The following is a 72,089-nucleotide window of genomic DNA, read 5'->3' as shown; positions in this document are numbered from 1 at the left end:
ATGATTATCAGAGTTATTGTCACATTATTGGGAGCAAAACAGTTGCATTGTCTTGAACACACACACACACACACACACACACACACACACACACACACACACACACACACACACACACACACACACACACACACACACACACACACACACACACACACACACACACACACACACACACACACACACACACACACACACACACACACAGGTTTGTGGCACTATCTTTGTGGGGAACAGTCGTTGACATAATGCATTCCCAAGCCCCTTAGCCTAACCTTAACCATCACAACTAAATGCCTAACCTTAACCCTTACCCTAACCTTAACCATCACAACTAAATGCCTAACCTTAACCCTTACCCTAACCTTAACCATCACAACTAAATGCCTAAGCTTAACCCTTACCCTAACCATCACAACTAAATGCCTAACCTTAACCCTTACCCTAACCATAACCTAATTCTAACCCTAATCCTAAAAGTCTTAACCCTCAAACAGCCCTTTAAACTTGAGGGGTCCAGCATTTTGGGCCCCACAAAGCTGTCGGGACCCCACAAGTATACTGGACTCCCGGCACAAATATAGTTAAGCCCACACACACACACACACACACACACACACACACACACACACACACACACACACACACACACACACACACACACACACACACACTAACCAGTAGAAGGCCACTTTATCGCCGAGCTTCCTCTCGTGCACGTTGCGGTCGAGCACGTTGTAGCAGATGTTGGTGGATGCTCCCTCCATACACTTGACGAATATTTCTCCTTTGGTCACGTCGAAGTTGTAGTCCAGGAAACGACCCGCGTGTTTGGTCTTCCAGAAGAAATCTTTGGCAACGTCGCCCCAGAACTCTGAAAGACATTAGAGCATTTTATATATGTGGCAGCCAGGTCATCTCTCAAAATGTATTTCTTAAGTAAGTCAAGTTTATTTCTGGAGCACATGTGAACACAGCTTAAAGCTTAGGTCTCGCCAAAATGCAACCTATAGGGTCTTTTTATGAATGGACCCGAGTCAAACTTTAGTTTAAAAGCGTAATTAGATTGACCGTATTGGTATCGTTCAGAGTTTACTAAAAAGAAACTCCATAGGACTCCATAGGAGCAAATGTCACCTCTTATATGAGGCTCCTTTTTTAACTACAAGGGCAACATTGTTTTTCCACTAACGACAAAATAATGAATAATCCGTGCATTTATATGGAACTAAGCTTTAGGAGCTTTCGATCTTTCCTCTCCTCCCTGTTACGTTGCATTCGGAGATCGACTATTTTTGACTGACTAGATGGCGGCGAGTGGAAAAACCAACCGCTAAAGTGAGTTGTTCAAAACCTTTTTTAGTAAACTATATACACAATGTTCTCAATGCTGAGTTCATGTGTAGAGCCCCTGGTGATACTCAAAGTCTCATGTTGTGTCGAGCCTTCTTAGTTGTTTAAAAATAGCTTAGCATAGCAGTTTAACGATTTTAAAATTGTCGGCCGATTTTCCAATCCTGAGAGACCCCACACACGGTGATAAAAAAATCACGGGTCTAACAGTTTTGCTCGTACAGCGTGTGGTGCGCAGCACACGGCAACATCAACACATCACACACGAACCGATTTGACTCCCGAGCACTCTCCGGTCAGACGGGAAATCTCGCAAAATCCCTCGAGATCAAACGTGACTTCAGAGTAAACAATCATTGCGGACGAAGAGGATGCAGTGGCGATAGTTTGTAGTTTGTTTTTTATCGAAAAGAAAAGGCGATGGTCAAAGAAGACAACGCGAGCATGGACTATACTCGCTGCATCATGATATGGAGGTGATTCGTTTTTTCTCATAGAAATGTCGTTACGTATTACATAGATTAATTACCGTTGAAATAAACGTTTGTATATTCGTTTCCATGTACTCTGGTGGACTGCAGTTGTGGATGTAGTTATGCCCATCGACTTTATTTATTTTACACCGGCTGCGTGCTCGTTTGTCCCCGGGGGGACACCACTCTGATCAGATTATTTTACGATAATCGGAGCATCCTTAGGATTGTCGGGAGGGGGGAATCGGGGCTAAAATCGGCCTAATTATCCTGCCGTCTGAACCAGGCTTAACACTCCCATTCAAAAGGTCATTTGATCAAAAAACGAAAATATGGTCAATCTTAAAAGTGGCGTTTCCGTCCTAATTATAGGGCTGTGTGTTGGCAAGAATCTGGCGATACGATACGCATCACGATACATGGGTCACGATTCAATATATTGCGATATGTTTCGATACGGTGTGTAAGGCGATATGTTGGGATTTTTTTAAAGTATAATATTACAAAAGCTAATATTTAAAAATAGACATGATGTTCATAAAAGTCAAAGAAGTTTACTTTAGGTAAACAATTCAGTACACAGAAAATCAAACTGCCAGTTTGGGATTGTGGTTCCCAGGTTCTTAGTGAGCTAAGTTCAGCCATAGCTACGTTGTTAGCTTCTAGCAAAAAGTCAGGCACTGCTAGCCCACGGATTAAAAAAAGTGTCGGGCTCCGGCTCATAATTCCAGTTAATGTGTCGGGCCGGGCCGGGCTCGGACACAACGTGCACGGGCTCGGGCTGGGTCGGGCTTGATTTTTTGGGCCCGAACGAAGCTCTAATATAAATGGGAAAACGTACTGTTCTAGCTATAAAAATGGCAGAATCATCCACAGTGCATAATATTTCAAAAAACGCTTCATACACGCTTCAAGGTGACGGCAATTAGTGGTTAACAGATATTCACCAAGACGTATAGCCCAGCAACAATCTATCTAAAATAACACCTTTTGGGAGTACCATTCATGATATGTAGTCAAATATTTAAGTTGTGGGAAGTTTATATGGATTAAACTGTATGTTTCATTTGTTCCCTTATGCTGTTTCAATCGTCCCGACCAGGAGGGACGAATGAAACATTACGCACGCCCCACTTTTGATGTAATAATTCCTGAACAGTTTTGTTCAAAGCTGAAAATGCAACTATATTTGACAGATGACAGGTGTAGGTTGCTAGGGACAAAATATTAGCTTTCAGTGCAATACGATGGCTTTGTAAATTACAAAGTGTTTCAACTCCCACAGCCCTATGGTCCCCCAGCTCAATGGTCCCACAGCCCTATGTCTCTCCCCTACTCAAGTGTATCGACTTTTTCTTTACACCCCTACCTAATTATGCTTTTAAACTAAAGTTTGACTCGGGTACATTCACAAAAAGACCCTATATGTTGCATTTTGGCGAGAGTTACGCTTTAAGCTGACCAAAGTGCTGTATAAAAACATTGAAATCTAAAAATAAAAAAGTAGAAACAAAAACATAACAGAATGAGCGATTTAGATCAGAAAGATTACATAATTACATAAACAAATAAGTTGCCCAATAATTTCCTGACAGTCAACTGATTTCCGCAGCTCTAAAACACACACGGATCTATTTTGTCTGGAGTCCAGATCGCAAATAAGACATCCTGAATAAACTACCTCCTTACATACAACTATAACGAAAATTTCTGACATTGTGATTCCACAACTTTTGTTTGCAACTCAAGGTAGTTCATTATCTTCTCGCTGTAACTTCTCCTTCTCGTTAAAAAAGTTCCTTCTGTGAGACTTTTATGAGGGCCTGGCCTTCCTCGTTTATCATTAACGTCACAATAACACAACATGGTTGTTTAATCCGGATACGACTCTGGTGGATGTAATAAATGTTGTTAACTGAGTGTTAGATAAGACACAATACTGCACTGAGTGGAACTTGCACTTACTTACATCTAGGCATGGGCCGGTATACGATTCTGACGGGAGTGTGCCTATGTTCCCTATGTTTTCAAAATTAGGCCCTATGTTCCCACATTTCCTTTTTCATAAATTTGTATCATTTATAATTTATCCTCCTAACCCTAAAAAATGTTGTGGGAGGATAGGGCTTAAATTAAATTGAAGGGAAATGTAGGAACACAAGACCTACTTTTGAAAATGTCCTAGAAATGTGGGACCATTGGGCTGTGGGAACATTGGGCTGTGGGACCATTGGGCTGTGGGAACATAGGGCTGTGGGACCATTGGGCTGTGGGAACATAGGGCTGTGGGACCATCGGGCTGTGGGACCATTGGGCTGTGGGAACATTGGGTTGTAGGAACATTGGGCTGTGGGAACATTGGGTTGTGGGAACATTGGGCTGTGGGACCATTGGGCTGTTGGAACATAGGGCTGTGGGAACATAGGGCTGTGGGAACATAGGGCTGTGGGAACATTGGGCTGTGGGAACATTGGGCTGTGGGAACATTGGGATGTGGGACCATTGGGATGTGGGAAGCTAGGACTGTGGGACCATTGGGATGTGGGTTTATACTGTCCAACCAGTAGAACATGTCCTGTTCTCTTTATTTATATATTCTATACTGTCCAACCAGTAGAACATGTCCTGTTCTGTAGACATGGTCCGTATTTATTTATTTATTCATGTTGGACCAATATGACCATTTGTTGTGAATCTATTTTGATGTGTTTTCCCTTAACTTTTGTAATTTTACATATGCTTAAAAATATCAAAATTAAAATCGATATCTCAATATCACATTTTGTCAATATCGTGAAACCCTACTTTGAACACAATGTTTATTATTTTAAAACACACTGCACGCCGGCAGGGAGACGGATTACTAAACTGCCCTTCATCTCCTTGACTGCTCATAACAAACAGCTCATTCCTTAAGGCCCGGTAACCAGACCACGCCTACTTACATCTTTATAAATATTATTTAAATAGTTGCACATTTTTATTCGCCACTTGTATAGACGTTACATTCTTTCCTTTGTGTTTTTTTCTCTTTATTTTTTGAATAGTTGTTTTTGTATTCTATTTATTATTTTTCGTATATATGATGTATGTGTGTCTGATATTTTGCTGCTGTAGCACTGAAATGTTCCCAATTTGGGATCAATAAAGTCTAATCTAATATAATAAACAGGGTTCATATGCATTTTAATCAATACTTTTCCATGACTTTTTGGCAAATTTCCATGACTATATGTTCCTGAAAATGTCAGTAATCTGTGTTAAAGTTGACCCTCAGAGGTTTAACTATAAAATGAATGATAATGTCTGTGGTTCGTAGTGGGATTCGTAATATCGCTCCCCAAATACAACGTTGAGGTTAAGACGACGTAAAAAAACATTTATTAATCACATATTATTTTGCGGTGTTAAAAATAAATCCATGACTTTTCCAAAACTTTCTGGGTCTTTTTATGTTTCCAAAACCTTTCCAGTCCTGGAATTTGCATTTTTCAAATTCCATAACTTTTCCAGTTTTTTTCAAAACGTATGAACCCTGATTAAACTCCTGAGCTCGGTGTCGGACAGGTTCAGCCTGCAGGAGAAACTTTTTTTTTTAAGATAATTTTTTGTAAACCTCTATACATGGGGGCCCGCTCTACCAGGTGAGCTATCCGGGCGCCCAGGAGGAGAAACTTGTTTGACGGCCTCTGAAATGGTTTACACAGCGTCTGCACTTCACAAGGAAATGACATGAGCAGCTGTTTGATTAACAATAGCTGCACAGCACAGCAACTCCCCCCCCCACGCTCTGCTTGGTAAGTTTAGTAGGGATTTGTCCCACCCAAAGGCCACGCTGCTTCCTTATTGAGGGAGTCAAATGTAGTACTTTATAACTGTGGTTCAGGTCTCAGGGTTTCTGCAGGTTTCACCAAGTCAAATGTAAGACTTTAAGACCTTATTAAAAGACCTTTATGAATGAAATTCCTTTTCAAAAACCTTTCATCACAACATCAACTACAAAAAAAAGCCAAGAGTCTGGAAACATCATCTGAAACAATTCCCAGATTTTCCTGGTTGGCATTATAGGACGGGTGTCTAGCTTGGCTGCAGTATAAGTTGCATGTTGGTCTCATTAGTAGTCCTAATTAGGGCTGGGGAAAAAATCATTTTGATTTAAAAATCGAGTTGGTAGGTCAAATCGATTCATATTTTCAAAAAATCAAAAACATGAATATGGAAAAAGACTTTCAGTCCAAATACAGTATAAATAATTTGGATGTTTAACAAACTTTGTTGCACACTGCACAGTGACTTTTCACTTAGAGAAAGGGTTTGCCTTTGCAATTTTGTTTATGTTGATGCACTTTAATTAAATAAAATAAATATATATTTTTAAAATATATTTACAGTTCGCAGTTATTTTGTTTTAAATGGAAGGGGAAAAAAATGGCCCAGCTCTCGTCCTAATACAGCGAATTATAAACAAAGACATTGTAAAGCGCTGCGGGAACGTGTCAGTGAGCGTCAGAGGAGGCGTTACGTGGACGTAGGAAAAAGAAGACCTGTAGAAAATTATTTAAAACCTAGAACACAATACTTCAGCGAATTAAAAGACTTTTCAATGCCTAAAAGTTTGATTTTGAAATTTTAGATTTTATAAGAACCCACGGAAACCCTGGGTCTGAGGAAGTAGTGTACCCCTTCATCAGTCATCAATATATGTTCTAAATCTATAAACACATAAAATATAAAAAGGGATATTGTTAATTATTTAATTCAAGTGAACTATCAATATTTAGGTCCGTTTAAAAAGTTTAAAAAGGCAGATTATGTGTTCATCAATTTCATTTTGCAGCTGGAAAGGTGGAGTCCGTTTAATGGCTGCAACTAACGATTATTTTCATCGTCAATTAATCTGTGGATTTCTTTTCTGGATGAATGGATCAGTTGTTTGTTCTATACGATGTCAGAAAATTGTGAAATATCTCGTTTTGTCCACAACTCAAAAGATATTCAGTTTAGCGTCACAGAGGAGAGAAGAAACTAGAACAATATTCACATTTACCAAGCTGCCTCAAAACCTGCAATGGGGCGCCCGGATAGCTCATCTGGTAGAGCGCGCGCTCATATATAGAGGTTTACTCCTCGACGCAGCAGCCACGGGTTTGACTCCGACCTGCAGCCCTTTGCTGCATGTCATTCCCCTCTCTCCCTCCCCTTTCATGTCTAAGCTGTCCTGTCAATAAAGGCCTAAAATGCCTCCCCAAAAAAAACCTGCAAAGTAACCATCAAATAATTGTAGTAGAGAAATAGCCAAAAAAAAAAACTCTGCCCATTTTTTTTTTTTTTTTTTTTGCACATTCCATTCAGTCTCCTTTTTCTTATGTTAAAACAGCTATATTGTGTAAATCTGTCTTCCCGTATTTACTATTTCATATTCATGTTTATGTTTGTTTATGTGCACAAACCACCAAGGCACATTGCTCGTATGTGTAATTTACTTTGGCAATAAACCCTTTTCTGATTCTGAAAATACTCAATACAAGTAGCTCAAAATGTGTACAGTACTTGGTTTAGTTTATTGGTTTAGTTCATCTACAAATACTACAGATTAATATACACATAATTAATAAAAGATGGGATGGAGAGATGCACAAAAAAAATCCTCAGAGGGGCTGAATCTGGGCACCCTCCAATGCATACTTCAATTAAAATAGAAATAAACTGAAATACTGAAAAGAAAAAGATCAGAGGAGCCAAAACTAAAATTGCACACAATATCAAATCAAAAGAATAAATACGAAAGGTGAAATAATATGAGTTACATGGGTTGTTTACAAAAACATAGCCATACTCTACTGCTGTTCATACTTTTCATCCTGCATATACACTTATTCTCAATACTCTTGTTACCACACTGCACATAGCTGTACTACATATACATATATCTGTCGATATGGTTCATTCAGTATATCCATATTTATTATTTTTCTTATTATATATTCTGTTAATACACTGCACATATCTATATTATTCTTACTACTAGTATAATGTCACTGCTACTACATTGCACATATCTCTACATGTTGTTCATACATTGTTCGTATTACATAACCATATTTATTCAGCTCTATAACACCACTTTATTTCTTGTCCTTTCTATGCACCACCTGTCTATACTTTGCATATCACATTGCACTTTTCTGCTTTTTTTTGCACTTCTGGTTGGACGCAAACAGCATTTCGTTGTCTTTGTATTTGTACTCTGCACAGTGACAATAAAGTTAAATCTAATTCAATCTATAAAAAAAACATTGCACAGCCAACAACAAACCTCTAACAGCTTTGAAAAATCCGATTGCACGGCTTCCCAGATCCCTGAACCGCTGTAATACTTTGATACTAACACTTTACGTATACGTTATAGCCGCTTTCCACCTTTCCACCACTGGATTTAAATACTAGAACGTGGACTCACCGTCGGGATGCTCTATGGACTTCAGGTAGAGCTCTTTATATCTCTCAAAGCTGGGGATGTGAGCCTCCTTCTTCAACTCCTCGGACCCGTGGAAGACGTCTTCCTTCGGCGCTTTGTCGGGAATCATCTCTGAAACGGCAGAGCGCGCTTCCAGCCTACTTTAGTTGATTAGAGATCGATATATCGACCGCACGCACAGACGCTTTCACAGATGATCGATATCGGCACTGCTGGGCGGACGAACAGGCTGCAGGTTGCACAAAAGAGCTGCACAATGATGCAATGCAGTTGCAGCCCTACGTTCATTCACACTTCCTTGTTTTGCAGGATGTATTTTTTGTTGTTGTTGTTGTTGTTTGAACTTTTAAGTGCAAAAGCCGCGTTTGAACCCGACACGTGCAGCTGCAGTTGTAATGTGAAGCCCGGGTCAGTTTTGGTGCAGTTCCGGGTGGATGTCTCCACGCTCCTGATGGTGTGAAGTCCTGCACACTCGGACACGGCTGAGTGGGTGTCCAGCTAAGCTAACAGGCTAAGCTAGCTCACTAACTAGAACGATCGTTCGCGCCGAAACGAGGCCCTTCCGTTTTGTTGTAAAGACTTAATGTCTTTTTTAATTATCAAATTTAAAGCTTCCTTTCAGTCAGCAGAGCAGAGTGCGTCTCATGCTGTCCGAGAGGCTGCGGGTGAACAGCAGGGACAGTCGACTGCTACTTCTTCCTTTCCTTTTTTTTCTTCCTCCATTCCTCTCTGACAAGGAGAGAGAGGAGCGCTGAACCCTGACCAGCAGCCAATCAGAGATCGCGGTGCCTTCACGGACTCCTCGAAAGCTTCGAATTCACGCAACTAACAGCGCTAAATGTTACGCTTCGTTGCGTTCAGGTAGTTACGGTTATAGTAAATGCTTAATAGTAAAAAATAAATAAATACGATAAAAGTGTTTCCTTTATGGTGAAAGAAAACCTCACTTGTTACCTCACTCACCTGTCCCATGAGATTTGTATGTATGTATGTATGTATGTATGTATGTATGTATGTATATATATATGTATAGAGAGAGAGAGAGAGAGAGAGAGAGAGAGAGAGAGAGAGAGAGAGAGAGAGAGAGAGAAAAAATGAAAGCTCAGATGGGCCAATTAGGAACCTTTTCCTTATGAGACCACTAAGGTCTATATAAAAGAGACTTCAGATACAGTATTAGGGGACCACTAAGGTCTATATAAAAGAGACTTCAGATACAGTATTAGGGGACCACTAAGGTCTATATAAAAGAGACTTCAGATACAGTATTAGGGGACCACTAAGGTCTATATAAAAGAGACTTCAGATACAGTATTAGGGGACCACTAAGGTCTATATAAAAGAGACTTCAGATACAGTATTAGGGGACCACTAAGGTCTATATAAAAGAGACTTCAGATACAGTATTAGGGGACCACTAAGGTCTATATAAAAGAGACTTCAGATACAGTATTAGGGGACCACTAAGGTCTATATAAAAGAGACTTCAGATACAGTATTAGGGGACCACTAAGGTACAGTAAGAAAAACAACATGCAGACACACTTTGTATTCTTTTATTTGAACAATAATAAAAGGCACAAGACAGACGTCTCTCTGCTTTTTTGTTCCACGGCTGCAGCTTTTTTTCTTTTTGCCATGTGCCATTTGTAGAAACTACAGATCCCTAAATAAGCACAGCGTGGCTGTCTAAATCTCCACATTAGTCATATGAAACAGAAAGTCCCTCAGGTCTGTAGGACATGTACTGCCCAATGGTTCTCTTAATCTCATATTCTGCGCACCGCTTGCTATGCCATAGGTAGTACTTACAATTCAACTTACAATTCATAAAAATAATCATTTTAAACTAAGTGATTAATGCCTAGAGACTACTATAAACAATATAACTTATCCAGGACAGCCTGGGTCCATTTTGGAAATGTAATAACAGAACATGACATTGAATCATTCACAGCACAGGCAGCAAATCATACAAAATTAAAAACGGTATCAAAAATAATCTCTTAAATATAACATAATGCAGGGACAAGAAACCCAAAAAAGGAATGTCAGATGTAGATATATGTGCCATCGCGGTTCGCTAATAATCAGGGCGACACGGAATCAGATTTGAAACAAATTAAAGTCAAACTTAGGTTACACTTACATTGCTACGTTTTGGATTTTTAAGCAGAGTTTTGAGCCAAAAAAGGCTGTCGAGACGGCAACACAACCCCGCAGATTACCAACCAAAACGGGTCAGAAGTGTTTCCAAACGTCTCCGGTTTAGGGGCTCGGAAACACCAGAGCAGGGGGAATGAGAGGGGGAAACGCCAGAGCAGGGGGAATGAGAGGGGGAAACGCCAGAGCAGGGGGAATGAGAGGGGGAAACACCAGAGCAGGGGGAATGAGAGGGGGAAACTTAGCAAAAGATATTATTTTTTAAACCAAAACCTAGCAATGTAAATGTAGCCTCAGGGTGGTAACACACCTCGACCCCTAAGCAGACAAACAGACCCCTAAACTCCGTTTGGGTCTGCTAATAATGTACCAACCTGACATACGGTGGACTTTATGTCCACCAATAAAAGGTACAATTCACTTCTTTTACTCGCCTTTGCTCCGAGTCACATTTCAAGTCCCTTTTAGGGCAATAAAACAATGAACCGTATCACTAAAACACTAATAGCAAGGGGACTAATGTGAATTATTTTATACATTAGTTTTAATAAAACTGGATTTTTGCAGTTAACCCTTTAAAAATCCCCTATTACAGAGGGCCGTGCAGTTAATCTAATTTTGGTCGCAATTTGGATTTCAGCTCCTAACGATCAATGTTCGACAACAATGTAAAACGATTATTTTGCACATTACGTTTTGCAAGTAAACTCTTACTTTGTCTCGTGTGACGGGGAATTGAGAAAGTTCAAACAGGAAAAGTATGAAGGGAAACTTCACAGTGCAAGGTGTTTTCAATGTTGATGCATTTAACTGGTTTTTAAGTTCAATAAAAGCAACATCTTTCCCAAAATCAACGAGTAATCGTGTTAAATCCTACATTATACACTGAACTGAGCGACTACGTATCGTCAGCTTTCACTTTGGGAAAGATGTTGCTTTTATTGAACTTAAAAAAAGCGACACACATCTCACAGGACAGGTTCTTCACCTGGACACACACACACACACACACACACACACACACACACACACACACACACACACACACACACACACAGGACAGGTTCTTCACCTGGAGACAGACAGACACACACACACATCTCACAGGACAGGTTCTTCACCTGGAGACAGACACACACACACACACACACACACACACACACACACACACACACACACACACACACACACACACACACACACACACACACACACACACACACACACACACACACACACATCTCACAGGACAGGTTCCTTACCTGGAGACAGACACACAGACACAGACACAGACACACACACACACACACACACACACACACAGGACAGGTTCTTCACTTGGAGACAGACACACACACGCACACATCTCACGGGACAGGTTCCTTACCTGGAGACAGACACACACACACACACACACACACACACACACACACACACACACACACACACACACACACACACACACACACACACACACACACACACACACACACACACACATCTCACGGGACAGGTTCTTCACCTGGAGACAGACAGACAGACAGACAGACACACACACACACACACACACACGGGACAGGTTCTTCACCTGACAGACAGACAGACACACACACACACACACACACACACACACACACACACACACAGGACAGGTTCTTCACCTGGAGACAGACACACACATACACACACACACACACACGGGACAGGTTCTTCACCTGGACACACACACACACACACACACACAGGACAGGTTCTTCACCTGGAGACAGACACACACACACACACACACACACAGGACAGGTTCTTCACCTGGACACACACACACACACACACACAGGACAGGTTCTTCACCTGGAGACAGACACACACACACACACACACGGGACAGGTTCTTCACCTGGAGACAGACACACACACCTGATGGGACAGGTTCTTCACCTGGACACACACACACACACACACACACACACACACACACACACACACACACACACACACACACACACACACACACACACACACACACACACACACACACACACACACACACACACACACACACACACACACACACAAAATGATTATGAATCATATTATTCTATATCTGTGTCCCAACCGGCAGCGGCAGATTCACGCCCACCGAGAGAACAACACGTCATAATTTAAGTTTCCAAAAGAGATTTAAAAGGATTTAAAGAAAAACCAACATCAACGTTTCAGCTTTTAACGCCAAATTATCTCCCTACACTCCGCTCTAGAAAAAACTACGGGCGTCACCATTTATGAAAATACCTTAAACGGGTCCATTTAAGAAGAGGTGTTAAAGATGTGTCCTTAGACCTCAAAGGGTTAAACAAATCAACAGTGAAAAACACATTCAACTTTTTAATTTCCCCTTCAGAACACGAGACAAAATACGAGTTTACTTGCAAACTGTAATGTGCAAATGTATGTTTTTTTTTCTCGATTCATTTGTTTTTGTGTATCGTTAGGAGCCTAAAATTTAAAAAAAAATCGCGATCAGAATTCGGTTATGTAACTGTGTGTCCCAACTTGAAATGGTCTCTCACCAAACTCCTTCAAGAACCACGGAGGTCTAGTTCAGGCCCGCTTCAGTGCATATTTTCCAGTTAATTACACGGTGAATAAAAACGTACAGACAGAAACAGTCAAAAATAAAAAGTGCGACAGTGACGACGACGATAAAGCATAACCTTCACAAGTGATAGATTTCACTTTGGTAGTTTGTTTGTAGCCCAGGCTTCAAACGCTCATAATTACACGTTAAAAATCTAATCTTTGAAGTATCCGTCATGCCAATGATGTGCATGGAAACTTAGGCTACGTTCAGACTGCAGGCAAATGTGGCCCAAATCTGATTTATTTCTTTTTGGGAGGGGTCAAGTGACCAGGTCAGACTTCTTCAGAAGTAGTGTGAACACTCAAATCAGATTTACACCACTTCCATATGTGCTCCTGAATCCGACCCAGGTCTGATTTTTTTCAATACGGCTGCAGTGTGAACAACCGAGGTGGATTTGATGCGACTTTTACGTCAATCTGCATCGACATTTGTCATATTTATGCCCCGGTGAGAGTTAGCCCGAGACACAGACAGTCACATTAAAAACTTGACTAGGTCTACAACCTGGAGAACAGTGATGGAGCAAGTCAATGGAGGGAGAGGGAGGTGTTAGACCTCATTAGTGTATGGGGAGATACTTCAATTCAATCAAAACTAGGAGGATCATACGGTAACCATCTCCTCCTCAGCACCTGCTCATTAATGTTACGGCTGCCATTACACAAACATTTTGAAATAAAAGCCAAAATGCTGACTTCCTCCATAACCTCCCATATTTTAGTGCGACAGCGCGCTGCGTCTGATGTCATTGTTGTTGGTCTTTTGTGCATGCGGGTCAGTTCGAAACCGCACAACAGTTCACACTGGAATCTGATATAGGCCACATTTTAAAAAGGTCATGGAAACAGACAAACAGAAAATCGGATCTGAGCAAAAAAATCTGAATCAAGCATTAAGACTTGCTGTGTGAACGTAGCCTTAAGTCATTGACAATATCAGACTTGAGTGAAATACAACTGAACATAGTGGAGAAGGGTCTTCCCTGTTGTACCGCGGAGAATGTGTGCATGCCATCAGGAATGGACAGAGACAGATGTTCAGGGCCGAGGTTGGACAGACACACATCCACAGTCGGGTCAAATGGTGATGCAGTGCTGTCGCAGTTTGGCCACGAGGAACTCGTGGGTTAAATTATGTCTCGTGATTATTCCGACAATCTGGAAAAAAAAAAAAGATGGCAGATAATAAACAAGAGTTTTTATTTGGGGTTTCTCTCGTGTGTCGTGATCAAAACATTGACCTTAAAAACCTTAGCATCATTCAAGGGTAACGTGGGTTTTCTGCCCCATGTTTTTCAAATTTTGTCCAGTATTAAGCAAGACCGCCCCTGTCGGCAGCGGCGAAACAAGCCACAATGTAAGTTGAATGTAAGTATTCAATTTATGTTGCTGACAGGCTCAAAATATAACAAGTGTCTGACCACATTATGGAAAGGATCCCTACAGAGATAGACCTTTTGTTTTTTATGACTGTTTACATACCTGCAAACGCAGAAGGGCTGAAAAAGGTGACACATCACCCATCACACATTACTCCCCCAGGTCGAGAAGAAAAAAAAGATACTTCTTATATATGATAGTTCATCTAAAAAATAAAAAAGGAGCCCAAAACGACAGTCAGCTTGTTTATTGCTAAGGCCACAGGGTCAAAATGTAAATGATTTATAAAAAAATGTAAGGAAAAGGGTATTTTACAACAACTTTGAATGCAGCACGAGGCTGGTGAGGCGAATTTTAGCAACATCTGTGTTGTTTTTCAGACAACGGCAGCTACAGGCTGTTGTTGGAGTCCTCTCCAGTGAAATACAGACACACTTTTACACCGTTTAGCTCTCAGCATTTTAACTGTGTCAAATACAGCTGCTAGCTAACGGTAGGCTAACGTTAGCTGCTGTCATACCTATGACCTGCTGTTGAGTGTGGCGTTACCGTAACTAGTGTCCCGTGCGGCGATGTTTCAGTTCCCTCTAATGTCCATTTTCGGAGCATCAGAGAGAAGCGGAGGCATTTACCGTATTTTCTGGACTATAAGTCGCATTTATTTAGATTTTTTTTTTCTCATCTGTCAACTACACACAGATCAACAGGCTGAATACGGTAGGTGTCCGGTATGTTAACGTAACACATTAACAGTTACTGAACTACACAATAGCACACAGAACAACTAGCTAGCAGGGCGTGGAGCATGGAGGTATTAAAAGGCGTGGAGACGAAGCTGCACCGTGAACGAGCCCCTCCAGACTCCTTCCTCCACCTCTGGCCATCTTGCTTTCAGCCCGCGATTAGCCGATTAGCTTTCTTTGTTTTCTTCATTGCAGTAAGAGTCACCTTTTCGCCAGTCTCCCTCACAAGTTTCTCCCTCATTTCAAACTCTCTTTCTGCTGCTCGATTACCGTTTTCGGGGCTGCATATTTTACTACCTGCAGTTTGTGTCTTTTCTTTCTCTGTTGTCTTGAGGAGGAGCATATAGTTGTCAGACTAGAAGACTGTAGAAGGTAATGTTTTCAGTATGAATTAACATGTAAAAACAGGTTAAATTATATATATTTTGATATATAAGTCGCACCTGACTATAAGTCGCAGGACCAGCCAAAGTAGGAAAAAAAGTGTGACATATAGTCTGGAAAATACGTTAAGTGGCACCTAAATAAGGCACTGAAATCCGGGTTGCTATTCGGTCCGGTAGATAACAGACAACAGTCGTTAAGGCACCGGGTCTGGGATGACATTTTCCCATTCAAAACGGCGATTTTTGCCGAAAAGCGACTAGTTTGCAGGTATGTGTTTAAAAGCCCTTCTAGGTACTGGCAGTGGAAACTAGCAAGAGCTATGAATGCTATAATGCTGTGAGTTGGAGAGTTGTTGCACAAATGTCTATGTCGTAGCATCTGGCTCCAATTTTAAGTAAATATGAAGAAAGAAAATGAAAAGATGAATTGGTGAAAACTACAAATTATTTCTTCAATTTACGGCTTTGTTCTAACGCCGCTCCCTCTCTTCAGTCACTCTCTGGCTCGCTCCACCACATACCGAGCCTCCGGGCCCTTTTTGTTAGAGAATAAGATCCTTTTTGTTTAACATTAAACTTCCCCAACTCGCTGTCGCCAAACCCACCAGACTCCATGTAAATAAACATTTTATCATCATAAAATACACTTTGTTCAAAGTCAACAGAAACAAAATTAAACGATAACACTTCACTTGAAGGTATCTACATAACATGACACTGTTATGAACACATGAACCCTAACCATAACTTGTCATGACAAAAACCGAATGGCACTTAATGAAATTATTATCAAAAGCCGTCTTGGTTCATCTTTCCACTGTTCCAACAATCACCACTCTGGTTTGGTTGAAATTAACCCTTAATTCACCCATTTACATGTGGAGATATGCTGGCTCTATACACGCTAAAAGTCCTGATTATTTACATGGAGTCTGGTGGAAATATGCTGGCTCTATACACGCTAAAAGTCCTGATTATTTACATGGAGTCTGGTGGAGATATGCTGGCTCTATACACACTAAAAGTCCTGATTATTTACATGGAGTTTGGTGGAGTTTTGTGATGGTGATTTTGGGACTGTTTCATGTTAAACTAAAAGGATCTTACTCTTTAACTAAAAGGTCTATCTCTGAAGGGATCCTTTCCATAATGTTGTCAGACACTTAGATTAATAATCTGAGTCTGTCAGCAGCAAAAACTTCAAATTTAATGGACACAAACTGACCGTGAACATTTCCACCCCCAGGGGTACATTGCAGCCAGGTTCACGGCTGCCAGTTACAGCGTTCTCGCTCAACACTGGACCAATTTCAAAGATTTTTGTTCACATGAGGCATTTAGACACCAATGCATGGTAAAATAGGTTTAAAAAAGTAACATGAAATTGCACTTTAAAAGAACATACTGGAGGATCTAAAACACAAACTCTTTTGGATGACTACTTACTTCTCCGACAGCGTTAACAACCGGTAAGTGTCTCAGGCCCATGGTCCTGAACAGGTTGAACACCTGGGAGATGTGTGTGTTGGGCGACACTGTGTAGGGACACGGGTTCATGTAGGGGGTGACATCCTGGAAAACACACAGGGAATGTCACTGTTACACTTACTCAGAATCTGCGTTTACATATGAAAAGAAATCTTCATAAAATTGAAATTTTTTCGGTTTCTTTTGCACTACGAAAAGTACTTTTCTAAGTCAGTAGTTGAGTCAGGTCGTACCACTATCATGCGGGGGTTGAGCAGGGCCAGGTCCAAGTCATGGATGTCCGGGTAACGTGGGTAATCTTCAGTCATCTCTTCATAGGACAACCGGGGCTGAGCGGCACTCTGGGTGAGTAGAAAACATTGGTCACAAAAATGACTACAATATACCGTGTGTGTGTGTGTTTATGTGTTTGTGTGTGTGTTTATATATGTGTGTGTGTGTGTGTGTGTGTGTGTGTGTGTGTGTGTGTGTGTGTGTGTGTTTATGTGTGTGTTTATATATGTGTGTGTGTGTGTGTTGTGTGTGTGTGTTGTGTGTGGTGTGTGTGTGTGTGTGTGAGAAAAGGTATGCACGTGTTTGTGTGTGCATGTGTGTGTGTTTGTGTGTTTATATGTGTTTGTGTGTGCTTGTGTGTGTGTGTTTATATGTGCGTGTGTGTTTATGTTTATGTGTGTGTGTGTGTGTGTGTGTGCGTGTGTGTGTGTGTGTGTGTGTGTGCGTGCGTGTACGCACGTGTGTGTGTGTGCGTGTGTGTGTGTGTCAAACATATATGGCTTGTTTATAATGTCATGTCACTCTTATGTAGATAGTTTCAAGTAAAGTGTAACCAATTAAAATATCAAAAGCCGTCTTGGTTCATCTTTCCATTGTTCCAACAATCACCACTCTTGTTTGGTTGAAATAAACCCTTAATTCACCCATTTACATGTGGAAATATGCTGGCTCTATACACGCTAAAAGTCCTGATTATTTACATGGAGTCTGGTGGAGATATGCTGGCTCTATACACACTAAAAGTCCTGATTATTTACATGGAGTCTGGTGGAGATATGCTGGCTCTATACACACTAAAAGTCCTGATTATTTACATGGGGTCTGGTGGAGATATGCTGGCTCTATACACGCTAAAAGTCCTGATTATTTACATGGAGTCTGGTGGAGATATGCTGGCTCTATACACGCTAAAAGTCCTGATTATTTACATGGAGTCTGGTGGAAATATTATTTACATGGCTGCTATACACGCTAAAAAGTCCTGATTATTTACATGGGGTCTGGTGGAAATATGCTGGCTCTATACACGCTAAAAGTCCTGATTATTTACATGGGGTCTGGTGGAGATATGCTGGCTGTATACACGCTAAAAGTCCTGATTATTTACATGAAGTCTGGTGGGTTTGGTGATGATTGTTTGTGTGTGTGTGTGTGTGTGTGTGTGTGTGTGTGTGTGTGTGTGTGTGTGTGTGTGTGTGTGTGTGTGTGTGTGTGTGTGTCTGACCGACTGGTTCTCAGCGTAGCAGACCCCTCTGATGAGCAGGTTGACCAGCTGCGAGCGCAGGATGAGGCCGTGGAAGGTGAGTGGTCTGAAGCGCTCCTCCATGGTCCACTCCTCGCTGGGGGACTGGTCCGGGTACAGGTTCGGGTACGGAGCGTACCTGCAGGTCCACAGCAGCAACACAACAGTTACAGGACGGCTAGTCTCACATAGGACGACAACCCCCTTACCTTTGATATAATCACAACGTACCACGGCCTGAAGGGAGCTATTGCCTTTATAAAACGGGCATCAAGTATGGCAATATGAAAGTTATAGTCAAATGCCAATTTTTCTATTTTTCTTTTTTTTAATTCTTTATTTTAAATCAGCAAAATAGAATTAAAGTATACAAGTAGTAATAGTATCTGTTCATTTGCTGTTTTTTTTAAACAGAACATATCCATACTTTGAGCAATTAGGGAGAGAAAAAAAACAACAACTTGTGCATTACAAAATATACAAATAACTACATTGTTTGGGATATAAAAGAGACGAGAGAAAAAAAAATAAATAAATAAAAAGCACAGGATCATTAATTCAGCACCTCTACAAAGTCTGATCTTAAGGGCTTTACATATTTGGCCCATTTGGACCACAGACTAATACATTTACTTTTCTTTAGACGAATGGAAAAGGTAATTGCTTCCATTACATATATCACATTTACGATATCTATCCATTCAGAAACTGTGGGAGGGTCGGGATGCGGCCAACGTCTTATAAATGCTTTTTTGCAGGCAGATGTAAGAATGGCATATAAATACTTGTCAGTTCTGGCCAAGAACTCACAATTCCCCAAAAAAAGAGAGGAAAACTGCAAAAGTACTTTATTGTTGAGTATAGTATTTAAGATCTTGTGAAATTCCACCCAAAATGGTTTGATCTTTGGGCATTCCCAAAACACATGGCAGTGATCAGCCTCCCGAGCATTTAGCACCACCTGGGTCAAAGTGTGCTTTTTGCTTTGGTGTTATAAAAAAACGAATAAGACATTTCCAATTAAACTCGCGCCATGAAAGTTTGTACATTTCCATTGAAACTCACATATAGTCCAATGCCAATTTAAATAGATTTTTATTAATAAATAATGACGTTCACAATAAAATAGGCCCTCCTGGTTGCACGCACATACCGAAGCAGTTGCAGCACAGGTAACGCTAGCCTACACTAGCACAGACTTTTAGGACAGAATTTCTTTTGCTTGGTGGCCGGGTTGGCTCAGTTGGTAGAGCAGGTGCACATATATTTAGAGGTTCATGCCTTGACGCAGAGGTCCAGGGTTCGACTCCGACCTGTGACGATTTCCTGCATGTCTTCCCCCCCCTCTCTCCCCTTTCCCACCTAGCTGTCCATTAAAAGGCAGAAAAGCCCAGAATTTCTTTTGCTTAACCCTTAAAAAAGGCACACAACGACACAAACAACTAACCGATGGAGGCAGCAGCAGAGCAGCAACTCTCGTGTTCTGCCAGGTAAAAGCAGCGAAAATATTCTAAATATAACGACTTGGGCTGTCAATCGATTAAAAAATTTAATCAAATTAATTACATACTCTGATTAATTAATCGAAATGAATCGCATACATAATTAACGGTGCCTGAAACGATACTTTTTAAGAAATTAAAAAAAGAAAAAAAGGGTACTAAACAACAGTCTGCGACATTAATGAACAGCTGGTTTATTACTAAGGCCATATGGTCAAAATTAAATGATTTGATAATGATCTATAACAATAACTTATTTCACTAGTAAATTGCTGTTGAACGATGAAAACAACCACCAGATGGGAAAAGGACATTTACAATAACTTCAAATGCACCACGAGGCTGTAGTTTACCAGTTTCCTTGAACGCACCGTCCGTGTTGTTTTTCCGACCGACGGCAGCTGCAGATTGTTAGCCTAGAAATCTAGACGCAGCCTAGTGGCAGCTGGCTGGTCAGGCTAGCAGACGGTTACATACCGGCGTTGAATCCTCTACAGTAAAACACAGTCAAACTTTACACCGTTTAGCGTTAGCTGTCAGCATTTTAACAGTGTTTAATCTAGAGATGTTCCGATACCGATACCAGTATCAGCTCCGATACTGCCTAAAACGCTGGTATCGGGAAGTACTGGAGTTTATGCACCGATCCGATACCACGTAATAAAGCCCTAAAGAAAATCTACGTTAAAGTAGATTATTTATGTTCTTTTTCCGTTATAACTGACTGTCAAACTGGAGAATAAAAGAAAGTTGTACGACATTCATTGTTTGTGTTTGTTCATGTTTCACAAAGAGTTTAACCTGAGCCAGACAAACAACAAAGATAGAAATCATATCACATCCATACAGGGATAGTAGTATACAGTTGTTAAAACATAATAAAATATATGATACACTGGTATCGGATCGGTACTCGGTATCGGCCGATACGCAAGTTCAAGTATCGGAATCGGGAAGCAAAAAAGTGGTATTGGACCATCTCTAGTTTAATCCAGCTACTAGCTAGCGGTAGGCTCACGTTAGCTGCTGTCGAGTATAGTGTTAACTAGCGTCCCATGCAGCGGTGTTTGTGTTGCCTGTATCGTCCGTTTCAGAGCATCAGAGAGAAGAGCAGACATATCAGGGCACCAGATTTCGGTAGCCAGGGTTGGCAGGAAGAAGTAACGAGTAGCTAAATGCTCCAATCAATGATCCAGGCAGCACCTTCTCGTCTCCTTCCTTCACCTTACACTCAAATGGTGGCTAGAACTAACCTGACTCCGCCAGATGGATCGCTTCGCATTTGCTCGGCATATCTATCTGGGAACTTTCCGTTGGAGAACTTTTGGGAAGGGGCGGAAATCCTGGTTAGCTGATTGGATGAACCATCTGTCTATCACCTATGTTGGTGATAGACGGGCCAAATCAACCAATCAGATCCACGAAGCGTATGAAAATACAACCACAAGCCCGCCCCTGCTGCTGCAGGCAAAGCATAGTTCGTCAGCTCAGCATGCAAGCAACATGTCGGTAAAGGAAATTTGCCGTTTGTGTAACGAGAATTTAGAAATAAAAGACACCATTTCAGGTTCCCGGACCATATTCCAAAAGAAGGATCCAAGAGAAAGAAAGCATTAGCGAGCGGCTAACAGAATTAGGACTACCGCTGTCTGGAAATACTGGTTAGCTGATTGGATAAACCATCTGTCTATCACCACCTAACCCACCTCAAAACCAACACTGATTGGTCGGTCGTTTGGCTATCAGCTCCAAATTTTCTCTACCTCAAGATGCCAGACTGATCTGCGAGTGGAAAACTGGAGCTCAGCCAGATCAGGACGATCTCACGAGGCCAGGCTAGAACGGCTCCGGGTCAAACGTCAATACTGAATGGATTAATCTGCGTTATTTTATTTAACGCGTTATTTTTTTCTCAGATTAATTAATCAAAATTAACGCGTTATTTTGACAGCCCTAACAACGACCACTAAAAGGTTTCTATTCCGATTTTAAACCAGCTCTGTGTCCTGGCAACGTGTGCAGAAGAACAGCTTCCTACCGTGGCACCAGCTATCAGTTTGTTAGTCTCACAGGTTTTTTTTTTGTCAGACACGGAGCTGTACTTATTGTGCAAAGGCATTAGAATGATAGCCGTTGTATATGGTTAATATATCACATTGCTTGATTTGAGCCCCCCGTTTTATAATGCCTTTATTTCTCTGTTTAAATCATCCATAATATAATGACGGTACAATAATCTAAAATGCAAAGTCACTTTGAATTTAAATATGATCTTGTGTACGGTACTATATACTAGTGTTACTGTGTGTGTCTCTGTCTGTCTGTGTGTGTGTGTCTGTCTGTGCGCGTCTGTCTGTCTGTCTGTGTGTGTGTGTGTCTGTGTGTGTGCCTGTCTGTGCGCGCGTGTGTGTCTGTCTGTCTGTCTGTCTGTCTGTCTGTGTGTGTCTGCCTGTCTGTCTGTCGGTGTGTGTGTGTGTCTGTCTCTGTGTGTGTGTGTGTGTGTGTGTGTGTCTGTGTGTGTGTGTGTGTGTGTGTGTGTGTGTGTGTGTGTGTGTGTGTCTGTGTCTCTGTCTCTGTGTGTGTGTGTGTGTGTGTGTGTGTGTGTCTCTGTGTGTGTGTGTGTGTGTGTGTGTGTGTGTGTGTGTGTGTGTGTGTGTGTGTGTGTGTGTGTGTGTCTGTCTGTCTCTGTGTGTGTGTGTGTGTGTGTGTGTGTGTGTGTGTGTGTGTGTGTGTGTGTGTGTGTGTGTGTGTGTGTGTGTGTGTGTGTGTGTGTGTGTGTCCTACCTCCTCTCTAACATCTGCTGCAGCAGGTCCTCTCCCTCCTCTGCGGGCTCCACTGCGGCGTTCTGTTCGTCACAAACGTTACGCAGCTCGCTGGACGGGTACGACTTCATGGACTGGCAGCGCCGCCGCTGTTCCCCCGCACGGGACACAACGCTGGATTTCTACATGCGACAGTGAAGGGTACATTTATAAATCAGTGTCCTGTGATCGGGTATTTTATCACTACGTTCGGTAGACTCTGTGCGATTTGGGGATGAAGTTGCAGCTAGGGCTGCCACCTCTTAGTCGATTAGTCGACAAATCGGTCGTTTTGGTCTTAGTCGACTAAGATTTCTTTAGTCGATTAGTCATTTTTTATGCTTATTCATGCTTAATTACTCATTTCCAAGAAACTTCTGAGCACATTTATGGTAAACTAGGGCTGGGCAATATGGAGAAAATCAGATATCACGATATTCTTGACCAAATACCTCGATCATTGCAGCGATATTCTAGGGTTGACAATTGGTGCTTTAACAAAATATCTTCACACATGAATTTTAGATAAATAATCATCAGTAATGTGGACAGCATGTCTAAATGGGGTAAAGGCAAATAATAGAACAGCTATTACAGTCTGGTAGGTTCAGAAAAGTACATCACTTTACTGTAATGCAGCCTTTAAAACCAGTAAAAGACACTTATGTCATATCACGATATTACGATATCCAAAATCTAAGACAATATCCAGTCTCATATCACGATATCGATATAATATCGATATATTGCCCAGCCCTATGGTAAACACAAGATTTAAAGTGGTGCTTTTGCAGGATTAATTGTGGAGAAACTCAGTTTTACAGATGGTTAATTAACTACATTTATATTGTGCTTTTCTAGTCTTAACCACCTCTCAAAGCTCACAGCTCTGTCGATTAAATCAACTAATCGGTTACTCGACAAAATCCTATAAGTGTTAGTCGACTAAGAATTTCTTTAGTCGAGGACAGGCCTAGTTGCAGCATTGTTGCATTTTTCATTTCATTCACACCGCACTCATGTCAAACGCACCAAAAACGGTGGAAACGGTCGCGTGTTTATTGGACAGAATATCGGAGTCAAAACTTGCCTATACTTAAAGGAACACGCCGACTTATTGGGACTTTGTCTTATTCACCGTAACCCCCAGAGTAAGACAAGTTGATACATACCCTTCTCATCTCCGTGCGTGCTGTAACGCTGTCTGACGGCTCCAGCATTAGCTTAGCCTAGCACAGATCCTGCAGGTAACTGGTTCCAACTAGCCTACTGCTCCCAATTGTGACCAAAGACACAAAATAACACCAACATGTTCCTATTTACATGTTGTGATTTGTAGAGTCACAGCGTGTACAAAAAACAACGTAACATGAGACACAGCCGTCTTCTAACAGTAAACAAACCGGGAACTATATTCTCAGACAGGCTTGCTGCGAGCATATCACTCCGCCCAAGTACTATATTCTTCCGCCTGATAATATAGTTCCTGTTTACAGTTAGAAGATGGCTGTGTCTCATGTTACATTGTTATTGGTACATGCTGTGACTCTATAAATCACAACATGTAAATAGGAACATGTTGGCGTTATTTTGTCACTTATTGGGAGCGGTAGGATTACTGGAACCATTCACCTGCAGGATCTGTGCTGGCCTGATGCCGCTGGAGCCGTCAGACAGCCTTACAGCACGCACGGAGATGAGAAGGGTATGTATGGACTAGTCTAACTCTGGGGGTTACGGTGAATAAGCTAAAGTCCCAATAAGTCGGCGTGTTCCTTTAAATAATGGAGCAGAACCAGATTTATAACGTCTCTAGTTTTTGGGTTCTGCTTCAGGCGGCGAACAAAGCTGACAGACAGCAAAGAGAAGGAGAGAGATGATGATGATGTCACATAGGAAGTTGCCACTAGGGTTGCAAGATATTGACAAAATGTAATATTACGATATTGAGCATGAATATAGATACTGATATACAGATATTTGGATTCACAAAGGGGAAGGTGAAGGTGAAGGAAGGAAGGAAGGAAGGTAGGTAGGTAGGTAGGTAGTACAGTATACCCACTACAATACATTAGACTACACCACTAGGTGGCAGCATCAGAATCAGATTTTATTGCCAAGTATGTTTTTTAACACATACAAGGAATTTGTTTTGGTGTTGTTGGTGCACATCACACATTCTCTAAATGGAATATTAAACAATATAAGTATAGGTATAAACAATATAAGTATATGTACACAGTATCATTAGTTAGAGGTTTCAAATCCACAAGGTGGTTCCTGAAATGTCCTTTTTTTTTTACACTCAACCCCTTTCTCTCTTTATCCGGCTCCCTCTGGATACGAGGCCAGACTTTAACAGCTACAGTGACAATGTGAACCGGCACAGGACGTACCTTGAAGTGGATGTTGTTGCTGACCAGGATGTTGCCCTTCATGAAGTCCCGTTCGTTCTGCCGGTTTTCAGTGACCACCGGGAAGGCGTGGTAGACGGTGGTGCGCAGGATGCTGACGAGAGACTGGACACGGGTGTGGGGGTACACATAGGTCAAGTTGGGCTCCATGATATCGCTGGCCGTTAGCCTTGATATGATGAGGGGAAAAGGGAAAAACACACAGATCACATGAACACACAGGATGGCCCCTCGGGCTGAAAATGTGGATCATGCAACATGATTTACTAAGAAAAACAGGGGGGGGGAGGGGTTCGTTTTAAGCTAGTCTGGATCAACAGGAGTACATTTCCAGGATGACGATGATCGCTGGATGTTCCTCACCTCTGTGTGTTGACGTTCTCAAACTCCTTTCACTTCAAGAAAACAACCACAAACTACACGCTGTAAATGGCAAGTTATGAAGTAAATTTGGTAGGGCTGCTCCCTCTTAGTCGATTAGTCGACTAATCGGTCGTTTTGGTCTTAGTCAACTTAGATTTCTTTAGTCCATTAGTCGCGTTTGATGCTTTTTTTTATGCCGAATGACTTATATCCAAGAAACGTACGAGCACATCTCTGGTAAACACAAGAATTAAAGTGGTGCTTTTAGCACGACTCTTTGCAGAGAAACTCAAATTAACAGATCTGTCGATTAAATCAACTAATCGATTATTCGATACAATTAAATGAGGGTTAGTTGACTAAGAATTTCTTCAATCGAGCACAGCCCTAAAATGTGGATGGTGCAATGAGGCGGGCCTGCTTGGATCTTTCTGGTAATGATTGTAAAGATTTACAAAGAATATGTTTAGGGCGTTTCCTCTCTAACTGGGAGGTTTTGGGACTGATTGGTGGGATTGCTGTGGACGAAGTCCACACAGAGATACACTGGTGAGAGCCAATGAGGTTTAACCATGTATCATCTCATTTAAATAGCTCACGTTACTGGATTGTGTCAACAGTTAACTTCATTTAATATTGTATTTGGAGTTTTCTATTGCGGGTTGCAAATCTTCCACCAAAACCAGTTCCTTCCTGAGACTATTTAGCAGAGCCACCGTGGCTGCGTCCCAAGCTTAGCGCCGTCCAAGACTATTGTGATTGGTTTAAAGAAATGCAAACAACCCAGAGGGTTTTTTTTTCTTCCTCTTATCCCAGAATGCATCTGTAGTGTAGCCAGACCTTACTGCACAGCACTGTGGAGATAGAGCTGGCGATGTAAGACTATTACAAATCTTACTTGTCCATTTCAGCCTCCGTCTCCCACTCCAGCAGTGGTACTCCTCTCAGCTCGATGTGGATGTCATAGATGCCCTTGTTGAAGAAATCTCCAGTCCACTTGGCGACCTGATAATCGACACAAAACCATTTATCACATGAACCCAACAGGAAATACATGACTGCATCACACGCACGCCTGAACTTATGAACGCATCTCTTCACTTCTGATGAAATCATTTCATATAGGCACCTGAAATCATATTAAAGCGACGGATCGTTGATTCGGTCGCTCCCATGAGGAATTCTAAGTAATGGCAACACTTTCGGCAAGTCCACATGATACGAGCCTTCTGTGATCACGCACTGAGGCAATAAATAAAGAGAGAAGTCATCTCACGTTCTCATAGACTTCTATAGAAACAGACTTTTTGGAGCCGGTGGAGTTGCCCCCTACTGGAAGTTTGATAGAATGCAGCTTTAACCCTTGTGTAGTCTTCACTTTCTGTATCTTCCGCTTATCCTCTGGGTCAAAAATGACCCGCCTTCCATAAACCCCTAAAATAAACAGACTACAAAAGTGACGCCAAATGACCACAGAGACCCAAAACAACCCCAAAGAAAGCAAAAATGACCAAAAAGAGACACAACAGGACTACAAAAAGACAAAATGCCACTAAGAGACACTAAATGTATGAGGTAATTGCTTTTTTAAATTGAAAAACACAACATTTTCTTGAGGAAGGACGCCTAAACCCGTCGCCACAAAGCCAGGGAAAACACTGTTAGTAAAACATATGTCTCTTTTAAATTAAAAATAAACAACACAGTGGTTGATCGTAGAAAATACTGAAATACATAGCATGACAGTGTACCATTAGCGTGATCATGATGGGCAGCCCGTATGTGATTTCATTGGTGGATTCAATGAGGATGACAGTCAGACTGATGGTCATTCTGACGACGCCTCCGAGGAAGGCGGCTGCTCCGATGAGAGCGAAGGTCCCAGAGTAGATGTCCATTCCCAGTTTCCTAACAATGGACAGACACACAGTCAGAACCAGTACCACTCCAGTCCAGTCAGTGGGAACTGAAGGCATGGTTATACCACAGACAGTGAAAGAAATGGACACAGCGACGCCATATACTTCGACGGAGATCAGTGAAGTCTCTTTCCCGGCGCTGGCTGAGTGTTACTGAGCAGCCTCCAACTGAGCTTGAAGACGTAGATGTGACGTGAGCAACGTGTCTGAAAGTGTGAAGTCTTCTGGTAGCTGTGCCGAGAGAAATCTAAATCATTCCCAATCTTACAGAGACGGAGAGTGTAGGTATATGTAAGGAGATAACATAGACACAGGCTAATTACTGATCACTAACATGCTAGTTAACATTAGTAATTAAACCTAAACAGATAATGGAAGTCCAAACTGCCTGTGAGCTTCTCCTGTACTATACGGTAATTCCTCTACTGTGTGACAGTAAGTCTCGTGGTTATGTTTTCTACACTCCCAGTGTGGTGTCTCTCTGACCATATATTAAAGGCTGTTTGACTCTCTGTGGTCTGTATGAATGAATATTTTTTTTATTATTGTGTCATTCATACAATAAAATATGCCCAGCCCACACGGGCTTACAAGACACCATTACCTAGGACACAGGTAACCACCTACCCTAAACAAATAAACCTTCATCTTTTTTGCCAAGCTTTAGAAACAAAAAGTCCCCAACTCATAAATATTAAATAAAAAAAAAAAAAAAACACTCCAATTGGTCATCATCCGTGCACCGGAACATTTCAGGATTTTGGACAGACATTTCTGTATGTGAAGAATCTTACAGATGTTTGCAGCGGCAAACTGTGAACTGACATAGTTAAAAAAAAAAAAATCAGTGGTGCACGTCCACACACCGAGACAACTTGCGGAGCCTTCGCGCTGGAAACGACAGACGTGGAGACGTCTTTTTATGGCACCTCGCACCGGGAACACCGTGGCAACCATAAACCTAGCTTTAAGCTGCGTTCCAGACACAATTTTTAGCCCGTAAGTTACGACTTCAAGTCACGACTCACGACTTGGTAGCGTTCCGGGCAAAGTCATCATCCAGATAAAACGTGATTGAGTGAAAGTCGCTTTAGTTACGTTTATTTATAGCAGATTTGTGCGTCTGATGATAAAAATAATGACATTTGGCACACCGTCAAAGCTGGCTAACTAAACGCTGTACCGTTGGCAGGGTTCAGGTTCGGCTACCTAACGTTAACGTTAGCTAGCGCTAGCTGATACTAGCGATTTCTAATCGGCGACATATTTTGGGCTTCATTTAATAAACATAACCTGTAGTAGTACTAGGGCTGTGACGGTATAGTTTTTTTCTTACCGCGGTGAAGAAGCAACGTATCACCGCGGTATGGCGGTTAACCGCAACCCCCTTAAGAGAGTAGCGTAAGTTAGAGCAAGAATAGCAGGGTGCCTTAAGTGTGTGATGTCAGTGCTCGTGTGGTCGCGCAAGGAGAGCGAGCGGTAACGGAGAGTAGTGTACGAGTGCAGCTGTGAGGAAAAGTGAGAGGAAAAAGAGATAACAAAGATGATGTAAAGGGAGTTAAACGTGAACAATAAAACGACAAGCTTCTCAAGACACGGTGGCTTTATCTGTTGTCAATACTGCCAGTAGAGTGAATAGCGTTACCCCCGAAAAAGCATCGGCTTAAACCATACAACATATGTTGCAGTCATAGACTGTATTAAAAAGATTGCAGTGTTTCCATTTCAGCTCATTGTCAGAGTCTTGCTGTCATTTAAGGCCGCGTTGCCTTTTCTCCTCTCCGTTGATCTATTCCACAGACAGTTCAGAAAGCTCTATTGTCGATAAAGTTAGAAAATAAAGTAATTATTAGCCGACAATGGCGAGTGCAGACACTTGGCAGCACAGCGGTCTAGCAGCTGAGCAGACAGAGAGGGCAACTCGGCACTCCGCTAACTTGTTGCTCTCACTACCAACATGAGCTGCTCTGTTTAGGCTACAAAACGTGCATGCAGGCTGACATTTAACCGTGCGGTTTTGTCAGGATTAATCTATAAACAAAAGGAAACTCCGCTAGCTGCTAGGCTAAAGTGCAACGGTAAACACTGCAGCGGTAATTTCCACCTCTGCCTTCCCAACTGTGTATTATATTACCGTAAACGCTAACGGTAGTAGTAGTAGTAATAATAATAATCAAATAAAAATCAATAATAAAAGGTTTTTTTTCTCTCTATAACCTCTTCAAATAGGAGCAAATACAACAAAGTACACCGAGAGATACATAAACACACTGTGACGTGCTCACGATTGTATTGCAATGATTTATTGCTCCACACGTAAAATACAACTAGCACTGCAGTTACCAAATGTAAAGTTACTTTGTGAGTCGAAATTTGCGTGTTAGTGTGGCGGAATAAATCCTTGCAATACGTCACAGTGTGTTTATGCATCTCTCAGTGTTTAGTCCCTCGCGGCAGCACTATGTTGGACATCTTACAGCCGCAACATTGGTCAACAGAAAGCGTTCGCTCCCAGGCTCACCAGGTGAAGCAAACAAATATGTTATAACTTCCGCTCAAACCGCGATGAAAACGCCCCCACCACCTACAATACAAGTGCACAACACAATAATCAATAAATAATATAAATGAGACCATAAACAACATACACTATGTGGCTCCTACACTGTCGATGAGGATAACTAAACAATGATTGTTGCTTTCATAATATTTAATATCACACGACATGTGTTCTCCTGTAACCTTCGGCAGCAAAAAGTTAAAAAAAAAAAGCGGTGGTGATGTCATCACCGCGGTAGTGGCACGTCACCGCCGGTATTGCGGTGATGCAGTTATCGTCACAGCCCTAAGTAGTACACAATCTGTATGTGTATTGTTTTGATTACAATGTGCAGAATTACTTTACGTTGCCTATTTATGTCTATTTATTTCTATATCTCACTGTTAATCACCGGCGTCTGTACAGCATCAACAACATCAAGGGGTCACCATTGTTGTTTGTGTGTGTGTGTGACGTCAAAAACTGTAACTGGGAGAACAACCATCTGGTACCAGTTCACGGGGAGTAAGTTACTGGTTTGACGGCCGTTCCAGGGCACTTTTACCGGGAGAAGGTCGTGAAAACACAAGTTACGGCTGCCTGGAACGCAGTATTAGGCTGAATCTCATTTCTCATCTTACCCCTTCCCCTTACCCCTACCCCTTCATCTTACCCCAAGCCCTTGTCCCTTGAAACCAAGTGGTAAGGGGTAGAGCTGAAAACATACCCCTATGAAATGAGACGCCACTTGGTTCCATCATCATACATACTTAGGTCTGTTTGCAATAAATATTTCTATAAATGTGTGACGAGGATGAGGTAGAACATTAGGAAAACATGGTTCTTACACTTTGAGGATGTTGGCAACCAGACGTCCAAAAGCCGCCCCACAGAGCAGCGAGGGGACAAAGAGACCACTGGGTACAGACAAACCGTAGGTCCAGCAGGCCAACAGGAAGTACAGCAGGAAGAACACGGACAGAGTCACGGGGCTGAAGGTACCTGACGGGAGGAGCAGGATCCAGGTGTTCATTAGGACCACTCCATGAATAATATACTATACACCAGTGGTTCTCAATCTTTTTGTTTTTAATAAGGTCTACCCCCACAGCTCTGTAGGATGCTCATTACTTTTAGCAATTTCAACAGTTTAATCAGACCTTTTAGCTAACTATTTCAACAGTTTAATCAGACCTTTTAGCTAACTATTTCAACAGTTTAATCAGACCTTTTAGCTAACTATTTCAACAGTTTAATCAGACCTTTTAGCTAACTACTTCAACTGTTTAATCAGACCTTTTAGCTAACTATTTCAACAATTTAATCAGACCATTTAGCTAACTATTTCAACAATTTAATCAGACCTTTTAGCTAACTAGTTCAGCTGTTTAATCAGACCATTTAGCTAACTATTTCAACAATTTAATCAGACCTTTTAGCTAACTACTTCAACAGTTTAATCAGACCTTTTAGCTAACTATTTCAACAGTTTAATCAGACCTTTTAGCTAACTATTTCAACAATTTAATCAGACCTTTTAGCTAACTATTTCAACAGTTTAATCAGACCTTTTAGCTAACTACTTCAACAGTTTAATCAGACCTTTTAGCTAACTATTTCAACAATTTAATCAGACCTTTTAGCTAACTATTTCAACAATTTAATCAGACCTTTTAGCTAACTAGTTCAGCTGTTTAATCAGACCTTTTCGCTAACTACTTCAACAGTTTAATCAGACCTTTTAGCTAACTATTTCAACAGTTTAATCAGACCTTTTAGCTAACTATTTCAACAATTTAATCAGACCTTTTAGCTAACTATTTCAACAGTTTAACCAGACCTTTTAGCTAACTACTTCAACAGTTTAATCAGACCTTTTAGCTAACTATTTCAACAGTTTAATCAGACCTTTTAGCTAACTATTTCAACAGTTTAATCAGACCTTTTAGCTAACTATTTCAACAATTTAATCAGACCTTTTAGCTAACTAGTTCAGCTGTTTAATCAGACCTTTTCGCTAACTATTTCAACCGTTTAATCAGACCTTTTAGCTAATTATTTCAACTGTTTAATCAGACCTTTTAGCTAACTATTTCAACAGTTTAATCAGACCTTTTAGCTAACTATTTCAACAGTTTAATCAGACCTTTTAGCTAACTACTTCAACAGTTTAATCAGACCTTTTAGCTAACTACTTCAACAGTTTAATCAGACCTTTTAGCTAACTATTTCAACAGTTTAATCAGACCTTTTAGCTAACTATTTCAACAATTTAATCAGACCTTTTAGCTAACTAGTTCAGCTGTTTAATCAGACCTTTTCGCTAACTATTTCAACCGTTTAATCAGACCTTTTAGCTAATTATTTCAACTGTTTAATCAGACCTATTAGCCAACTAGCTCAGCTGTTTAATCAGACCTTTTAGCTAACTAGTCCAGCCACTAATGCAATACTTTTAGCTAACTATTTAAACTGTTTATCCGTTATTTAAGCTAACTATTCATCTTTTGCTTTTAGCTAACAAGTATAACCGTTTATCCATTCATTTTAGATAAGTAATTCAACAGTTTAGTCAGATGTTTTTTTTTGATTATTTCCCCCCTTTAATAATAGGAAAGCAATGAAAGGGGGAAAGAGGGGGAAGACATGCAGGAAATTGTCCCAGGTCGGACTTGAACCCTGGACCTTCTGCGTCAAGGCATAAACCTCTGTATATGTGCGCCCGCTCTACCGACTGAGCTAACCTGGCCACTAGTCTGAGGTTCAAGCTAACCATTACAGCCGCTTACACACTACTTTCAGATAACTATTTCACCTGTCTATCCATTACTTTTATCTACTCATTTAAACTTTTTAGTCATTAATTGTAGCAAACTATATTTACCGTTTCACCATTACTTTTAGCTATTTCTACTGTTTAACCATTACTTTTAGCTAACTATTTCTATTGTTTAGCCATTACTTTTAGCTAACTATTTCCACTGTTTAGCCATTACTTTTAGCTAACTATTTCCACTGTTTAACCATTACTTTTAGCTAACTATTTCTACTGTTTAACCATTACTTTTAGCTAACTATTTCCACTGTTTAACCATTACTTTTAGGTAAGTATTTCTACCACCGTTTAACAATTACTTTTAGCTACCTATTTCTACCGTTTAACCATTACTTTTAGCTAACTATTTCTACCGTTTAACCATGAATTTTAGCTAACAACTTCTACCGTGTAACCATGACTTTTAGCTAACTATTTCTACTGTTTAACCATGACTTTTAGCTAACTATTTCTACTATTTAACCATGACTTTTAGCTATGCATTAGGAGCAGTGGACAGCCACGTAGCAGCGTCCAGGGAGAAAGTTAGGGTTCAGTGTCTTGCTAGACCCGCTCTCGCTCTGATGTTACGTATGTGTGTGTGTGTGCGTGCTAACCATCCTGGTGGAAGAGCTGATGGATGGCAGCCTCCTGCGGGTTGAAGAACAACGTGGCCATGTCATTGTAGGTCTTGTTGGTGCAGAAGAACTGGCGAATAGTTGAGTTGATGTCCTCACTGCCGGACAGCTAAAAAAACAACAACTCACATGCTGTAATCCTGTAAAAACACCCACCATGTACTGTAGCGGACTCGTGGCACTTGTGTGTCAGTACTGTAAAGATGGAGGAAAGAGCCGATCTACATACCGTGGTGTTATGGGTTGTCGGGGAGGACAGCTCACGGCATTCACCCAACAGTATGGAAGCTGCAAATATCACCACTGTTGTCACCATGGCAACCAGCAGACTCTCTAGAACTCTGGACAGAAAATGGACAGAAATCAGATTGACATTTATAAATACGTGCTTAAATTAGCACCACATTTTTGTGACTACGTTTACATGCACATACGTATACCTCCGGTGTTTATTCTTATTCTGAAAAAAAAAGACAATATTCCTACTAAGCTGTTGAAAGTAAATATTCCAATAATAATACCGTTTACATGTAGCCGATATCTTGGGGTGGGGGATACCAGTAGTCTGGCTCCCACTAGACCAAGCTCAATCTTGGTCTGGGGAGTCTGCTCCGTATTTTCTACTGCACAAGAGGCATAGTTCACATGACTCTGTACGCAATTGGATAGTCTTTCAATCAATCAGACCAACGATCAGGGTGACGTACTTTGCAAAGCCGGTCGCTACTAAGGCAGACACATCCTTCTTTTGTAGGAATTGTTCCAGGGCAAGTTTCTCTTCCGTTTTCAGAGAAAACTTGCCTTTGAAATCTTTTAAAAACAGCAGCGACAGCGGCATCAACGGGTTTGCTGCGCTTCGGTGGCCGCCATGTTGAATGTAAACAAAAAGCTGCTCGGTCGCTTCTCTATTGTCATCGTGTTAAACCCGCCAATAGCGCGCCAGGTGAATAAGCCAGTTTGTGATTGGTCCCCGCAGACTTGTAACGGAAGCAGAATAGATAAATGTACAGGTTTCCAGCATGAGCTGCAGGGAGAAATCAAATCGCCGGCAGATCGGGATGGGTTTACCCAGTCTAGTTTACATGGCTAATGAAAGTAAATATTCCACTAATACTGCCGTTTACACGTAGCCGTGCAAAACAAGACTATTTCAACGTTTTATCAGCAGTGTCGGACTTGTTGGAGCGTGCCAACACAGCCTCTCTCTTTCATTCCTTCAACCAGATTCTTGAAAAGGTCGGTGTAGCGATGGTTGTGCATATCCAAAAACCTCTTGATATCACAGTGTTTGATAATGTTTAAAAGTAGCTGCGTTTCTCCTTCTTTTATTTTTGCCGTGCATCTCTACCGCAGCCCTGCAAACGGTTGACTGGTTGGTTTGTGTACAGCAACCAAAGCAACGCACAGAGCTGACCGTAAACCGTAAACAGGCAAGAGGCCGTAAACTGTCACAAACTGCAGTAAAAACCCTGATTGAGACACAGATTCTGAGTGCGCTGTATACATGTCCAAAGAATGCTTCCAAAACCTGAATAATACCGGCATATCACACATCTTTATCAGAAAATACTATATTCGAAAAAAGGAATATCCAAACAGAATATGCTGTTTCCATGACCTGTATCTAATTCAGAATATTGTCATATTCTGAATAATAGTGTGCATGTAAACATAGTCAGTGTCTTTGTTTGATAAGCGTGATGTTTTGTATGAAGATGGACTGTTCCCCTGATGATCATCACCTGTGTGATGACTGTAGCACTCACCTGATAAACTTGGCCTTGGGGTGGATGTGTCTGATGCGATACTTGGCCAGGCTCTTGTTCATGCAGTTGAAGAGAGCCCCCAGCAGGCCACCCACCACCCCCATCAGGACAAAGAAGGCCAGGTCCACTGCTGTCCACAGGTGGCAGTTCTTATCGCCATCTGAACACTGACGAGCACAGAGTTTTACAAGACAGTTATGGTACGTGTCCACAGGCAAGCGTCATTTCCATGCTTCCCATTCATTGTCTATGTGAGCAGCCGGGCAATGCATTCTGCTAGCGTCATGGCGACTTTCAAGAGAAGGGGCGCTGAGTTGCCCGGTCCTTATTTGCATAAAGATGAAGTGTGGCGCAGTGAATATGACACCTGCCTTTGGTGTGGGAGACCTGGGTTCGATTCCCGCTGCGATAAATCAACCAATGTGACCCCTAGTTGCTCCGGAGGCGAGCAGCCTCTGACAAATATAGCAATTGTAAGTTGCTTTGGATAAAAGCGTCGGCTAAATGTCATGTAAAAAAAGTCCAGGCTACTTTATGCAAACCAGCTCGACTCGCCGCCTCTTGAATACTCCCGAAAAACCTTTAAACTGACCATTGTCGAGCTAAAATTAAAAAAGGTTCAGCAGCTGCAGCTTACTTCTTACATAAAATGTTTTCAGAATCACATTCGGTAAACTATTTTCGTAAAATAAGAGAAATAAGAAAATAAGTTTCTAAATGAGCCTGCTTGTTGGTCTGTTTTTAAAGGGAAGCGTTCGTCCAATCAGGTGCAGCCATCTGGGTTGTAGGAGGGTGTAGCCTGTTTTTTTTGGCGGTAAAACCTGATCCTGATCCAGAGCCACACATCTAAAGAGAGAATTCCTGTTCTGAAAAACCAGCAATATTACTTACATTTTTTATCAAATCTATGATCGTTAGAAGCAGCTTAAGACCCTTGGCCGGGTTGGTCAGTGGTAGAGCAGGCGCACATGTACTGAGAGGTTTATGCCTCAATGTAGAGGTCCAGGGTTTCGAATCCGACCTGTGACAATTTCCTGCATGTCTTCCCTCTCTCTCTCTCTACCCTTCCTCACCTAGCTTTCCTATCAAAAATAAAAGCAGGAAAAGCCCCACAAAATAATCTTAAAAAAAAGCAACTTAAGACCCCCCCCTAAAAAAGAAACAACCGTCCTTGGGCAGAAATGGATAAAGAAAAGAGTCTTTTGAACGGCAAGTTGAGTTTCAAAGCCCTTCCAGATGGTTCTCTCCACAAAACTGAAGTTGTCGGAAGTTATCTGCATGTGCTGTCGATGTGAACTGAGTTACCACTCAGTCCAGTCTCAAAGACCACTTAAGCATTAAAAACTTGAAATATATCCCTTTAAAAGTACATATAGAACAGATACAAAATTTGCTATTAATTTGCGTTATCACAAGTTAAGTATTGACAATCAAGCGATTAAATATTTTAATCGATTGACAGTTTAAACGTATTTTGTATCAAAGGCAGAGACCACTTCAGTGATAGACTCTTTACCTTGAACTCTCCAAAGTTGAGCAGACCGGGCAGCTGGAAGGAGCCCCACTTGTTAAAGTTGATCCCAGAACGGAAGAAGTTGAGGGTGAAAGTGGCCGACATGGAACAGAAGAGCTAAAAATTAAAATGAAACAGAAGAGCTGAGGAAGGGAGAGTTAATCATACTTCATGGTTAGTACTTCGTGCTATCTACATATACTGTAAAGCGTGATTCATGGTCCTGGGGAGGCTCCACGCAGAGCTTTCTCCGTAGCCTACGTAAGTGGCCTAAAGTTTATACTTATGCGTTGGTGTGTGCGTCGATCTCTTTAAGAGAATAGCAGGGCCGGAGTGTGTGTGTGTGTGTGTGCATGTGTGTGTGTGTGTGTGTGTATTGTAGAGCGAGTGAGAGAGTGATGGTGATTATCTTCAGAGAGAGTAGTGACTCTAGAGTCCTAGTGAGAGAACCAAACTGTTCTTTCTGACCACGGTGGGAGATCTGGAGCAGGAGAAGTTAACCCTCTCCTTGATCTCATGTTCAGCCTCTCTTCAGAACTCAAACCTCCTATGGCGCCATTTTGATACTACCAAACGATCACCTCCCGTTAGCATCCCACTGACTAGCATTTATTCTGACGTCACTTTGACAGAGAATAAATTTACATCTGAAGCTTTTAAAGACTCTATTTCTCCGTTGTTTATTTCTAAAGAAACACAACAATGTATAAAAGGCTCCATTACCTTGTAGCTCACGTTATGGCTCCGTAGCAGACGCTTTTATAAAAATAGGCTAACGATTGGGTCATAACCACGAGACTTACTGTCACACAGTAGAGGAATTACCGTATAGTACAGGAGAAGCTCACAGGCAGTTTGGACTTCCATTATCTGTTTAAGTTTAATTACTAATGTTAACTAGCATGTTAGTGATCAGTAATTAGCCTGTGTCTATGTTATCTCCTTACATATACCTACACTCTCCGTCTCTGTAAGATTGGGAATGATTGAGATTTCTCTCTGCACAGCTACCAGAAGACTTCACACTTTCAGACACGTCACATCTACGTCTTCAAGCTCAGTTGGAGGCTGCTCAGCTTTCTCTAAAGTTACAAGGTTATGCCAGCAGTAGCTAGCTTAGTTGGCAGAACACTCAATTTTTTTGAGGCGACCCAAATGTTCCAAAATACTTTGATGAAGTGAAACTTCAACTCATTGAGAGGGTCAAAGTTTAAGATGAAAACACCCAAAAACAAGTTGAGGTCTATTTTAATGTCCCCAGTAATAGCATAGTTAACATCGCTAAGCCTCTGTCCTGACTGACAGGTCCTAAAGCATCCCCTGCTTTATCGTCTGTTTTAAAATAAATGGGAGCATAATTTACTCAATGAACATCATGCTGTGTTGAAGAAGACTTGGAACTAGAGACTGAGACCATAAACTCATTATGAAAATGTTTACTGAGGTAATAAATCAAGAGAGAAGTAGGCTCATTTTCTCACAGACTTCTATAGAAACAGACTTCTTTTTGGAGCTGGTGGAGTCTCCCCCTTCTGGAAGTTAGAGAGAATGCAGCTTTAAGAAGTCTCCCCCCTGCTGGAAGTTAGAGAGAATGCAGCTTTAAGGAGTCTCCCCCCTGCTGGAAGTTAGAGAGAATGCAGCTTTAAGGAGTCTCCCCTGCTGGAAGTTAGAGAGAATGCAGCTTTAAGGAGTCTCCCCCTGCTGGAAGTTAGAGAGAATGCAGCTTTAAGGAGTCTCCCCCTGCTGGAAGTTAGAGAGAATGCAGCTTTAAGGAGTCTCCCCCCTGTTGGAAGTTAGAGAGAATGCAGCTTTAAGGAGTCTCCCCCCTGCTGGAAGTTAGAGAGAATGCAGCTTTAAGGAGTCTCCCCCCTGCTGGAAGTTAGAGAGAATGCAGCTTTAAGGAGCTTCAGCTTTGGCTTCACTTTTCAGACCCGGAAGCATCGTCCATTATATTTTACAGCCTGTGGTTATTTCAGGGGAAATCCCTTATTTATTTTCTTAATGTTTAAAGTAATCTCCACTGATGGCTGCTCACAGAGTCAGCAGAAAGAACGCAAATGTTTCGACCGTCTAGGGGTTCTTAGGCTTAGGTCACGTACCACTTTCCAAGTGAGGCCCTGGTTCCAGAAAGAGCAGCCCTCCTCCAGACTGAAGAGCGTGCCACCGATAGGAGCACCGAAGGCAGCAGCTACTCCAGCAGCAGCGCCCGCTGACACAAAGTCTCGCTTGTCCCTGACAAACGGCAAAGACAACACGATGAGCTATCCCCGACAATATTTGCCTCCTACTCTTGACTAACAGGGAAGCAGTGAACAGTGTTTTGTTAATAAGATTGTGTGCTGCAGACGTACCGGTCACTGCGGAAGTAGGGAAAATCGAATTTGATCCTTTTGAAAGTGATGCTCTGAAACTGATGAGAAGAAAAACATTTGATGAGCACACTTAGGGTAAATTAGTTGTTTTTTTTCAACCGGGACCTTATTTTCCCATACATTAGTGTCTAAGGGACTGGTCCAGTATTGAGCGAGAATGTTGTAAACTGCTGCTGTGAACCGATGCCGCAATGTAACACTGTAGAGAAAATGTGCATCATCAATTTCCTTCAACTTAAAGTGCTGTTTTTACCACAGACAGGCTCAGATTATTATTCTTAGTGTCTGACAATATTATGGAAAGGATCCCTACAGAGAGAGACCTTTTTGTTTAAGAGTAAGATCCTTTTTGTTTAACCAGAAACAGCTCAGAAATCACCATCACCAAACTCCATGTAAATAATCAGGACTTTTAGCGTGTATAGAGCCAGCATATCTCCACCAGACTCCATGTAAATAATCAGGACTTTTAGCGTGTATAGAGCCAGCATATCTCCACCAGACTCCATGTAAATAATCAGGACTTTTAGCATGTATAGAGCCAGCATATCTCCACCAGACTCCATGTAAATAATCAGGACTTTTAGTGTGTATAGAGCCAGCATATCTCCACATGTAAATGGGTGAATTAAGGGTTTATTTCAACCAAACCAGCTGTTGTTGGAACAGTGGAAAGATGAACCAAGATGGCTTTTTATAGTTTGATTTTGTTTCTCTCAACTTTTAATGAAGTGTGTTTTACAATGATAAAATTACTGTTAATTTACATGGAGTCTGGTGAATGGGTGAATTAATATTTTAAAAATAAGGTTTATTTTAACCAAAAGGTCTACCAGCTGGTTGTTGGAACAGTGGAAAAGATGAACCAAGAATATATAATGTATACAAAAAGTCTTTTATATATTTTGTTTTTGTTTTTCCTCTCAATCACTTTTTAAATGAAGTTTAGCTTTTCTTAGACATGAGCCACCTCAACTTCGGGGGGGGGCTCAGCTTTTCTTAGACATGGAAAAAAAAAAAGGTTGGGAACCACTGTCTTAAGGGATCCTCTCCATAATGTTGTCAGACGCTAAGAATAATAATCTGAAGCTGTCAGCAGCAAGAACAGCATTTATAGCGGACGTAAATTGAAGATGCGCAATTGTCCTGTTCCCATCAGTCACTTAGACACAAAACACTTGGGAAAATAGGGTTGAGGTTGGAAAAAAAACGAAACAAAGTTACCCTTTTAAAACTGTCATTTCAGGGTTGTATAAAAGCATACGCAGTATAAACTCAGTCGCACTGATCAGTGTTCATTGTTGATGTTGTGTTCAGGATGTGTGGCGGTGTACCTGAGGAAGGCCAGCTCCCACAATGGCTCCACTGTGTATCATCGGACCTTCTTTCCCCACAAACAGACCTGCTTGGACACACACGGAGTCAGACGCACTGTCCACCTGCTCATTAACGGATACCGACTCATCACCAGCACATAAATGATGAGTCACTGCGTCTTTATTTCCTCTTCAACATCAAATCCTGCTTAGTCTATATCAACAATGTTTCTTTTCCGGCATTGTTCACTGCTCCTCAGATCTCTGCAGGGTAAATCCAGACAGCTAGACTATCTGTCAAATCTGAGTTTTCTGTTGCACGACTAAAACTACTTTTAAACGTACACATGTTCCACTAAAACTAGTTCCTTCCAGAGGCTATTTAGCAGAGGCACGTGGCTCCGTCCTGGCCGCCCAAGATGATTGTGATTGGTTTAAAGTCCTCATATTATGCTCATTTTCAGGTTCATAAATGTATTTAAAGGTTATATCAGAAATGTATGTGGTTTAATTTTCAAAAAACACCATATTTTTGTCATACTGCACATTGCTGCAGCTCCTCTTTTCACCCTGTGTGTTGAGCTCTCTGTTTTAGCTACAGAGGGAGACATTTCACTTCTGTTCCATCTTTGTTGGGAGTCACACATGTGCTGTAGCTACGTAAGGACTACTAGCCAGTCAGAAGCAGAGTATGAGGGCCCTGACAGTACCTAGGTAAGGACTACTAGCCAGTCAGAAGCAGAGTATGAGGGCCCTGACAGTACCTAGGTAAGGACTACTAGCCAGTCAGAAGCAGAGTATGAGGGCGTGCCCTGACAGTACCTAGGTAAGGACTACTAGCCAGTCAGAAGCAGAGTATGAGGGCGGGCCCTGACAGTACCTAAGTAAGGACTACTAGCCAGTCAGAAGCAGATTATGTGGGCGTGCCCTGACAGTACCTAGGTAAGGACTACTAGCCAGTCAGAAGCAGAGTATGAGGGCCCTGACAGTACCTAGGTAAGGACTACTAGCCAGTCAGAAGCAGAGTATGAGGGCGTGCCCTGACAGTACCTAGGTAAGGACTACTAGCCAGTCAGAAGCAGAGTATGAGGGCGGGCCCTGACAGTACCTAAGTAAGGACTACTAGCCAGTCAGAAGCAGATTATGTGGGCGTGCCCTGACAGTACCTAGGTAAGGACTACTAGCCAGTCAGAAGCAGAGTATGAGGGCGTGTCCTGACAGTACCTAGGTAAGGACTACTAGCCAGTCAGAAGCAGAGTATGATGTATGTATGTAGAGTATGAGATGTTCACTCTTGTTCCACTTTAAGAAGACTGAGTTTGGTTCATTTAAAGGGGACTATGTGTGTTAAAACACTCAGAGAGAAATAGTTTTTACTAATCTTTCCTACACATTCACAAAAAAAAAAAAAAAAACTTAATTTCAATTAAAAGTCCTGCTTTCAAAATCCTACTACAATATTATTATCAGAATCATGTAGTTAAAGTATCAGAAGTTTAAGTACAGAAGTATTGTACAACTTTACCTCCAGCCACACTGAACAGGACTCCGGCAGCTTTGCAGAGAAACGTTCGCAGCCGGACGATTCCGGGAATCTTCACTCCGTTGAGGTAACTTTTGATTTCTGGGATCCCCGAACCTGCAGCGACTGGCTGTAACAGGACACCGAAACACGGCATGAAAGGGTCATCACATCACTCTACAGCATGGGGTCCTCAAACACACCACTCTACAGCACGGGGTCTCAAACACACCACACTACAGCACGGGGTCCTCAAACACACCACTCTACAGCACGGGGTCTCAAACACACCACACTACAGCACGGGGTCTCAAACGCACCACACTACAGCACAGGGTCTCAAACGCACCACACTACAGCACGGGGTCTCAAAAACACCACACTACAGCACGGGGTCTCAAACACACCACACTACAGCACAGGGTCTCAAATGCACCACACTACAGCACGGGGTCTCAAACACACCACACTACAGCACAGGGTCTCAAACGCACCACACTACAGCACGGGTCTCAAACGCACCACACTACAGCACGGGTCTCAAACGCACCACACTACAGCACGGGGTCTCAAACGCACCACACTACAGCACGGGTCCTCATACGCACCACACTACAGCACAGGGTCTAAAAGGCACCACACTACAGCACGGGGTCTCAAACGCACCACTCTACAGCACGGGGTCTCAAACGCACCACACTACAGCACTGGGTCTCAAACGCACCACACTACAGCACTGGGTCTCAAACGCACCACACTACAGCACTGGGTCTCAAACGCACCACACTACAGCACTGGGTCTCAAACGCACCACTCTACAGCCAACATGACACCATGATTTTGCGTAAACATGCCTTATCTGTACACATTTTGAGCTATCCACGTGTATATCTACACTGGATACAGCGGACATAAACATACACGGCACTTTCTAAAGCCACGTGCCGGGTTATCGCGAGGCTACGGTTGGTTTTAACGTCACACTTGGGGGGGAAAGAAAAAACGGTTGGGTTTAGGAAAAGAAGAACGTGGTAAGGAAACAACACATGCGTAAAACGAAGGAAACGTGACACACAGGACCCGATCCCCCGGTCTCCTGGGTGGAGGTCCTGTGTTGTTTGACCCATCCCCCAACCAACTTCCATATGCGGATTTTCACCCTTTCATACTACTCGCTACGGCATCAATTCACACGCAAACGCAAGGTAACGTAAGTCAATGGAGGACAAACGGCATTGATGAACACGCTGAAAAGCGAGTGTGCGTCTTCATAACACACCAATAACGGCATACCAATTGGCGTATCATACATACGCCACTTCGTGAGATCAGTCTGCTACAGCACGGGTCCTCAAACGCACCACTCTACAGCACAAGGTCTCAAATTGCCAGATTGGATGTCTGTATTAGAAAATGTAGCTGAACTTTCTGGAGGGCTCTAAGAAGGCTTTGTGCTGGGGGAGAGACGTGTGTGATGGGTGATGAATTAGGGCTGGGCAACTTTTGACCAAATACCTCGATATCGATACCGCAACAATATTGTAGTGTGGACTATTGGTGCTTTCACAAAATATTTACACAATGAGATTTTAGATAAATAATCATCAGTAAGGTGGATATACAAACTAAGTGGGTAAAGGCTAATAATAGAACAGTTACAACAGTCTGTTAAGTTCAGAAAAGTACATCACTTTACTGTAATGCAGCCTTTAAAACCAGAAAAAGACACTTATGTCATATTACGATATTCAAAATCTAAGACGATATCTAGTCTCATATCACGATATCGACATAATATCCATATATTGCCCAGCTCTTGTTTGAATAGCTCCCGTACGGGGGGGGGGAGTCTTACCTCGATGAGGACGAGCACGCTGGCGATGAAGACGAAGGTCATGTTGAAGGCCAGGAGCTCCAGCAGGGACAGAGGGAGACAGCCTTTGTCGCTGCACTTCTCTATAGCTGGAGGCGCTCAGCTAAGGTAGAAAAAGCCCTCAACACGGAGGAGAATCACACCGGAGATACACCCATTCATCCCAGTGACCATCAGGGGTGGTACGGTTCATGAAAAAACAACTTTCGACACCTACAGTACAGGCCAAAAGTTTGGACACACCTTCTCATTCAATGTTTCTTTATTTTCATGACTATTTACATTGTTGATTCTCACTGAAGGCATCACAACTATGAATGAGCACATATGGAATTATGTACTTAACAAAAAAGTGTGATACTAGAAAATGCATTTCCTGCAGAAAATGCATGGGAATGCTGAACAGCTGAATTGCTAAAGCTGACTGGATAAATAGCTTAAATCCTAAGAAGAAGTTAAAGTAGTGAGAGTAGTGGAAAAAGTGTAAATCGGTTTAATAAGTATGAATTTCATTAAAAAGTTAAAGGTTTATGCTAAACTGAACTGTTTGCTTTAAAGGTTGAATAATGAAAAAATATGTAGAACATTGTGAGGTCTGAGTATATGTTCTAACTGATAATGACTCACATATGCAGAAATATGAAACAAATTGTATGAAAAATCTTAAAGCTCAAATGCATTGCACTGCACTGCACTGCTGAAACATCTGGAAAATGTTCAGAGTTGGAAGCTAAACTGCATTACCTACATAAGTGAAGAGCTTGTTAGAAAAGCTGGAAGAGATATTTTTATTATTATCAGATATATACTGCATAAAATGAAAAAGCATAAATCTAGGTGAGATGAGATGTGAAATATATTAGGTGAAAAGAATGGGGCTGAACAAGAAGAAAGAGAGGAAAGAGAGACGAAGAGAAAGAGAGAAGAAAGAAGAGCAGGAGAGAAGAGACCAGAAGAGAGAAGAGGAGAGAAAGAGAATAAAGAGAGAAGGAGAGAGAGAGGAAAGAGAGGAGAGGAAAAGAAAGAGAGCAACTTTGACTAAAATTGACTAAAAAGGCTGAAAGTTTGAATACTTTGTATTATTATCAGCCATATCCATTGCGTAAAACAAACAAGCATGACCCTAAAGAGCTGAGAGGTGGATATATTGCCTGAAAAGAAACAGGCTATATACATGGAGGAAATCACAAATGACCCTGGAGGGAGGGAGGGAGAGACAGGAGGAGGAAGGGAGAGAGGGAGTGAGAGAGGAAGGGAGGGAGGTAGAGAGAGGAGTGATAGAGAGAGAGAGCGAGAGAGATTGAGGAGGGAGGGAGAGAGAGAGAGGGAGGGAGAGAGGGAGGCAGGTAGAGAAGGAGTGAGGGAAACAGAGAAAAGAGAAAGAAGGAGGGAGGTAGGGAGGGAGGAAGGGAGACAGAGGGAGGAAGACAGAACTAGGGCAGGAGACAGTGAGAGACGGAGAATGAGGGAGGAGGAGGGAGACAAAAACAGAGGAGGAGACAGACAGATAAGGAGACAGACAGAATGACAGACCAGAACAAGAGAATAGAACAGAGAAGACAGACAGACAGAAGTGGAAGACAACAGATCTAGACTACTGTTAATATTACTGCCTGTAGTATCTGTATAGACTACTGTTAATATTACTGCCTGTAGTATCTGTATAGACTACTGTTAATATTACTGCCTGTAGTATCTGTATAGACTACTGTTAATATTACTGCCTGTAGTATCTGTATAGACTACTGTTAATATTACTGCCTGTAGTATCTGTATAGACTACTGTTCATATTACTGCCTGTAGTATCTGTATAGACTACTGTTCATATTACTGCCTGTAGTATCTGTATAGACTACTGTTAATATTACTGCCTGTAGTATCTGTATAGACTACTGTTAATATTACTGCCTGTAGTATCTGTATAGACTACTGTTCATATTACTGCCTGTAGTATCTGGGTGTTGTCATGGTAACAAATGGCCAGTGGATATGTTTATAAACATGCTTTGATGTCTGAAATCAAGTTGATGAGCAACACCTGCTGAATCTGTCAGCTGTGCTGTGCTTCAGCTATTCAGAGTCCCTGAGAGCGAGCTCTCAAACAAAGCCTCACAGTGGCAAAACGATAACTGCTATCAGTCAAATGACGTCATCCTGAGCACCACAAGGCCTTTGTGAACGTATCGGTATAAAATGTATATGGATAAACATAAAAATGTGGTCATATCAGCGATTTCAAAAAGTGGTTCGTTCAGTGTTTCGCTGGGAAATATCCAGGAGTTTTAACATTGGAGCCAATGGAGAAAGATATGGACCTCTTGTCATTTGGAAGCTCAACCAGCCAAAAGTAAAAGGCGTATCAAATAACTGAGCAGATTGGCTGAGACTAGACAAAAATACCTACGTGTTAAAAAGCTTAGAATTTTAAAAAGTATAAATAGTAGAAAAAAAGTTGAAGAAGTCACATCATTAGCTGAAAGAGCTGAACATTTGAAAAGTTGAATGGTTTAAATAGCTGAAAGTATGCAGAAGTTACGGAGAGCTAAAAAACGTACGGAATAATAATAAGAAGAAGAAGAAGAAGAAGAAGAAGAAGAAGTATATAAAGAACCGAATAACAATAGGTGGAATGCTGTTGAAGCATTCCCCCAGTAACTGAAAACATGTCTTTGTTTTTTTTGATAACTCTGCAAACCCTTGGTGTTCTCTCAATGAGCTTCATGAGGTAGTCACCTGAAATGGTTTTACCTTCACAGGTGTGCTTTGTCAGGGTTAATTAGTGGAATTTTTTCCCTTATTAATAAAAAAGCAAAGGGTGGCTACTTTGAAGAATCTAAAATATAAGACATGTTTTCAGTTATTTCACACTTTTTTGTTAAGTACATAATTCCATATGTGTTCATTCATAGTTTTGATGCCTTCAGTGAGAATCTACAATGTAAATAGTCATGAAAATAAAAAGGAAACGCATTGAATGAGAAGGTGTGTCCAAACTTTTGGCCTGTACTGTATGTTAAAACACTCACTGGAAATGACGAGCGGGACGAGCGCAACACATGGCAGCTGATTGGACGAACGCGTCATGTGGATCTTGCTGCTCCCGAATTTCAAAACAGAGTCTAACGGCGGGTCGTTCAGAATACGATCTCGTATTTTACGAAAATAGTTTACAGAAACTGAAAACCTCTTAAGCGAGAACCAGGCCATGCAGTGAACCGTACCACCCCCAGTGACCATGCGGCCGTGTCGGCTTCTCTTGTTGTCAGAATTATTTTAGGACTCATTTTCCAAAGCTATAACATTATTCTCCTAACCCAGTGGCTCGCAAACTTGTTTCAATAATGTATCCAGTCATTTAAATTGTGTTTTTAAGCCAAGTACCCCCTGACCAGCGCTAAATTTACCAAACAACAGCAACATGTGACTGAAAACTTAAATGCTGATGAAAATAGGCAACAAAAACTTTGAAAGAAAAAAAAAAAAAAAAAAACGTAAAAAGTCAGTAGAAAGAAGGAAGTAAGGCAAGAATAGGTGGAAAACAGTATCAAAAACTTAGTTAGTAGAACTGTTTAGAAGTTCCTGTAACTACCTAAGTTGCTTTCGTAAAAAGAAACAGACTGGTTAAAAAAAATAAAAATAAAAACAGTAGAAAGAAGGAAGACAAGACAAACTTCGGAAAATAAAGTGACAAAAACCTAGAAAAAGGCAGAATTGTTTTTTTTAAAAAGCGACAAAATTGGAGACAAAAAGAAGACAGCAGAAAAAAGGAAGGAAGGAAGGAAGGAAGGAAGGAAGGAAGGCAAGAACAGGTCGACAATAGTGTCAAAAAGCTACAAAAACTTTAAAAAAGTGACAAACTTCAAAAACAGTGACCAAAAAAAAGTGCTAACGTACCCCCTGCAGTCCTCGAAAGTACCCCTTGGGGTACACTTACCCCTTATTTGAGAACCACTGTCCTAACCCACCTAGCAGCAGTGTAAACACTCAGACAGAAAAGCTTCTGACGTGAGAGTGGAATGTGCAGCGAGGCGTGATAAAAGGATACAATCACCGACCAGAGTGAATTTGATTTGGCTGAAGAGGCGCACAAAGAAATCCACAAACAGGCCGACCTGAAAGAGACATGAAGGAGACATTCCCCGGTCATCTGCAACTCGTGTTGAATTCTGGCAAAGAAAAGCAAGAAATCCCAAACGCACCTACCAGACCCACGGTGACTCCGATAGCAAACATCAGCATCCAACGTACCGCTTCATACTTTTTGGTTTTCTATTGGAGGGATGAAAAGGTTTTATTAGCGCTGCACAACATGTCGTTTTTTTTTAATAGTCATCGAGCGATATCAACTGGCGCCCATAAACACATCGTGAAAGACAGAGACAGATTTTTTTGTGTTAGTTTACAGAATATATCAGCAGAAAACTGCACTTTGAAATGTAACTCAAAGCCTTTTACATTCAATCTAATGCTCAATTTGGTCAATAAAAGAATGTTGAAAATGATTTCCTTTCATTCGTTTTTAATTCAACCGGCAGTTTGTTGTATTTTAGCAGAAAGCAGCAGAACTGAGTACACATTTATATCTGGTCATTTATCGTAAGAAATATCGTTATCGCGATATTCAACAACTTTAGGCCTTTGCTCATATCATGCAGCCCTAATTTTTTATAAAAACATTTAAATAGAATAGATCTTTAATGTCATTAGACATTAGTCCATCAATGTATGTCCATGCGCATTTTGAAGTATCGCATTAGAAAATGTTGATGGAAACGGTAAAATCGATACTTAATAAAATAGATAGGGAATAGGGTATTTTACAATAACTTTGAATGCACCACGAAGCTTACTAGTTTCAAGTGAACGCACTGTCTGTGTTGTTTTTTCGGCAGCTGCATACTGCTTAACGTCCCGCTGTTGAAATCCTCTCCAGAGAAATATAGTCAAACTTGACACTGTTTAGCTGTCAGCATTTTAACCGTGTTTAATCCAGCTACTAGCTAGCGGTAGGCTAACGTTACCGGCTGACAAGTAAAGTGTTAACTAGCGTCACGTGCAGCGATGCTCCGTTGCCTCTAACGTCTGTTTCAGAGCATCAGAGATCAGCGTAGAAGGCATTTAATTGGCACCGAAATCTGCGTTGCAATTCGGTCCGGTAGATACCGGCCGTTTAGGCACCGGTGCCGTATTAGCACCAGGTTTAGGTACCCAACCATAGCGAACATGCAAGTCACATGACTATAGTCCCGGTATCCATGGGGGAAGGATCAGGATACGGGTCCCCTCCAGTGCGCCGTACACTTGTGGCACAAGGTGCGTGGTGGAGTTGCGGTGCGCTGTAGCCTGTGTCTCAGCCACATCGGGTAAATTGACGAATTGGTTCAACAGCTTGAATCGTCTGGCCCTGCACACCGCGTATACACAGAGGTGAACGGTTGTCTCGCTGACACCAAATGTCTCTGCCACAACCCTGGATTCTGCACAGGTGGCCAACTTGTCCAATGTTACCTCTCTCCGTTTAGCCAAAGAACTTAGCTTCTGAACTCTTTGATTTAGCACGCCGGTTTGTAATCTACAACCACGCGTAACGGCAACTTGTGACGAAACTACGCTTTGTGTAGTCCAGTTTATTCGCTCTAAACCAGTTGATGGAAACGCTTCTAATTCGCATTTTAAAAGTTCACTTAGAATTCGCTTGACGGAAACATGACTATTGTTTTCAACAACAAAACACAGTTTAGCAGCTCTCAATATGTAGTTAAATCACAGTGAGATATTAAAATTGAAATAGTAAAATATAACAATTAGAGGTGTGAATCTTCACTGATCTCCCGATTTCGATTACAATTATCATGTCAGTGATTCAATTCGATATCTCGATGCATCACGATGCGTCAAATACATTTTTCTACTAAAGCCATGTAGGATATTTAATTCGTAGCTTTTCAAGCTTCAAAAACCAAACATTCTGCAGTGCTCTAATACTAAATAAACTGGATACATAAAACTATACAGCTCTGAGCACATGGCACTTCCTGAATGTGCAAAACACATACCAGAATATGTAAACAGAAATGTTGTTAGGCCTACATTACATTGTAAACAGAAATAATTGATTATGAGCCTGGCCGATTATCGACGCAGCATAGTCTACGTCCACGATTCCATGCATTGATTATTTGATTAATTTCAACAGCTCCAATAACAATCAAGATAAATGAACACGATGAGGTGGAACTATTATTATTGTTATTATTTAACATGATATATCTTGAATTGAGAATTCAAATTTGAAAAATATTTAAACAAAAGACACATTTTAACTTCTACGTAGTCTCACCTTGCTGTTCATCCCCTCCAGAATCTCCATGTAGGGTTCACTGATGCAGCGGTCATAATCCAAGCTCTGTTTAGGATTAAAAACAATAAAGACGATGTAACTATTACGTGGGTCCAGGGTACAAAATGAGCCCCATCCACCAGCCAAATGCTGGTCAAATATGCAAGTGGCGGGTAGATTTGCTTCACTCACCAGCCAAAGTAACCAATGGTGATCTATTGGGTGGCTGGTCACATCTGAACATTAACTAGCCATTTGGCTGGTGGACAAAGTATTTAATTTTGCACTCTGCCTGGGTCAGACATGTCACATGTCTGGATCAATGGAAAACGCACGGATGCCCCTCTTCTTCTGCTCTCTGTGTTGCAGTTGTCAAACTGTTGACTTCGGGAAACAACTTCGAGCTTGCGAGCTACACGCTGAAAATGTCAAGTTTTGAAGAGATTTGCATAATGAAACAAGGCGGGCCTGCTTGGTTCTTTCGGAGAATGATTGTAAAGATTTAGAAAGAATATGTTTAGGGCATTTCCTCTCTAATTGGGAGGTTTTGGGACCGATTGGTGGAATTGCTGTGGACGAAGTACACACAGAGATACACTGGTAAGAGCCAATGAGGTTTAACCATGAATCAGCTAATTTAAATAGCTCACGTTACTGTATTGTGTAGTCTCCCTTTGCCAGACCTTCCTCCACAGCGCTGCAAAGTAAGGTCTGGCTAGCCCACACAGCATTCCTGGATGGGAGAAAAACGTGCTCTGGTTTATTGGCATTTCTTTAAACCAATCACAATCTTCTTGGGCGGCACAGAGCACCAGACGGAGCCACGGTGCCTCTGCTAAACAGCCTCTGGAAGGAACTTGTTTTGGCGGAACATGTGTACGTTGAAAAGTAGTTTTAGTCGTGCAACAGAAAACTCTGATTGGACAGATAGTCTAGCTAGCTGTCTGGATTTACCCTGCAGAGATCTGAGGAGCAGTTAACCATAGTCCTCACAAATCAGCCGGAGGTTAGAACGCCAACACAAAGAAAGACGAAGGGGATGGACATTTGGACGATTACCCAGCAGCACCTGAACAATCCCGGAAGTGGAACGTCGTCAATATAGACTACTGTATTGTGTCAACAGTTGGCTTCATTTAACATTATTTGTGCTGTTTTCTTATGCAGGGTGCAAATGTTCCACCAAAACAAGTTCCTTCCCGAGACTATTTAGCAGAGCCACCGTCTCTGCGTCTGGAGCTTAGCGCCGCCCAAGACAATTGTGATTGGTTCAAGGAAATGCAAACAACCCAGAGCATTTCATGTGTGTTATTATTCGATAGCGCTGTGGAGATAGAGCTGGCAATGTGAGACTTGACATCCATTGACTCTCATCTATACCAGGGGCAGCACAAAGCCATCAACATACCTCAGAGATCTTTCTCCTAATGATGGTGTAAACTAGCCTGGCTCCACCCTCGTACGTACTTCCGCTCAATTTTCATTTTCCTTCAGTACACCGTCTGGGTTCGCGGTATATTCGTGTGTTTTCTCTGGTCAAATATTTGGCGGTCCAATCAGAGAACAGAGAGAGTGGCTGAGAACGATGACGTTGAGGTTGTGCGCTAGTTTGAGTTATAGTTCCGTAACGGCGGCGGAGAAAGATGCGAGCGAAGCCATTCGGTCCGTTGTGGCAACGCTGCCGAATATCCAGAAGTTAAAGCCAGAGCAGGAACAATCTCTGCTGAGTTGTGTTGGGGGCCATGATGTCGTGGCCCTCCTCCCCACGGGGTTCAGGAAAAGTTACGTCACGACCAATCGTTATCGATTGGTTATGGCAGATCCAGAGAGGCTCTGGGCAGATCCAATAGTTTTAAAGGTCCTATGACATGCTGCTTTTTGGTTGCTTTTATATAGACCTTAGTGGTCCCCTAATACTGTATCTGAAGTCTCTTTTATATAGACCTCAGTGGTCCCCTAATACTGTATCTGAAGTCTCTTTTATATAGACCTTAGTGGTCCCCTAATACTGTATCTGAAGTCTCTTTTATATAGACCTTAGTGGTTCCCTAATACTGTATCTGAAGTCTCTTTTATATAGACCTTAGTGGTCCCTTAATACTGTATCTTAAGTCTCTTTTATATAGACCTTAGTGGTCCCCTAATACTGTATCTGAAGTCTCTTTTATATAGACCTTAGTGGTTCCCTAATACTGTATCTGAAGTCTCTTTTATATAGACCTTAGTGGTTCCCTAATACTGTATCTGAAGTCTCTTTTATATAGACCTTAGTGGTCCCCTAATACTGTATCTGAAGTCTCTTTTATATAGACCTTAGTGGTCCCCTAATACTGTATCTGAAGTCTCTTTTATATAGGCCTTAGTGGTCCCCTAATACTGTATCTGAAGTCTCTTTTATATAGACCTTAGTGGTCCCCTAATACTGTATCTGAAGTCTCTTTTATATAGACCTTAGTGGTCCCCTAATACTGTATCTGAAGTCTCTTTTATATAGACCTTAGTGGTCCCCTAATACTGTATCTGAAGTCTCTTTCCCGAAAATTCAGCCTTGGTGCAGAATTACAGCCACTAGAGCCAGTCCAACAATGAGCTTTCCTTAGGATGTACCATTTCTGTGTCTGTAGTTATTGAGGAGGAGGAGGAGGAGGAGGAGGGGGGGGCAAGGTGGAGGGTGGGGGTGGGTCTTGACCAACTGCCACTTTGCTCGTTTGAAAGCCATGATGTCTCTCTCTCTCATGGGTGGGCCAAATTCTCTGGGCGGGCAAAGCAGAGAAAGGGGAGGTAACCTTGCTCCTTATGACCTCATAAGGAGAAGATTCCTGATTGGTCCATCTGAGCTTTCATTTTCTCAAAGGCAGAGCAGGATACCTAGGGCTCTGTTTACACCTATCACCATTTCTAGCCACTGGGGGACCATAGGCAGGCTGGGGAAACTCATATTAATGTTAAAAAAACCTCATAAAGTTAAATTTTCATGCCATGGGACCTTTAAACTTCAACAGAGTACAAGGAAGTTAACACTTGTCAATGGAGAGTGGCCAGACTCTGTACAAATGAAATGTACCAGAGTCTGGTAGGACCAGGCTAGTGGACCAGAGTCTGGTAGTACCAGGCTAGTGGACCAGAGTCTGGTAGGACCAGGCTAGTGGACCAGAGTCTGGTAGGACCAGGCTAGTGGACCAGAGTCTAGTGGACCAGAGTCTGGTAGGACCAGGCTAGTGGACCAGAGTCTGGTAGGACCAGGCTAGTGGACCAGAGTCTGTTAGGACCAGGCTAGTGGACCAGAGTCTGGTAGGACCAGGCTAGTGGACCAGAGTCTAGTGGACCAGAGTCTGGTAGGACCAGGCTAGTGGACCAGAGTCTGTTAGGACCAGGCTAGTGGACCAGAGTCTGGTAGGACCAGGCTAGTGGACCAGAGTCTGTTAGGACCAGGATAGTGGACCAGAGTCTGGTAGGACCAGGATAGGTGTTCACAGGTTTCTCACCTCATAGTCTTTCCTGGGTAGAATCTCATCTTCTTCGACTTGGATTTCCCCAAGGATCGCCTTAAGGAAAAAAAAATGAATACTTTAAATACAATACAGTTCACGTAGGGACACAACCAGTCTACTAGAAATTAAGCCAGCTACGAACTCCAAGTATTTAGCTGCCAACTAATTCAGAAAATAGAGACTTTGGGGAATCTAGCTAATCTAGCTAAACACACAACTGGTTGGATCCTTTACTCTTTCTACAATGGGAGGATTTTTCTGCATTGAGTACTTTTACTTTTAATACTTACTTACATACTTTCCCTTAAGTAACATTTTCAATGCAGGACTTTTACTTGTAACTGAGTGTTTTCACAGTATGGTATTAGTACTTTTACTTAAGTAAAGGATCTAGATACTTTACCAAACTGAGTTGGATGGAAGATTACCTTTAGGGCTTACGTGCAGTTTAATGTCCCAAATTATTTTCCAAAAACTGAGAGTCCCAAATGTTGAGGGTCTTATTTGAGACAGGTTAGGGTTAGGATTAGGGTAGCACAGGTGGTTTAGCAGGTTCATAATTAATTAAGCCTTGTGTTGTCCTTCTGGGTCAAAATTTAAAATTAACCCTTTGGACGTTTTTGTTACTTATTTTGCCACTTAAAAAAAAAAACACGATTTTGTCTCATTTCGATGTATAACTTAATATTTTTGCAGCATCTTTTCTGCGATTTATTTCCACTACCACCAGTATACAATAACAACAACTTATTAACACTATTTTTTACACCATTTTTGGGAATTTATGGTCAATAAAGCTCATTTAGCCTGTATGACATTATATATCATTTTTGAGTAAAAAAACAAATCAGAACGTATGAATTATTTTGACTAATAATGTAGCGACCGGCTGCCAATCACCTATGATTCATTACAATATTTAAGATCAGAGGATGTTTATGGATAATGACAGGCTGTCAAAGTGAAGTCAGAATAAATCTATGAAATCAGTAAAACACCTAAAAGTTAATACAATGAATGAACTGATGATCCTTAATTCGACTTGTGAAGAGCATTTCAAGGATCCATCCGTGTTACTTTTGGGCAATTTGGTTGAAATAAACCAACATTTCTGCTATAGAAACTTTGAAGACGGGTCCAATTTGACCCAAATACAACATGAGGGTTAAGGACATTGTATGGGGAATTTGTGACTTTAAGTATACCGGGGTAACCAAACAAAGAAGTTGTTGTTGCTCAAAAAAAAGCTAATTTAGTGTGCAACATGCATGCCGAACTGAAGCAGGGGTTCTCAGAGGCCATACAACGTCTAAATTATGTTAATGAGGGTTAAGTAGCTTTATTAAAAAGAAAGGAAGGCCTATATTGCAAGAGTTCTTAAACGGAGTTTGGTCAGAGGGCTTTCTCTCCACATGCAGGAGTTAAACAGCAAAAAAAACATATGTCCCAGAGGCAAAGATACAGCGTAAGGACAAGTAATGCAGCTTTCAGCGGAGGCGTCGGTTTGCATAGTGATGGATTTAAGGTCATTAGTGGCATGTTTGCAAAAGCGACAAGACACTGAACACACCGAGCAGCAGGGTGGAGCTAGCAAGCCAGAACAGGGCGCTGAGCACATAGTTCAGAGGAAACCCTGAAGGGGAAATGTCAGATTATAAAATCATCAACACATCCCCCGTTTTCACCAAATGCTTTATGTTTTGCTTACCAGTTCCTCGGGGGTCCGTGTCTCTCCTTCTCTGCAGCAACATTGGCAACAAAAACAGTTCCCACAACACGCCATCTTCGTTGTTGTGTCATGCTGCGTTCAGGGCACGTCGTAAAAGCGTCGAGATTTTCCGATTCGAAAATATCAATAACAGCAGAATTTCTTTTTTTTTTCTTTTTTTAAAGTACAACCTTTTTCTCTCAAATTGATTGATTCAGACTTTAACAGCACATGTGACTGCGATTTAAAAAAAACTGTGGAATTTGATGCAGAAAAATACTTTCAACAAATAGTAGGCCTATGCATGAAATGAAATGAGTAGTTCATGTAAAAGTAATGGCTAAACAGTTCAAATGATTTGCTATAAGTAATGGATTAACGGTGAAATAGTTAGTAAGTAAGTAAGTAAGTAAGTAAGTAAAGTTTATTTCTATAGCACATTTAAAAACAGTTTGCGCTTACCAAAATGCTGTACATAGCGCATTAGCCACAGGGTAATAAAATAAATAAAATACACTTACAAATCAGTGATTTAGGCTAAAACGACATCAAAAGACAAACATTTAATTACAAACATAGCAAACTTAGCTAAAAGTAGAGCATACGCGGCTAACTTAATGGATAAACGGTTTAAATAGTTAGCTAAAAATATAGAATAGATTGCCTTTTATTGTCACTATACACATGTACAATGAGATTAAAAGCAACTCATTTTCCAGTGCTAACATGTACATGAAATATATAACAACATTGAATAAAATAAGTAGTGCACAAAAAGGGGTTAAGGTGTTCTGAGACACTATAGACATATAAATAATAAAAAAAAAAAAAAAAATATATATATATATATATATATATATATATATATATATATATATATGTATATACAGTGTGATATGCAGTGTGGGTTATTGCACATTATTTGAATGTTGCCCAACAGTGGTGATCATATTCAATGAGTAATAGATATTGGACAATGAAAGAAATGATATTGCACAGTATACAGATATTGCACTGTAATGAAATTGCACAGTATTATCAATATTTCCAATAGTATTAAATGACTAAATAGTTCAAATGATTTGCTAAAAGTAATGGATAAACACTGTAATAGTTAGCTTAAAGTAATGACTAGATAGCTTAACTGTGCATAAGAAAAAATACAATAATTTAAATTTATAAACCAATAATTTAAATTATATATATATATGTATTAAATTACTGTAATAACCCACAACTAACTATCTTTAACAGGATAAAACACCATAGCACACAACTATTTGTGACTTTAACAATTTCTAACACTAATAATTTTACATTTACAAATTTACACAGCCGAACGGCATGCTGGGTAACATTATAGCTGCTAGCTAGTTAGGTTGACAGGAAGTGCTTTTCAATTAAATTTATTTTTATATTTTAAATTAATATGCCTGATTACATTAATTTGAATTAACTCAATATTCTCTTTATTTGGGATTACACACTCAAAATCAAAAACACAATTATATTGAATATATTTTACCTAATACATTAATTCAAATCTACATGACCACAGAATCATTTCTTACAGTGTAGTTACTTTAGTTACTCCGCTACATTCATCTGGTACAGCTTTAGTTACTAGTTACTTTAGTTACTCCACTACATTCATTTCTTACAGCTTTAGTTACTAGTTACTTTAGTTACTCCTCTACATTCATCTGTTCCAGCTTTAGTTACTAGTTACTTTAGTTACTCCGCTACATTCATCTGGTACAGCTTTAGTTACTAGTTACTTTAGTTACTCCACTACATTCATTTCTTACAGCTTTAGTTACTAGTTACTTTAGTTACTCCGCTACATTCATCTGTTCCAGCTTTAGTTACTAGTTACTTTAGTTACTCCGCTACATTCATCTGTTCCAGCTTTAGTTACTAGTTACTTTAGTTACTCCACTACATTCATTTCTTACAGCTTTAGTTACTAGTTACTTTAGTTATTCCGCTACATTCATCTGTTCCAGCTTTAGTTACTAGTTACTTTAGTTACTCCTCTACATTCATCTGTTCCAGCTTTAGTTACTAGTTACTTTAGTTACTCCATTCATCTGTTCATTTCTTAATAGTTACTTTAGTTACTTCACCTGTTACAGCTTTAGTTAATAGTTACTTTAGTTACTCCACTACATTCATCTGTTACAGCTTTAGTTACTAGTTACTTTAGTTACTCCACTACATTCATCTGTTACAGCTTTAGTTACTAGTTACTTTAGTTACTAGTTAATTTACACATTAAGATTCCTGTGCACACAAACACATAGTTTTTTTTTTTACACATAGTAGTTTATAAAATCTGTTTTAATATGAAGTAAACTAGCCAACAATATAACGGCCTACAAGTCCAACTGAGATGATTAGACCATTACCACCACTAGACCATTGGACCACTTTCTAAAATGGGAGGATTTTTCTGCATCGAATACTTTTAATACCCGACGATATACGATACGATAGTCCCGACGATATACTTCCATACTTTCACTTTCGCAACATTTTCAGTACAGGACTTTTACTTCTAACAGAGTATTTTTTTACAGTGTGGTATTAGAACTTTTACTTAAGTAAAGGATCTGAATACTTCTTCCACCACACTGATTCCATTGAAGTTGCTGTGTTTGTTACATTTCCCACGGCACGTGAACGCAGCATGAGCAGCTCCGCTACATATACACAGATGGGTTGTGTGGTTGTGTCCGCTTGACAGGCTGCGATCAGTTCTTATTATACATCTGAATAGTCCCACCCTCCATGGTCCCACCCTTTTGCCTTTTACACATATGGTGCCACCTTCTTATCATAACTTGCATGTGTCCCACGCGCTGCAGCAGTTAAAATTCTGTCTGTGCCCCGGATGGGAGACCGTTGGGGAGACCGTAAGGACAACACGCCGGGGAAGGTGGGAGAGGCTTTGTTTACTTTTCTGTTATTTTCTCAACGTAAACAAAACGTAAACTGGTTTTAGCCTGAAGTTCAGCGTGGTAGAGTGTAACCTGAGTTACCGTTACGTTACGTATGCTACGTTATGTCTATTTACGGCCAAATTCATAACCAGTGCAGCGTCTTATGAGGCGTTTTGTATGTAAATAACATTCAATAAAGTTTTGTTTAAAAAAAAAAAAAATCTCATGAGGCACGTAGTTACATAGCGTAGTTACCGTTAGCTGTGCGCAGCCCGGTGTGCTAGCAGGCCGTTGGTATGTAATGTAACGTTAGCATGCTCTACTACTGCTGCTACTTTAATTAGCTGGGTATATATCGAGCGGCTCGTGTCGCTCTGTGTTTTGGGACCTAAAGTTTTTACCGACATTTTTTAACGTCACAGATCAGCCGGTTCCTAGCTAATCCTGGCTGCAAAGCATGGTGTGTGTGTGGGGGGGCGGAGGCATGTGTAGTCTCTTGTGCATAAATTAAGCCTGCAAGCAGTATTTAAAAAAACAAAATAATGTAAATTTAATCTAAACTCGCCCCCATATTCTTCTGTCAAGTACTGCGCATTCAATTGAGAATTGTTTATTTTATTTCGCAACTTTATTGGCAAATTCTCACAAACTTGTGACACAAACAATCGTAGAACAGTTCGGGCATCAGACTATATATATATATATATATATATAAAAAAGCAGTCATTATCCTTACAAGGAACATTGCAATCTTACATAATGATGACATAACATAGCTGCACTTTAAGAAGAAAGAGAGTACTTAAATACACAATAAGAAAAAAAAGAGGTAAACAATAAAACAAATAAAAATATATACATATATAAATGTAAAAATCTGAATCAAAAAGTGGGCTATGTAATAACCTTTGTGTTGTCCTCTCATGTCAAAATTGAAAAGTAACACTTTTGACACGTTTTCTTATAAACAGTTTTTTTCATGTTTTGTAGCATTTTTCGACGTTTTTGGGGCTTCCCCCCCACTACCCAGCATACACAAACACCAACTAATTACCTCATTTTCACACTCCTTTTGTTTTTAAATTTGTAATCAATACACCACGTTTAGCCTATTGGAAATTATATATAATTGTGGAGTTAAAAAAAAAAATAGCAGAAAGTATTAGGGCTGCTGTGTGTTGGCAAGAATCTGGCGATACGATACGTATCACGATACATGGGTCACGATTCAATATATTTCGATACTGTGTGTAAGGTGATATATTTTTATAGTATAATTTTTGAAAAACTAATATTTAAAAAAAAGACTTGATGTGCATAAAAGTCAAAGAAGTTTACTTTAGGTAAACAATTCAGTACACAGAAAATCAAACTGCCAGTTTGGGATTGTGGTGTAGTTAGGTTCTTAGTGAGCTAATGTTTCTATGCTAAAGTAGGCCAAAGTTCAGCCATAGCTACGTTGTTAGCTGCTAGCAAAAAGTTAGGCACTGTTAGGCACTGTTAGGCACTGTTAGGCAAGGACACTAGTGGTGTGTCACAGCATAGCCATCCAGCAGTAGGGGGTTGATACACAACACAAACATGAACTAGTAGGCCAAAGTTCAGCCATAGCTACGTTGTTAGCTGCTAGCAAAAAGTCAGGCACTGTTAGGCACTCTTAGGCAAGGACAGTAGTGGTGTGTCTCAGCATAGCCATCCAGAAGTAGGAGGTTGATACACAACACAAACATGAACTACTGTCTTACATGAATATTTTTGCACGTAAACTAAAAAAAATAAATCTATCGAATCAATATAGTATTGCTAAATAAAATATTGCAATACTCAAGTGTATAGATTTTTTTTTTTCTTACACCCCTAGAAAGTATAAATTTTTTTTATGGTGTTTGTAGTTAATGTGGCTGATTGGGCCTCTTCCCAGGACTGTGTGGGTGTGGTTAGACTGAGTAATTGACATCTTCCTGAGTCTCCTGTTAGTGCTGTTGCACCTGTTAGGGCGGAACACATGACAGTTGTATAATTATTGCTAGGAAGAATTTGTGACTTTATAATAAGTTCCCATCGAAGCTCCGGCCCACCTCCAACCTGAGCAGAGTCTAATCAGCCAGAATATCTGAAAACACCTGTGTGGGATTCCAGAGGCCTTAAAGCATGGTTTGGGTATTTGAAATTTGGATTCATGAATATGATATTTAAATTATTTAACCCTCCTGTTGTCCTCGGGTCAAATTTGACCCATTTCCAGAAAGTTTATATACCAAATTTGAAAAAAAGTGACGAAAGATTCTGATAAAGCTCCAAAAACGTGGGAAAAAAAACCCACAAAAATGTCAAAAGGTGCATTAAAAAACGAAAAACGTTGAGAAAAGTGACAAAAACTTTGAAAAAATTGACAAAAACATTGGTGGAAAAGCAACAAAAGTGATTGGAAAAAGACGACCAAAACGTTAAAAAAAAATTAAAAAAAAGCCCTGAAGATAATACATGCTGTCAGTAGTAGGGCTGTCCTCGACTAAAGAAATTCTTAGTCGACTAACACTTATACAATTTTGTCGACTAATCGATTAGTTGATTTAATTGACAGAGCTGTGAGCTTTGAGAGGTGGTTAAGACTAGAAAAGCACAATATAAATGTAGTTAATTAACCATCTGTAAAACTGAGTTTCTCCACAATTAATCCTGCAAAATCACCACTTTAAATCTGGTGTTTACCATAAATGTGCTCATAAGTTTCTTGGAAATGAGTAATTAAGCATGAATAAGCATAAAAAATGACTAATCGACTAAAGAAATCTTAGTCGACTAAGACCAACACGACCGATTAGTCGACTAATCGGCTAAGAGGTGGCAGCCCTAGTCAGTAGTTTCTTTGAAGTCGTTACCAAATATACGAAAAACTTTTAAATAAGGCTGTGTGTATCGCTCAACAGAGTGAGACAGATTTGTTTTTGTGTATTCTTCCTCTCTTTTTCTCAGCATACGTTAATCTGCCATCATGGTGAACCAGGTTCAGCGCGTGGACGGTAGTTGGCAGTCATGCAAGAGCGACTCCAGCGGCGCCAGCAACAACAACAGCGGCGGCGAGAGCTCCAAGGAGAGCTCTCGGTGTTCCACGCCGGTGCTGGACGTGGACCGGTCCGACCGGCTGCGGGACAAGATGCGGAGAAGGATGGAGTCCGGGGACCGCTGGTTCTCGCTGGAGTTCTTTCCCCCGCGCACCGCCAGCGGAGCTGTGAACCTCATCTCGAGGCACGTAGAATCAAACTGGATCTGAATGGAATATTGCACAGTCCCTCCAGAAAAAACGCGATTATGCGATCGCATAATTCAACGCTTAATCAGCCAAAGTCTGCATATTTATGCCGCATAAATTGCCGATTTCCGCGTGAAATATGCGGGGCTTGCATGATTTCATAATCCCCGCATTTTCGTTGCAAAAAAAATCACATAATATATCTTAGCAGAAAGTTGAAAAATGTTGCATTTACTTCACACAAGAGCAGCCTTTTCCCCCTGTTGCCATGTGAACGTTACGAAGTGATGTAATTACGCAACGTGTAACGGGGAATCACTGTTTTTTTCTCTTTTTTATCAAACTGCAGTTTTTTGCAAATTCCCGCAATTTCATTGCATAAAATTGCATAAATATCATAAAGCATATTCCAAAACGTGCCGCATAATCAAGGATTTTTTTCCCGCAACAATCACAAAAAAAAACACTGTTTTCGTTAACACTAGCCGTGTTTCCATCAGCGTATGTTTACGCGCATTTTGAAGTATCGCGTTAGAAAATGTTTTTACGCTCGCTTGAGGTGTTTTTTTTTTGTTTGTTTTTTTATCCTTTTTCGAAAAAGCGTTAAAGCAACGCTAGGTAACTTTTCCCGCTTCGGTCCCCCTACAGGTTGGAAGCGGAATTGTCCGTTACATTACATTGTGCAAGTTTGCCAGATCGGGTGGCGGATCTGTAGTTCGAATGAACTGGACAATGTAATGTAACGGACAATCCCACTTCCAGCCTGTAGGGGGACCGAAGCGGGAAATGTTCCCTAGTGTTGCTTTAATGCGCAAAACGGGAGATGGAAACAGCTTTGCCGAATAAGTTGTGACGTAGCGAACATGTAAGGGCTCTGACACACCAACCTTCATTTTGGCCGACTTGACATGCTGGGTCGGAGGGCGGGCAGTCGGACTCAATGACCAATCTGATTGGTGGAGCGCTAACACGGAAATGACGAGCCGGATGAGCGGGACTTATCCTCTCAAAATCTGACGATCTGAAAAGCAGACCGATTCAGCTACTGCACGGCCTATTTCTCGCTTAAAAAGTTTTCAGGAACACGTTTCGGTGAACTATCTTAGTACAATATGAGATCGTATTCTGAATGAGCCGACATTATGCCCGGTCGAAAAATCCAGGAGCAGCCAGACCCACGTGACCCGTTCGTCCACCACCTGCTGTTACGGAGACGGATTACGTCTCGCGCACATGCTGAACGTACTCTTAAGTCGGCGTCTCTTCGGTGTGTTCTGAGGCACTTTTTGGACATCGGGGAGCCGACTGATCAGTCCCACGGCCTTTTCTGCCAAAGGTCGGCCGTCGGGTTGGTGTGTCAGGGGCTTTAGTCACATGACTCTAGTCGTGGTATCCATCGGATGGGGGAAGGATCAGGATACGGGTCCCCTCCAGCGCACCGTACACTTGTGGCAAAAGGTGCGTGGTGGAGTTGCGGTGCGCTGTAGCCTGTGTCTCAGCCACGTCGGGTAAATTGACGAATTGGTTCAACAGCTTGAATCGTCTGGCCCTGCACACCGCGTATACACAGAGGTGAACGGTTGTCTCGCTGACACCAAATGTCTCTGCCACAACCCTGGATTCTGCACAGGTGGCCAACTTGTCCAATGTTACCTCTCTCCGTTTAGCCAAAGAATTTAGCTTCTGAACTCTTTGACAATTTGAACCCTCCTACAACCGCAAAGGCTGCAGCTGATTGGACAAACGCGTCACATGGGGCTGGCTGCTCCCGGATTTCAAAACCGACCATAATGGCGGCTCGTTCGCATCTCGTATTTTACGAAAACAGTTCACAAAACGTTTTTCTGAAAACATTTTAAGGGAGAGATAGACCGTGCAGTTGCTGAATCTGTCCTAACTTCAGATCGACAAAAGGTCAGTTTAAAAGATTTCGTCAGCTTTTGAGAGCCGACGAGCCGAACTGCCCGCTCCTCGTTTGCAAAAAAGTTGGCTGAATTCAACTTTATGCAAACGAGGAGCGGGCTACTCAATGCCCCGCTTCTCCAAAGTCCCCGCGATGCAACCACAATGCATTGCAAGGCTGCTCTCATAGAAATGAATGGAAAGCGGGGAAATGACACTGACAATGGACACACACACACACACCTTTTTAGATTTGAAAACAAGGTGACTGAAAGTACAAAGATAGTCTCAGAGCATTATAACTAACCATGGAATAATTGTCTATAAGCAACAGCTGGACTCATTCTTCTAAGTGATTGATTTTTGCTGCAGATTTGACCGTATGGGCACCGGAGGGCCCCTGTTTATCGACATCACCTGGCACCCAGCGGGGGACCCGGGCTCGGACAAGGAAACCTCGTCTCTGATGATTGCCAGCACAGCGGTGAACTACTGCGGGCTGGAGAGCATCCTCCACCTGACCTGCTGCAACCAGACCAAAGAGAAGATCAGCGGCCACCTGGCCAAAGCAAAGCACCTGGGCCTCAAAAACATCATGGCACTGAGGGGAGGTAGGACCGATCTGGTCACATTCTAAACTACATGAGAGGTTGTAGAGCTGCAAAGATAAATCGATTAATTGCCACCTAGTCTACAGTACAGGCCAAAAGTTTGGACACACCTTCTCATTCAATGTGTTTCTTTATTTTCATGACTATTTACATTGTAGATTCTCACTGAAGGCATCAAAACTATGAATGAACACATATGGAATTATGTACTTAACAAAAAAGTGTGAAATAACTGAAAACATGTCTTATATTTTAGATTCTTCAAAGTAGCCACCCTTTGCTTTTTTTGATAACTCTGCAAACCCTTGGTGTTCTCTCAATGAGCTTCATGAGGTAGTCACCTGAAATGGTTTTACCTTCACAGGTGTGCTTTGTCAGGGTTAATTAGTGGAAGTGTTTCCCTTATTAATAAAAAAGCAAAGGGTGGCTACTTTGAAGAATCTAAAATTTAAGACAAGTTATTTCACACTTTTTTGTTAAGTACATAATTCCATATTTCATTTTATTTATATAGCACTAGTAAACACAGAAGTTGACCACTGTGCTTCACATAAGAGTCAGATAAGAAAATGGAATAAAACATCCTTCAGACAACAAAAAGACATAGATAAAAAATAACTAGTAACATTAACGTTAGCTGTAGATAGACAATTAATCTAATGCTAATTTAGCCAAAGTAGCACATCCCGGTCTGTCTGCCTCACTCCCACCGGCGCAGAGAGACTCAGTCGGGATGACAGCTGACAACAACGGCTAGTTACCGTTAGCCCCAAGTCAGCTATCAGCCAGCTACTTTCATCACAGCAACCCCTGGCCAGAACTTATCTCCAGTGCCTGGTGATTACGACGCTAACGTCAGTTTAATTAAACGTCGGGAAACAGACTATATCAGACCCAGCTCAGAGTCACAACAGTGGAAACCTCCATAGCGGTAGCTATAGCTACATCTCCGTAGCGCTACCGGTGTAGCTATGTGCCGAATTTCTCCCCCCTTCGCATTTAGCTGTCTTTACGGTTAACTAAATTAACCCGACAAAAGGTGGGTTAAGCACCAAAACGAAAAGTTACGATTTTCTGAAAAGTGAAGGGGAGATAATTCGGGGCAGCTGGGAGATGTTCTGCTGCTGCACAACAGGCATTGAACGTCCTGGGTCGCCGTCGCGGAGATTTCCCCGACAATCTCCCCCCCCTCACACCCGTCTCTCAGCCTCGTTTAGTAGCTAGCTAGCGTTACAACAAACCCCGTCCTCCCCGGTGTTGAAACCATCCAAAAGGTGATATTGATATGTGAAATATTTTGTGTTTTAGCTGCTGGCTACTGTTAGCTTGCTGGCTCACTAGCTAACTGGTCAGCTACAAATAAAAATCTAATCAAGAAAAATGTAATTAGGTTGGGGAAACTGCAGCTATTTTATTACAATAACATGAATAAACGTAACGTGAATAAACTTGAATGGGTAAACTCGTCCGTGAACTGATGCATTCTAACCGGCAGCGAAGGTGTTTAACACTAAAAACTCCCATAATTCCTCGCAACTTCCCAACGTCATCAAAAGTCCAGTTTTACCGTCCATTGTTTTGGTTGAGAGACCCCTAGTGGCAGAAAGTTACATATTGTTTAACTCTGCTAATGATAAAAACTTGATTTCACCACTGTGTTTATGGGTTTATCTAGCTTTAAAGTGGAATCCAAAACCACTCCCAGACTCCTGACCGTAGGTTTAATGTCACAGTACAGGTCTGCAGTATTAAAAGTATTTTTTCCATCTCCTAGAACAGGGTCAAACACAATAGCTTCGGTTTTACTCTCATTTAAATGTAAAAAATTCAAGGACATCCAGGATTTTACGTCGTTTAAACACGCGGATAGGGTTTCAAGGCCCTTTGTGTCAGTGCGCTTAAAAGGTTGTGGTTCATTCATAGTTTTGATGCCTTCGGTGAGAATCTACAATGTAAATAGTCATGAAAATAAAAGGAAACGCATTGAATGAGAAGGTGTGTCCAAACTTTTGGCCTGTACTGTATATCGATGACGTTTCATTTCCCGGATTGCTGCGTTACCGCGAGAAATTCCGTCGGATGTCCCTCTTTTCTGTCCCCTTCCTCTTTCTCTGTGTTGGCGTTCTAACCTCCGGCTGATTTGTGAGGACTATGGTTAAATCCAGACAGCTAGCTAGACTATCTGTCCAATCTGAGTTTTCTGTTCCACGACTAAAACTACTTTTGAATGTACATATGTTCCACCAAAACAAGTTCCTTCCAGAGGTTATTTAGCAGAGGCCCCGTGGCTCCGTCCGGAGCTTAGCTCCGCCCCCAAGACTTAGCGCCGCCCTGTGATTTGGTTTTTAAAAAAAAGTCAAAAACCAGATCATGTTTTTCTCCCATCCAGGAATGCTGTGTGGACTAGCCAGACCCTCCTTCGCAGCGCTGTGGAGGAAGGTCTGGCAATGCGAGACTAATTGTCTGTTAAATGAATCGCCAAATATTTTGATAATCAGTTTGAGTCATGTTTTTATGAGGAAAAGGTAAAACTTCTCTGATGTCAGCTTGTTAAATGTGATGGTTTTCTAGTCTATTCTCTCCTCTGTGACAGGAAACTGAATATCTTTGTGTTGTGGACTAAACAAGACCTTTTGAAGACGTCATCTTGGGCTTTAGGAAACACATTGTTTTGACATTTCCTATTAAAAGTAAGACGACAAAGTCCTCAACATGTCTTGTTTTGTCCACAACTTAAAGATATTCAGTTTACTGTCACAGAGGAGAGACGAAACTAGAAAATATTCAGGTAGAACAGGTAGGAGCCGTTCAGCTCGCCGAGCGCTGGAGACAAGAAATTTCCCCTGAAGACATCAACAACAAACACCTTTTTAGTTGTTTGACGACTTCACCATTCTACACTAATGCAAAACAACATTTTTAGGGCTGGGACTGAAGATTATTTTCACTGTCGATTAATCCGCCGATTATTTTCTGGATGAATGGATTAGTTTTGTCTCTAACATGTTAGAAAATGTGTTTCCCAAAGCCCGAGACTACGTCCTCAAATGTCTTGTTTTGTCCACACACACACATCTAACAAGCTGCAATCAAAGAATTTGACTTATGTATATACTATATTAGGGCTGGGCGATACAGAGAAAATCAAATATCACAAAATGTTATTTACACAATGAGATTTTTGAAAAATAATCTCCAGAAATGATTTAATGACTTACTGGGTAAAGACAAATAATAGACAGTCCGGTAAGTTCAGAATCACTTTACTGTAATACAGCCTTTAAAACCAGGAAAAGACAACACTTACCGATTATCGATATTACGATATCCAAAATCTAAGACAATATCTAGTCTCATATCACGATATCAATATAATATAGCGATATATTGCCCAGCCCTATACTATATATGCTGATTAGTAAGTCTCAAATAATGTGCTGTTTCCACGTTGGAGTGGGAAATTAGAGCATAGCTCTGGAGACGATCATAGTAACGTACTGTATGTCGGCCAGCTATAAGGTGTGATGTTGTAATATCTCCACAGACCCAGTGGGAGCCGACTGGGAGGAAGAGGAGGGAGGCTTCAACTACGCCACCGACCTCGTTAAACACATCCGATCAGAGTTTGATGACTACTTTGACATCTGCGTTGCCGGTATGTTTTTAGCCTCCAGCCTCCAGATTGTCTATTTCTGTGTGTGTGTGTTTGACTTTTTTTGACCTGCTGTAACAAGGGAATTTCCCCAGTGTGGGATCAATGAAGTCTATCTTCTCTTATCTTATCTCTCGCCTGGAGAAATATTTCTATAGTATAGATGTGTCTCAGTAGGAAAGTTGTATCCCCAGTATAATGCATAGGGTTGCAAAGGGGCGGAAAGTTTCCGGGAAATTTCCGGAAACCTTCCACGGAAAGTTAAACTGGGGAATTTTGGAAACATTCCAATTTGGAAACTTTCATGAGAATTATTGGAAATAATGGGAGTTTGGATGGGATGTAGTCCTTGTGCTCAAATGCAGCACTGTCTTCAATCTGCTGCTGAATGTTGGATTTTAGAAATGATCTGTGCAGTGGGTATGGCCTCAATAGCCCTGCAGTAGGCTAATGGTGCGTTCTTTTTGTCTTGTAATCGCGACTAGTAGCTCGAGTGTGACGTCACATCCGTGTCGGAAAACGAATAACCGCGGGGTTGTTGCGTTCTTTTTGTCACACGATACTACGAGTCGGAGAAAAGATGGATTTTTGTAACATTTTTAGTAAGATTTAGGATTTTATTCACCCAGTTATTGACATATTACACAAATATATTTCACAGTTTGATATATGAAAATTAGGTTTTGATTAACGTTAACGTTAGGCTACTGCTCTGCTTTCTGCTCAAGACTCGGCTTAAAGCCGCTGTTGTCATATAGCAACCGAGCGTCTCTAGCCAATTTCAGCTGCACAAGCTACAAAATAACTAATCAGGCGATATTTAACTCCTAATAAGACTGTAGAGACATGTCTATAGGTAGCAGTATACAGCACTATGTTTAACTCCTAATAAGACTGTAGAGACATGTCTATAGGTAGTAGTATACAGCACTATGTTTAACTCCTAATAAGACTGTAGAGACATGTCTATAGGTAGCAGTATACAGCACTATTTTTAACTCCTAATAAGACTGTAGAGACATGTCTATAGGTAGCAGTATACAGCACTATGTGTACCACTTCTTCATTTGGTTACAACAATGACAAAAGTGCTTAAAATTGAAGAAAACCACAATGTTTACTACGTGTGATGCACGACGTAGCCATCTTTGAAAGTGAACTCGGGGTCCTCTGAGTTCAGACGACTTGACAAGTTGTATATACGACCTCGGTGGCGTTCTTTTTGCAACTTCCGGTTCGTAACTCCGGAAAACAACTCGTAAATCGACTTCGGTGGACAAAAAGAACGCACCATAAGTAGTAGCCCAAACCATTGACCTTTTTAGCTTAACATATGAAGGTAGCTAGCATGCTGCCTTTTAATTTACTATGGTTATATGCGTGGTAAGCTAACCATCAGCTAGATGTAAGAACGAGTGGGCTATACAATTAACACACACAGGTTAATAGCAATGGGTTATCTATTACCCTCTCACCCCCAAAAAAAAGAAAAAATCCCATATTTTAAAAACTAAATGTTGGCAAGTATGTAGTAGCCTATGCTGATTACTGTGTGCGTGGACATTCAACTGAAGTTGCATTAAATTAGGTTGTTTTAACCAAGATTATGCTGCAAGATGGGTTTTTTTCAACTACATTTAAGTTCCCTTTTATAGACTAACAGTATTATAAGAAGCAATATTAAAAATATTCAGTTAATTCCCGTTAATTCCTGTTTATTCTCGTTAATTCCCATGGACAATTCCCGGATTTTTGCAACCCTAATAATGCATAGACTTGGGAACACACAGTTAGTTAGCACAAGCTTTGATTACCTTTTATAAGTTCAGGAATCTGAGTGTGTACTAGACGCGGGACACACAGAAAGTTAGCTCAAGCTTTGAGTACCATATAAGTCCAGGAATGTACCCCGCATACGTTGTCTGCGGTCAGGGATACTTCAGATCTGTTTTGTGTACCCACACGTGTGTTTTAACTTAAATGCTGGACTTCAGTAAACTTTGCTTAATTGGACTTTGTGTTCTGGTAAACTTAAGTCCGAAGTTAGGTGGGAATTAATAAATTGGAGTGAGATTTGACAGGCCTCAGGGCCTTATTTTAAGTAATGTTACATCCCGGTACCAAACACACAGACATCGTAGCTCCAGAGACGCCACTTGGAGACTCAGAAGTGTGGAGTCTTTCTGATGACGTATTTTCACAGTCTGATACTTTGATAACAGTTTTACGACAAACTGAGACTTTCTTCACTTGGCTCAATTAAAACAGGATCAAAAAAGAATTCTCTCCCCGTTCACTACTGTACATATCGTCTCCGAAATATTGTTGGTCCACCAAAAGGGGAGGGACTTCACCTCTCTCTCTCTCTATTTGAAGTATCGGTCAGTGATTTTAAATATGTTTGTATGTGCAGGCTACCCTACAGGCCACCCCGAGGCAGAGAGCTACGAGGAGGATCTCCGACACCTGAAAGAGAAGGTAGACGCTGGAGCCGACTTCATCATCACCCAGCTGTTCTTCAGGGCGGACACGTTCCTCAAGTTCCTGGACGACTGCAGGGCGATTGGTATCACGTGTCCCATCCTACCGGGAATCTTCCCCATTCAGGTAACTCACGGCTGCCTCCAGAAACAAGTTAAGTTAACAGTGCGCCAGCAGTGTTGTTGTCATTACTCTGTATTGTAATTCCTCATGAGAGGCTACACACACAAACTACACATGCTAAAAGCTAACTGGAGATTTGAAAATATTACTACGTCTGAGTTTCCAACGGAGCCGTAAAAAAACAAACAAACTTGCATTTAAAAAAACCCAACTTCATACATTAAGGGCCCTATTTTAACGGTCTAAGTGCATGGCGTGAAGCACCTGGCGCAGGTACGTTTCGGGCGTGAACAAATTCACTTTTGGACTTTTTAGCGGTGGACAAAAGGGTCCGGGCGCATGGTTAAAAAGGGCTGTACTTAGTGTCTTCATTAATTCATAGGTGTGTTTTGGGCTTAACATGCAATAAACCGATCGGAGATCATCTCCCATTCCCTTTAAAAGCCAGGCGCGTTTGTACCTTGGAGCATTGCTGTTATCAGAGAGAGGGAGAGAGAGAGAACTAGAGCTGCGCACACAGACTTGGAGAGACGCTGTGCTCGCATGAACTCGGGAGAGGAACTGCAAAGAAGTATCGATCTCATCACGACAGTATCAAGCCGATACCAATACTCCTTTTTGGAATCACTACTACCGATATTTAGATCGATACGCCCAGCCCTGATAGCGAGGGGTTAAGAGAAGAGACAACATGCTGCTACATCACCTCAGTAGAAAACATCCGGTGTGCTCGTCCATTCAACGGGGCGAACCCGACACAAGGTAGGCTGTCTAAGGGCTGTGTAAAAGTTTTACACAGCCAGCCTACAGCGTGCTATTCTGCTAATAGCCATGTTTTACCAACAAGCTAAAACGAAAGCTTCCGGTTTGTTTTCTTTTTTGTAATTCAAGTTTTTTTTTTTTTTTATTATTGCTTTTTCCTTTTGGTGCATGACAGGTCAGCGTATCCCATACAGAGACATTTCCCGTTACAATACAAACCAAGTCTTAACCATTGGAATGCTTAGCAGTGTTGTTCATAATACAGGTTTATCAGTCTGTGTGATGTATGTCCAGAAACTTTTTTTTTTTTTTTTTTTTAGCATTATATTAGCATATGCTCATATGAAGCTGTTTGTATCATGGTGTTGGCCCATTCTTTTAATGCCGGGATTTTAGGTGTTTTCCGGTTCATTTTCTAACTGTTCATTAGTTTGCTACTAATCTTGAAATTTCTGTAAACTTAGCTGCTGCCGGAGACAAACCAGCCCCTCCTCCCCCTGGAGCATGGCTACTTAATATCCCTGTGAATGTTGACGCCACCGGACCATGCCGGTTATGTCTGCATTCTTTATCCCCCCCCCGCCCCCACACACACACACACACACACACAGCAGTGTAGTTGAATGGACCTGCTGTAAGCTTAGTACAGTCACACTTTACCTGGGCTTAGTGAACAGCTCTTATGCATATCCAGTGCAAAGAGGCAAGAAGGAGAAGGGCGTGAAAAGTATTTACTTTTGGGCCACCGAAAATGTACTTTAGCCAACAGAATAAGGGGCTTGGTGGCCCATGCGGCCCGTGCTTAAAAATATTAGCATCTATCCCTGTTTATTGTATGCAATTTTA

The 72,089-nt window shown here is 41.3% G+C and overlaps 3 protein-coding genes across 6 annotated transcripts in view; 1 reads left to right on the top strand and 2 right to left on the bottom strand.

The window, feature by feature from the left end:
- acss2 (acyl-CoA synthetase short chain family member 2) overlaps positions 1–9,030 on the bottom strand; it is a 75,519-nt gene extending 66,489 nt beyond the window's left edge. For both annotated transcript variants that reach the window (XM_028583500.1, XM_028583501.1), the window contains exons 1-2: positions 8,287–9,030; positions 679–874 (exon numbers count right to left, since the gene is read on the bottom strand). In XM_028583500.1, the coding sequence (XP_028439301.1) occupies positions 679–874; positions 8,287–8,413 (323 nt within the window). In that variant the 5' untranslated portion in view covers positions 8,414–9,030. The remainder of the gene's footprint in view (positions 1–678; positions 875–8,286) is intronic.
- A 4,929-nt stretch (positions 9,031–13,959) lies between these two features.
- On the bottom strand, positions 13,960–55,619 carry clcn6 (chloride channel 6). Of its 2 annotated transcripts, XM_028582991.1 has the most exons (23): positions 55,518–55,619; positions 53,804–53,863; positions 50,319–50,384; positions 48,182–48,247; positions 48,024–48,090; positions 43,960–44,066; positions 42,108–42,234; positions 40,601–40,668; positions 39,246–39,304; positions 38,994–39,126; positions 36,898–37,011; positions 35,382–35,548; positions 33,845–33,956; positions 33,595–33,724; positions 31,011–31,164; positions 27,456–27,612; positions 26,603–26,709; positions 25,324–25,510; positions 22,910–23,070; positions 18,606–18,762; positions 17,341–17,448; positions 17,066–17,191; positions 13,960–14,268 (listed from the first exon to the last, which is right to left on the bottom strand). In XM_028582991.1, the coding sequence occupies exons 1-23, from the start codon at positions 55,590–55,592 to the stop codon at positions 14,188–14,190; spliced, it is 2,589 nt and encodes an 862-aa protein (XP_028438792.1). In that variant the 5' UTR covers positions 55,593–55,619; the 3' UTR covers positions 13,960–14,187. The 2 variants fall into 2 exon arrangements, with proteins under 2 accessions (XP_028438792.1, XP_028438793.1); XM_028582992.1 differs by lacking the exons at positions 50,319–50,384; positions 53,804–53,863; positions 55,518–55,619 and having other exon boundaries at positions 48,178–48,201.
- A 2,630-nt stretch (positions 55,620–58,249) lies between these two features.
- The window catches only part of mthfr (methylenetetrahydrofolate reductase (NAD(P)H)), a 26,243-nt gene continuing 12,403 nt past the window's right edge, over positions 58,250–72,089 (top strand). Inside the window, exons 1-5 of one of the 2 annotated variants that reach the window (XM_028582839.1) lie at positions 58,250–58,455; positions 61,436–61,708; positions 63,987–64,225; positions 67,770–67,880; positions 70,291–70,484. In XM_028582839.1, coding sequence (XP_028438640.1) covers positions 61,455–61,708; positions 63,987–64,225; positions 67,770–67,880; positions 70,291–70,484 — 798 coding nt within the window. In that variant the 5' untranslated portion in view covers positions 58,250–58,455; positions 61,436–61,454. Of the gene's footprint in view, positions 58,456–58,690; positions 58,754–61,435; positions 61,709–63,986; positions 64,226–67,769; positions 67,881–70,290; positions 70,485–72,089 lie in introns of those variants that run through there. The other variant, XM_028582840.1, reaches the window with a different exon arrangement.

Source organism: Perca flavescens, chromosome 7 (assembly GCF_004354835.1).
Source record: "Perca flavescens isolate YP-PL-M2 chromosome 7, PFLA_1.0, whole genome shotgun sequence".
Taxonomy (NCBI): Eukaryota; Metazoa; Chordata; class Actinopteri; order Perciformes; family Percidae; genus Perca; species Perca flavescens.
The sequence above is the reverse complement of the archived record's forward strand: the minus strand, read 5'-3'. Positions and strand labels throughout refer to the sequence as shown.

Bases quoted from the DNA above. Each gene is read 5' to 3' on its own strand.
- clcn6 (XM_028582991.1), bottom strand. From the start codon at position 55,592: ATGGCGTGTTGTGGGAACTGTTTTTGTTGCCAATGTTGCTGCAGAGAA. The intron at 33,957-35,381 runs GTGAGTGCTACA...TTTTCTGTCCAG, and splicing joins CCCAAGGCCAAGTTTATCAG to AGTTCTAGAGAGTCTGCTGG. The intron at 25,511-26,602 runs GTAAGATTTGTA...CATCATATCAAG, and splicing joins ACGGAGGCTGAAATGGACAA to GCTAACGGCCAGCGATATCA.